We start from the raw sequence: 71541 nt of genomic DNA on the forward strand, positions 1-71541 counted from the left end.
GCGCCCTTCCTGACCGTCTGCCGTGGGTGAGTGGACACAGCCAGATCCGCACACCGCCCTGCCGGACCGTCTGCCGTGGATCAGTGTACATAGTCAGATCCACACAGCACCCTCTCTGCCCGTCTCCCGTGGGTGAGTGTACATAGCCAGATCCACACTGCGCCTTGCCTGCCCGTCTCCCGTGGGTGAGTGGACACAGGCAGATCCGCACTGCGCCCTGCCTGCCCGTCTGCCGTGGGTCACTGGACATAGCCAGATCCACACAGCGCATTTTCTGCCAGTCTCCCGTGGGTGAGTGGACACAGCCAGATCCGCACTGCGCCCTGCATGCCCGTCTGTGGTGGGTCAGGGGACACAGCCAGATCTGCACTGCGCTCTGCCTGCCCGTCTGCCGTGGGTGAGTGGTCACAGCCATATCCGCACTGCGCCCTGCCTGCCCGTCTGCCGTGGGTCACTGGACGTAGCCAGATACACACGGCACCCTCTCTGCCCGTGTACCGTGGGTGAGTGGACACAGCCAGATCCGCACTGCGCCCTGCCACACCATCTGCCGTGGGTGAGAGGACACAGCCAGATCTGCACTGCGCCCTGCCTGCCCGTCTGCCGTGGGTCATTTGACATAGACAGATCCACACAGCACCCTCTCTGCCCGTTTCCCGTGGGTGAGTGGACACAGCCAGATCCACACTGTGCCTTGCCTGCCCGTCTCCCGTGGGTGAGTGGACACAGCCAGATCCGCACTGCGCCCTGCCTGCCTGTCTGCCGTGTGTGAGTGGACATAGCCAGATCCGCACTGCGCCCTGCCTGCCGGTCTGCCGTGGGTGATTGGACACAGCCAGATCCGCACTTCGCCCTGCCTGCCCGTCTGCCGTGGGTGAGTGGACACAGCCAGATCTGCACTGCACCCTGCCTGCCCGTCTGCCGTGGGTCAGTGGACACAGCCTGATCCGCACTGCTCCCTGCCTGCCCGTCTCCCGTGGGTGAGTGGAAACAGCCAGATCCTCACTGCACCCTCTCTGCCCGTCTCCTGTGGGTGATTGGACACAGCCAGATCCACACTGGGCCTTGCCTGCCCGTCTCCCATGGGTGAGTGGACACAGCCAGATCCGCACTGCGCCCTGCCTGCCCGTCTGCCCTGGGTGATTGGACACAGCCAGATCCGCACTGCGCCCTGCCTGCCCGTCTGCCGTGGGTCAGTGAACATAGCCACCTCCACATAGCACCCTCTCTGCCTGTCTCCCGTGGGTGAGTGGACACAGCCAGGTCCGCACTGCGCCCTGCCTGCCCGTCTGCCATGGGTGAGTGGACACAGCGAGATCCACAATGCGCCTTACCTGTGCGTCTCCCGTGGGTTAGTGGACACAGCCATATCCGCACTGCGCCCTGCCTGCCCGTCTGCATTGGTGATTGGACAAAGCCAGAACCGCACTGCGCCCTGCCTGCCCGTCTGCCGTGGGTCAGTGGACATAGCCAGATCCACACAGCACCCTCTCTGTCCGTCTCCCGTGGGAGTGTGGACACAGCCAGATCTACACTGCGCCTTGCCTGCCTGTCTCCCATGGGTTAATGGACACAGCCAGATCCGCACTGCGCCCTGCCTGCCCGTCTCCCGTGGGTGAGTGGAAACAGCCAGATCCGCACTACGCCCTGCCTGCCCGTCTCCCGTGGGTGAGTGGACAGAGCCAGATATGCACTGCGCCCTGCCTGCCCGTCTCCCGTGGGTGAGTGGACACAGCCAGATCCAGACTGCGCCCTGCCTGACCGTCTGCTGTGAGTGAGGGGACACATCCAGATCCGAACTGCGCCCTGCCTGCCCGTCTGCCGTGGGTCAGTGGACATAGCCAGATCCACACAGCACCCTCTCTGCCCGTCTCTTGTGGGAGTGTGGACACAGCCAGATCTACACTGCGCCTTGCCTGCCTGTCTCCCATGGGTTACTGGACACAGCCAGATTCGCACTGCGCCCTGCCTGCCCGTCTGCCGTGGGTGAGTGGACACAGCCAGATCCGCACTGCGCCCTGCCTGACCATCTGCCGTGGGTGAGTGGACACAGTCAGATCCGCACTGCGCCCTGCCTGCCCGTCTGCCGTGGGTGATTGGACACAGCCAGATCCGCACTGCGCCCTGCCTGCACGTCTGCCGTGGGTCAGTGGACTTAGCCAGATCTACACAGCGCATTTTCTGCCAGTCTCCCGTGGGTGAGTGGACACAGCCATATCCGCATACCGCCCTGCCGGACCGTCTGCCGTGGTCAGTGTACATAGTCAGATCCACACAGCACCCTCTCTGCCCGTCTCCCGTGGGTGAGTGGACATAGCCAGATCCACACTGCGCCTTGCCTGCCGTCTCCCGTGGGTGAGTATACACAGTCAGATCCGCACTGCGCCCTGCCTGCCCGTCTGCCATGGGTCAGTGGACACAGGCAGATCCGCACTGCGCCCTGCCTGCCCATCTGTCCTGGGTGAGTGGAAAAAGCCAGATCCTCACTGCACCCTCTCTGCCCGTCTCCTGTGGGTGAGTGGACACAGCCAGATCCACACTGCGCCTTGCCTGCCCGTCTCCCATGGGTGAGTGGACACAGCCAGATCCGCACTGCGCCCTGCCTGCCCATCTGCCCTGGGTGAGTGGAAAAAGCCAGATCCGCACTGCGCCCTGCCTGCCCGTCTGCCCTGGGTGAGTGGACAAAGCCAGATCCGCACTGCGCCCTGCCTGCCCGTCTGCCGTGGGTGAGTGGACACAGCCAGATCCGCACTGCGTCCTGCCTGCCCGTCTCCCGTGGGTGAGTGGGTACAGCCAGATCCGCACTGCGCCCTGCCTGCCCGTCTCCAGTGGGTGAGTGGACATAGCCAATTCCGCACTGCGCCGTGCCTGCCCGTCTCCAGTGGGTGAGTGGACACAGCCAGATCCACACTGCGCTTTGCCTACCCGTCTCCCCTGGGTGTGTGGACACAGCCAGATCCGCACTGCGCCATGCCTGCACGTCTCCCGTGGGTGAGTGGACATAGCCAATTTCGCACTGTGCCCTGCCTGACCGTCTGCCGTGTGTGAGGGGACACAGCCTAATTCGCACTGCGCCCTGCCTGCCCGTCTCCCGTGGGGGAGTGGACATAGCCAATTCCGCACTGCGCCCTTCCTGACCGTCTGCTGTGGGTGAGGGGACACAGCCTAATTCGCACTGCGCCCTGCCTGCCCGTCTCCCGTGGGTGAGTGGACATAGCCAGATCCACACGGCACCCTCTCTGACCGTCTCCCGTGGGTGAGTGGTCATAGCAAGATCCTCAGTGCACCTTGCTGGCCCGTCTCCCGTGGGTGATTGGACACAGCCAGGTCCACACTGCACCCTGCCTGCCCGTCTGCCGTGGGTCAGTGGACATAGCCAGATCCACACAGCACCCTCTCTGCCCGTCTCCCGTGGGTGAGTGGACACAGACAGATCCACACTGCGCCTTGCCTTCCGTCTCCCGTGGGTGAGTGGACACAGCCAGATCCGCACTGCTCCCTGCCTGCCCGTCTCCCGTGGATGAGTAGACACAGCCAGATCCGCACTGCGCCCTGCCTGCCCGTCTGCCGTGGGTCAGTGTACATAGCCAGATCCACACAGCACCCCCTTGCCCGTCTCCCGTGGGTGAGTGGACACAGCCAGATTCACACTGCGCCTTGCCTGCCCGTCTCCCGTGGGTGAGTGGACAGAGTGAGATACGCACTGCGCCCTGCCTGCCCATCTGCCGTGGGTCAGTGGACACAGCCCGATCCGCACTGCGCCCTGACTGCCCGTCTGCCGTGGGTCAGTGGACATAGCCAGATCCACACAGCACCATCTCTGACCGTCTCCCGTGGGTGACTGGACATAGCCAGATCCACACTGCGCCCTGCCTGCCCGTCTGCCGTGGGTGATTGGACACAGCCAGATCCGCACTGCGCCCTGCCTGCCCGTCTGCCGTGGGTCAGTGAACATAGCCAGATCCACACAGCACCCTCTCTGCCCGTCTCCCGTGGGTGAGTGGACACTGCCAGATCCACACTGCGCCTTGCCTACCCGTCTCCCGTGGGTGAGTGGACACAGCCAGATCCGCACTGCGCCCTGCCTGACCGTCTGCCGTCGGTGACGGGACACAGCCAGATCCGCATTGCGCCCTGCTGCCCGTCTCCCGTGGGTGAGTGGACACAGCCAGATCCGCACTGAGCCCTGCCTGCCCGTCTGCCGTGGGTGAGTGGACACAGCCAGATCCGCACTGTGCCCTGCCTGCCCTTCTCCCGTGGGTGAGTGGAAACAGCCAGATCCTCACTGCATCCTCTCTGCCAGTCTCCTATGGTTGAGTGGACACAGCCAGGTCCGCACTGCGCCCTGCCTGCCCGTTTCCCGTGGGTGAGGGGACACAGCCAGATCCGCAGTGCGCCCTGCCTGCCCGTCTACCGTGGGTCAGTGGACATAGCCAGATCCACACGACACCCTCTCTGCCCGTCTCCCGTGGGTGAGTGGACACAGCCAGATCCGCACTGCGCCCTGCCTGACCGTCTGCCGTGGGTGAGTGGACACAGCCAGATCCGCACTGCGCCCTGCCTGACCGTCTGCCGTGGGTGAGGGGACACAGCCAGATCCGCACTGCGCCCTGTCTGCCCGTCTGCCGTGGGTCAGTGGACTTAGCCAGATCCACACAGCGCATTTTCTGCCAGTCTCCCGTGGGTGAGTGGACACAGGCAGATCCGCAGTGCGCCCTGCATGCCCGTCTGCGGTGGGTCAGGGGACACAGCCAGATCCGCACTGCGCTCTGCCTGCCCGTCTGCCGTGGGTGAGTGGACACAGCCAGATCCGCACTGCGCCCTGCCTGCCCGTGTGCCGTGGGTCACTGGACGTAGCCAGATACACACGGCACCCTCTCTGCCCGTCTACCGTGGGTGAGTGGACACAGCCAGATCCGCACTGCGCCCTGCCACACCATCTGCCGTGGGTGAGTGGACACAGCCAGATCTGCACTGCGCCCTGCCTGCCCATCTGCCGTGGGTCAGTGGACATAGACAGATCCTCACAGCACCCTCTCTGCCCGTCTCCCGTGGTTGAGTGGACACAGCCAGATCCACACTGTGTTTTGCCTGCCCGTCTGCCGTGTGTGAGTGGACACAGCCTGATCCGCACTGCGCCCTGCCTGCCCGTCTGCTGTGGGAGTTTGGAAACAGCCAGATCCGCAATTCGCCCTGCCTGCCCGTCTGCCGTGGATCAGTGGACACAGCCTGATCTGCACTGCGCCCTGCCTGCCCATCTCCCGTGGGTGAGTGGAAACAGCCAGATCCTCACTGCACCCTCTCTGCCCGTCTCCTGTGGGTGAGTGGACACAGCCAGATCCACACTGCGCCTTGCCTGCCCGTCTCCCATGGGTGAGTGGACACAGCCAGATCCGCACTGCGCCCTGCCTGCCCATCTGCCCTGGGTGAGTGGAAAAAGCCAGATCCGCACTGCGCCCTGCCTGCCCGTCTGCCCTGGGTGAGTGGACAAAGCCAGATCCGCACTGCGCCCTGCCTGCCCGTCTGCCGTGGGTGAGTGGACACAGCCAGATCCGCACTGCGTCCTGCCTGCCCGTCTCCCGTGGGTGAGTGGTCACAGCCAGATCCGCACTGCGCCCTGCCTGCCCGTCTCCAGTGGGTGAGTGGACATAGCCAATTCCGCACTGCGCCGTGCCTGCCCGTCTCCAGTGGGTGAGTGGACACAGCCAGATCCACACTGCGCTTTGCCTACCTGTCTCCCCTGTGTGAGTGGACACAGACAGATCCGCACTGCGCCCTGCCTGCCCGTCTCCCGTGGGTGAGTGGACATAGCCAATTTCGCACTGTGCCCTGCCTGACCGTCTGCCGTGTGTGAGGGGACACAGCCTAATTCGCACTGCGCCCTGCCTGCCCGTCTCCCGTGGGTGAGTGGACATAGCCAATTCCGCACTGCGCCCTGCCTGACCGTCTGCCGTGGGTGAGGGGACACAGCCTAATTCGCACTGCGCCCTGCCTGCCCGTCTCCCGTGGGTGAGTGGACATAGCCAGATCCACACGGCACCCTCTCTGACCGTCTCCCGTGGGTGAGTGGACACAGCCAGATCCACACTGCGCTTTGCCTACCCGTCTCCCGTGGGTGAGGGGACACAGCCAGATCCGCACTGCGCCCTGCCTGCCCGTCTGCCGTGGGTGAGTTAACACAGCCAGATCCGCACTGCGCCCTTCCTGCCCGTCTGCCGTGGGTAAGTGGACATAGCTAGATCCACACAGCACCCTCTCTGCCCGTCTCCCGTGGGTGAGTGGTCACAGCAAGATCCTCAGTGCACCTTGCTGGCCCGTCTCCCGTGGGTGATTGGACACAGCCAGGTCCACACTGCACCCTGCCAGCCCGTCTGCCGTGGGTCAGTGGACATAGCCAGATCCACACAGCACCCTCTCTGCCCGTCTCTCGTGGGTGAGTGGACACAGACTGATCCACACTGCGCCTTTCCTGCCCGTCTCCCGTGGGTGAGTGGACACAGCCAGATCCGCACTGCTTCCTGCCTGCCCGTCTCCCGTGGATGAGTAGACACAGCCAGATCCGCACTGCGCCCTTCCTGACCGTCTGCCGTGGGTGAGTGGACACAGCCAGATCCGCACACCGCCCTGCCTGCCCGTCTGCCGTGGGTCAGTGTACATAGCCAGATCCACACAGCACCCCCTTGCCCGTCTCCCGTGGGTGAGTGGACACAGCCAGATTCACACTTCGCCTTGCCTGCCCGTCTCCCGTGGGTGAGTGGACAGAGTGAGATACGCACTGCGCCCTGCCTGCCCATCTGCCGTGGGTCAGTGGACAGAGCCCGATCCGCACTGCGCCCTGACTGCCCGTCTGCCGTGGGTTAGTGGACATAGCCAGATCCACACAGCACCATCTCTGACCGTCTCCCATGGGTGACTGGACATAGCCAGATCCACACTGCGCCCTGCCTGCCCGTCTGCCGTCGGTGAGGGGACACAGCCAGATCCGCACTGCGCCCTGCCTGCCCGTCTCCCGTGGGTGAGTGGACACAGCCAGATCCACACTGCGCCTTGCCTGCCCGTCTCCCGTGGGTGAGTGGACACAGCCAGATCCGCACTGAGCCCTGCCTGCCCGTCTGCCGTGGGTGAGTGGACACAGCCAGATCCGCACTGCGCCCTACCTGCCCGTCTCCCGTGGGTGAGTGGAAACAGCCAGATCCTCACTGCATCCTCTCTGCCCGTCTCCTGTGGGTGAGTGGACACAGCCAGGTCCGCACTGCGCCCTGCTTGCCCGTCTCCCGTGAGTGAGGGGACACAGCCAGATCCGCAGTGCGCCCTGCCTGCCTGTGTACCGTGGGTCAGTGGACATAGCCAGATCCACACGACACCCTCTCTGCCCGTCTCCCGTGGGTGAGTGGACACAGCCAGATCCGCACTGCGCCCTGCCTGACCGTCTGCCGTGGGTGAGTGGACACAGCCACATCCGCACTGCGCCCTGCCTGCCCGTCTGCCGTACGTCAGTGGACATAGCCAGATCCACACAGCGCCCTTTCTGCCTGTCTCTTGTGAGTGAGTGGACACAGCCAGATCCACACTGCGCCTTGCCTGCCCGTCTCCCGTGGGGGAGTGGACACAGCCAGATCCGCACTGCTCCCTGCCTGCCCGTCTCCCGTGGATGAGTAGACACAGCCATATCCGCACTGCGCCCTTCCTGACCGTCTGCCGTGGGTGAGTGGACACAGCCGGATCCGCACACCGCCCTGCCTGCCCGTGTGCCGTGGGTCAGTGTACATAGCCTGATCCACACAGCACCCCCTTGCCCGTCTCCCGTGGGTGAGTGGACACTGCCAGATCCGCACTGCGCCCTTCCTGACAGTCTGCCGTGGGTGAGTGGACACAGCCAGATCCGCACACCGCCCTGCCGGACCATCGGCCGTGGATCAGTGTACATAGTCAGATCCACAAGCACCCTCTCTGCCCGTCTCCCGTGGGTGAGTGGACATAACCAGATCCACACTGCGCCTTGCCTTCCCGTCTCCCGTGGGTGAGTAGACACAGCCAGATCCGCACTGCGCCCTGCCTGCCCGTCTGCCATGGGTCAGTGGACACAGGCAGATCCGCACTGCGCCCTGCCTGCCCGTCTGCCGTGGGTCACTGGACATAGCCAGATCCACACAGCGCATTTTCTGCCAGTCTCCCGTGGGTGAGTGGACACAGCCAGATCCGCACTGCGCCCTGCATGCCCGTCTGCGGTGGGTCAGAAGACACAGCCAGATCCGCACTGCGCTCTGCCTGCCCGTCTGCCGTGGGTGAATGGACACAGCCAGATCCGCACTGCGCCCTGCCTGCCCGTCTGCCGTGGGTCACTGGACGTAGCCAGATACACACGGCACCCTCTCTGCCCGTGTACCGTGGGTGAGTGGACACAGCCAGATCCGCACTGCGCCCTGCCACACCATCTGCCGTGGGTAAGTGGACACAGCCAGATCTGCACTGCGCCCTGTCTGCCCGTCTGCCGTGGGTCAGTGGACATAGACAGATCCACACAGCAACCTCTCTGCCCGTCTCCCGTGGGTGAGTGGAGACAGCCAGATGCACACTGCGCCTTGCCTGCCCGTCTCCCGTGGGTGAGTGGACACAGCCAGATGCGCACTGCGCCCTGCCTGCCCGTCTGCCGTGGGTCAGTTGACATAGCCAGATCCACACAGGACACTCTCTGCCCGTCTCCCGTGGGTGAGTGGACACAGCCAGATCCACACTGCGCCTTGCCTACTTCTCCCCCGTGGGTGAGTGGATACAGCCAACTCCGCACTGCGCCCTGCCTGACCGTCTGCCGTGGGTGAGTGTACACAGCCAGATCCGCACTGCGCCCTGCCTGCCCGTCTGCCGTGGGTCAGTGGACATAGCCAGATCCACACGACACACTCTCTGCCCGTCTCCCGTGGGTGAGTGGACACAGCCAGATCCGCACTGCGCCCTGCCTGACCGTCTGCCGTGGGTGAGTGGACACAGCCACATCCGCACTGCGCCCTGCCTGCCCGTCTGCCGTAGATCAGTGGACATAGCCAGATGCACACAGCGCCCTTTCTGTCCGTCTCTTGTGAGTGAGTGGACACAGCCAGATCCACACTGCGCCTTGCCTGCCCGTCTCCCGTGGGTGAGTGGACACAGCCAGATCCGCACTGCGCCCGGCCGGCCCGTCTCCCATGGGTGAGTGGACACAGCCAGATCCGCACTGCGCCCTTCCTGACCGTCTGCCGTGGGTGAGTGGACACAGCCAGATCCGCACACCGCCCTGCCGGACCGTCTGCCGTGGGTCAGTGTACATAGCCAGATCCACACAGCACCCTCTCTGCCCATCTCCTGTGGGTGAGTGGACATAGCCAAATCCACAGTGCGCCTTGCCTGCCCGTCTCCCGTGGGTGAGTAGACACAGCCAGATCCGCACTGCGCCCTGCCTGCCCGTCTGTCGTTGGTCAGTGGACACAGGCAAATCCGCACTGCGCCCTGCCTGCCCGTCTGCCGTGGGTCACTGGACATAGCCAGATCCACACAGCACCCTCTCTGCCCGTCTCCCGTGGGTGAGTGGACACAGCCATATTCACACTGCGCCTTGCCTACCCGTCTCCCGTGGGTGAGTGGACACAGCCAGATCCGCACTGCGCCCTGCCTGCTCGTCTCCCGTGGGTGAGTGGAAACAGCCAGATCCGCACTGCGCCCTGCCTACCCGTCTCCCGTGGGTGAGTGGACACAGCCAGATCCGCACTGCGCCCTGCCTGCCCGTCTCCCGTGGGTGAGTGGACACAGCCAGATCCAGACTGCGCCCTGCCTGACCGTCTTCTGTGAGTGAGGGGACACATCCAGATCCGCACTGCGCCCTGCCTGCCCGTCTGCCGTGGGTCAGTGGACATAGCCAGATCCACACAGCACCCTCTTTGCCCGTCTCCCGTGGGTGAGTGGACACAGCCAGATCCACACTGCGCCTTGCCTACCCGTTCCCGTGGGTGAGTGGGCACAGCCAGATCCGCACTGCGCCCTGCCTATCTGCAGTGGGTGAGTGGACACAGTCAGATCTGCACTGCGCCCTGGTTGCCCGTCTGCCGTGGGTGATTGGACACAGCCAGATCCGCACTGCGCCCTGCCTGCCCGTCTGCCGTGGGTCAGGGGACTTAGCCAGATCCACACAGCGCATTTTCTGCCAGTCTCCCGTGGGTGAGTGGACACAGCCAGATCCGCACTGCACCCTGCATGCCCGTCTGCGGTGGGTCAGTGGACACAGCCAGATCCGCACTGCGCTCTGCCTGCCCGTCTGCCGTGGGTGAGTGGACACAGCCAGATCCGCACTGCGCCCTGCCTGCCCGTCTGCCGTGGGTCAGTGGACGTAGCCAGATACACACGGCACCCTCTCTGCCCGTCTCCCATGGGTGAGTGGACACAGCCAGATCCGCACTGCGCCCTGCCAGACCATCTGCCGTGGGTGAGTGGACACAGCCCGATACGCACTGCGCCCTGCCTGCCCGTCTGCCGTGGGTGATTGGACACAGCCCGATACGCACTGCACCCTGCCTGCCCGTCTGCCGTGTGTCAGTGTACATAGCCAGATCCACACAGCACCCTCTCTGCCCGTCTCCCGTGGGTGAGTGGACACAGCCAGATCCACACTGCGTCTTGCCTACCCGTCTCCCGTGGGTGAATGGACACAGCCAGATCCGCACTGCGCCCTGCCTGACTGTCTGCCGTGGGTGAGGAAACACAGCCAGATCAACACTGCGCCCTGCCTTCCTGTCTGCCGTGGGTCAGTGGACTTAGCTAGATCCACATAGCACAGTCTCTGCCTGTATCCCGTGGGTGAGTGGTCACAGCAAGATCCACAGTGCACCTTGCCTGTCCGTCTCCCGTGGGTGAGTGGACACAGCCAGATCCACACTGCACCCTGCCTGCCAGTCTGCTGTGGGTGATTGGACACAGCCAGATCCGCACTGCGCCTTGCCTGCCCTTCTGCCGTGGGTCAGTGGACATAGCCATATCAACACAGCACCCTCTCTGCCCGTCTCCCATGGGTGAGTGGACACAGCAAGATCCACACTGCGCCCTGCCTGCCCGTTTCCCGTGGGTGAGTGTACACAGCCAGATCCACACTGCGCCCTTCCTGACCATCTGCCGTGGGTGGGTGGAGACAGCCAGATCCGCACTGCGCCCTGCCAGACCATCAGGCGTGGGTGAGTGGACACAGTCAGATCCGCACTGCGCCCTGCCTACCCGTCTGCCGTGGGTGAGTGGACACAGCCACATCCGCTGCGCCCTGCCTGCCCGTCTCCCGTGGGTGAGTGGACACAGGCAGATCCGCACTGTGCCCTTCCTGACCGTCTGCCGTGGGTGAGTGGACACAGCCACATCCGCTGCTCCCTGCCTGCCCGTCTCCCGTGGGTCCGTGGACATCGCCAGATCCACACGGCATCCTCTATGCCCGTCTCCCGAGGGTGAGTGGACACAGCCAGATCCACACTGCGCTTTGCCTACCCGTCCCCCATGGGTGAGTGGACACAGCCAGATCCGCACTGCGCCCTGCCTGACCGTCTGCCGTGGGTGAGTGGACACAGCCAGATTTGCACTGCGCCCTGCCTGCCCGACTCCCGTGGGTGAGTGGACACAGCCAGATCCGCACTGCGCCCTGCCTGACCGTGTGCCGTTGGTGAGAAGACACAGCCATATCCGCACTGCGCCCTGCCTGCCCTTCTGCCGTCGGTCAGTGGACATAGCCAGACCACACAGCACCCTCTCTGCCCATCTCCCGTGGGTGAGTGGACACAGCCAAATCCACACTGCGCCTTGCCTGCCCGTCTCCCTTGGGTGAGTGGACACAGCCAGATCCGCACTGCGCCCTGCCTGACCGTCTGCCGTGGGTGAGGGGACACAGCCAGATCCGCAGTGCGCCCTGCCTTCCAGTCTGTCGTGGGTCAGTGGACATAGCCAGATCCACACAGCGCCCTTTCTGCCCGTCTCCCGTGGGTGAGTGGACACAGCCAGATCCACACTGCGCCTTGCCTGCCCGTCTCCCGTGGGTGAGTGGACACAGCCAGATCCACACTGCGCCCTGCCTGACCGTCTGCCGTGGGTGAGTGGACACAGCCAGATTTGCACTGCGCCCTGCCTTCCCGACTCCCGTGGGTGAGTGGACACAGCCAGATCCGCACTGCGCCCTGCCTGACCGTTTGCCGTTGGTGAGAAGACACAGCCATATCCGCACTGCGCCCTGCCTGCCCTTCTGCCGTCGGTCAGTGGACATAGCCAGACCACACAGCACCCTCTCTGCCCATCTCCCGTGGGTGAGTGGACACAGCCAAATCCACACTGCGCCTTGCCTGCCCGTCTCCCTTGGGTGAGTGGACACAGCCAGATCCGCACTGCGCCCTGCCTGACCGTCTGCCGTGGGTGAGGGGACACAGCCAGATCCGCAGTGCGCCCTGCCTTCCAGTCTGCCGTGGGTCAGTGGACATAGCCAGATCCACACAGCGCCCTTTCTGCCCGTCTCCCGTGGGTGAGTGGACACAGCCAGATCCACACTGCGCCTTGCCTGCCCGTCTCCCGTGGGTGACTGGACACAGCCAGATCCACACTGCGCCCTGCCTGCCTGTCTGCCGTGGGTGAGTGGACACAGCCAGATCCGCACTGCGCCCTGCCTGCCCGTCTGCCGTGGGTGAGTGGACACAGCCAGATCCGCACTGCGCCCTTCCTGACCGTCTGCCTTTGGTGAGTGGACACACCCAGATCCGCACACCGCCCTGCCTGCCCGTCTGCCGTGGGACAGTGTACATAGCCAGATACACACAGCACCCCCTTGCCCTTCTCCCGTGGGTGAGTGGACACAGCGAGATCCAGACTGTGCCTTGCCTGCCCGTCTCCCGTGGGTGAGTGGACACATCCAGATCCGCAATGCGCCCTGCCTGCCCGTCTGCCTTGGGTGAGTGCACACAGCCAGATCCGCACTGCGCCCTGCCTGCCCGACTCCCGTGGGTGAGTGGACACAGGCAGATCCGCACTGCGCCCTGCCTGACCGTGTGCCGTTGGTGAGGGGACACAGCCATATCCGCACTGCGCCCTGCCTGCCCTTCTGCCGTCGGTCTGTGGACATAGCCAGATCCACACAGAACCCTCTCTGCCCGTCTCCCGTGGGTGAGTGGACACAGCCAGATCCACATTGCGCCTTGCCTACCCGTCTCCCGTGGGTGAGTGGACACAGCCAGATCCACACTACGCCCTGCCTGACCGTCTCCATGGGTGAGTGGACACAGCCAGATCAACACTGCGCCCTTCCTGCCCGCTGCCGTGGGTGATTGGACACAGCCAGATCCACACTGCGCTTTGCTTCCCGTCTGCCGTGGGTGAGTGGACACAGCCAGATCCGCACACCGCCCTGCCTGCCCGTCTTCCGTGGGTCAGTGTACATAGCCAGATCCACACAGCACCCCCTTGCCCGTCTCCCGTGGGTGAGTGGACACAGCCAGATCCGCACTGCGCCCTGCCTGCTCGTCTCCCGTGGGTGAGTGGAAACAGCCAGATCCGCACTGCGCCCTGCCTACCCGTCTCCCGTGGGTGAGTGGACACTGCCAGATCCGCACTGCGCCCTGCCTGCCCGTCTCTCGTGGGTGAGTGGACACAGCCAGATCCAGACTGCGCCCTGCCTGACCGTCTTCTGTGAGTGAGGGGACACATCCAGATCCGCACTGCGCCCTGCCTGCCCGTCTGCCGTGGGTCAGTGGACATAGCCAGATCCACACAGCACCCTCTTTGCCCGTCTCCCGTGGGTGAGTGGACACAGCCAGATCCACACTGCGCCTTGCCTACCCGTTCCCGTGGGTGAGTGGACACAGCCAGATCCGCACTGCGCCCTGCCTATCTGCAGTGGGTGAGTGGACACAGTCAGATCTGCACTGCGCCCTGGTTGCCCGTCTGCCGTGGGTGATTGGACACAGCCAGATCCGCACTGCGCCCTGCCTGCCCGTCTGCCGTGGGTCAGGGGACTTAGCCAGATCCACACAGCGCATTTTCTGCCAGTCTCCCGTGGGTGAGTGGACACAGCCAGATCCGCACTGCACCCTGCATGCCCGTCTGCGGTGGGTCAGTGGACACAGCCAGATCCGCACTGCGCTCTGCCTGCCCGTCTGCCGTGGGTGAGTGGACACAGCCAGATCCGCACTGCGCCCTGCCTGCCCGTCTGCCGTGGGTCAGTGGACGTAGCCAGATACACACGGCACCCTCTCTGCCCGTCTCCCGTGGGTGAGTGGACACAGCCAGATCCGCACTGCGCCCTGCCAGACCATCTGCCGTGGGTGAGTGGACACAGCCCGATACGCACTGCGCCCTGCCTGCCCGTCTGCCGTGGGTGATTGGACACAGCCCGATACGCACTGCACCCTGCCTGCCCGTCTGCCGTGTGTCCGTGTACATAGCCAGATCCACACAGCACCCTCTCTGCCCGTCTCCCGTGGGTGAGTGGACACAGCCAGATCCACACTGCGTCTTGCCTACCCGTCTCCCGTGGGTGAATGGACACAGCCAGATCCGCACTGCGCCCTGCCTGACTGTCTGCCGTGGGTGAGGAAACACAGCCAGATCAACACTGCGCCCTGCCTGCCCGTCTGCCGTGGGTCAGTGGACTTAGCTAGATCCACATAGCACAGTCTCTGCCTGTATCCCGTGGGTGAGTGGTCACAGCAAGATCCACAGTGCACCTTGCCTGTCCGTCTCCCGTGGGTGAGTGGACACAGCCAGATCCACACTGCACCCTGCCTGCCAGTCTGCTGTGGGTGATTGGACACAGCCAGATCCGCACTGCGCCTTGCCTGCCCTTCTGCCGTGGGTCAGTGGACATAGCCATATCAACACAGCACCCTCTCTGCCCGTCTCCCATGGGTGAGTGGACACAGCAAGATCCACACTGCGCCCTGCCTGCCCGTTTCCCGTGGGTGAGTGTACACAGCCAGATCCACACTGCGCCCTTCCTGACCATCTGCCGTGGGTGGGTGGAGACAGCCAGATCCGCACTGCGCCCTGCCTGACCGTCTGCCGTGGGTGAGTGGACACAGCCAGATTTGCACTGCGCCCTGCCTGCCCGACTCCCGTGGGTGAGTGGACACAGCCAGATCCGCACTGCGCCCTGCCTGACCGTTTGCCGTTGGTGAGAAGACACAGCCATATCCGCACTGCGCCCTGCCTGCCCTTCTGCCGTCAGTCAGTGGACATAGCCAGACCACACAGCACCCTCTCTGCCCATCTCCCGTGGGTGAGTGGACACAGCCAAATCCACACTGCGCCTTGCCTGCCCGTCTCCCTTGGGTGAGTGGACACAGCCAGATCCGCACTGCGCCCTGCCTGACCGTCTGCCGTGGGTGAGGGGACACAGCCAGATCCGCAGTGCGCCCTGCCTTCCAGTCTGCCGTGGGTCAGTGGACATAGCCAGATCCACACAGCGCCCTTTCTGCCCGTCTCCCGTGGGTGAGTGGACACAGCCAGATCCACACTGCGCCTTGCCTGCCCGTCTCCCGTGGGTGACTGGACACAGCCAGATCCACACTGCGCCCTGCCTGCCTGTCTGCCGTGGGTGAGTGGACACAGCCAGATCCGCACTGCGCCCTGCCTGCCCGTCTGCCGTGGGTGAGTGGACACAGCCAGATCCGCACTGCGCCCTTCCTGACCGTCTGCCTTTGGTGAGTGGACACACCCAGATCCGCACACCGCCCTGCCTGCCCGTCTGCCGTGGGACAGTGTACATAGCCAGATACACACAGCACCCCCTTGCCCTTCTCCCGTGGGTGAGTGGACACAGCGAGATCCAGACTGTGCCTTGCCTGCCCGTCTCCCGTGGGTGAGTGGACACATCCAGATCCGCAATGCGCCCTGCCTGCCCGTCTGCCTTGGGTGAGTGCACACAGCCAGATCCGCACTGCGCCCTGCCTGCCCGACTCCCGTGGGTGAGTGGACACAGGCAGATCCGCACTGCGCCCTGCCTGACCGTGTGCCGTTGGTGAGGGGACACAGCCATATCCGCACTGCGCCCTGCCTGCCCTTCTGCCGTCGGTCTGTGGACATAGCCAGATCCACACAGAACCCTCTCTGCCCGTCTCCCGTGGGTGAGTGGACACAGCCAGATCCACATTGCGCCTTGCCTACCCGTCTCCCGTGGGTGAGTGGACACAGCCAGATCCACACTACGCCCTGCCTGACCGTCTCCATGGGTGAGTGGACACAGCCAGATCAACACTGCGCCCTTCCTGCCCGCTGCCGTGGGTGGTTGGACACAGCCAGATCCACACTGCGCTTTGCTTCCCGTCTGCCGTGGGTGAGTGGACACAGCCAGATCCGCACACCGCCCTGCCTGCCCGTCTTCCGTGGGTCAGTGTACATAGCCAGATCCACACAGCACCCCCTTGCCCGTCTCCCGTGGGTGAGTGGACACAGCCAGATTCACACTGCGCCTTGCCTGCCCGTCTCCCGTGGGTGAGTGGACAGAGCCAGATACGCACTGCGCCCTGCCTGCCCGTCTGCCGTGGGTGAGTGGACACAGCCCGATCCGCACTGCGCCCTGCCTGCCCGTCTGCCGTGGGTCAGTGGACATAGCCAGATCCACACAGCACCATCTCTGACCGTCTCCCGTGGGTGACTGGACATAGCCAGATCCACACTGCGCCCTGCCTGCCCGTCTGCCGTGGGTGATTGGACACAGCCAGTTCCGCACTGCGCCCTGCCTGCCCGTCTGCCGTGGGTCAGTGGACATAGCCAGATCCACCCAGCACCCTCTCTGCCCATCTCCCGTGGGTGAGTGGACACAGCCAGATCCGCACTGCGCCCTGCCTGCCCGTCTGCCGTGGGTGAGTGGACACAGCCAGATCCGCACTGCGCCCTTCCTGACCGTCTGCCTTTGGTGAGTGGACACAGCCAGATCCGCACACCGCCCTGCCTTCCCGTCTGCCGTGGGACAGTGTACATAGCCAGATACACACAGCACCCCCTTGCCCGTCTCCCGTGGGTGAGTGGACACAGCGAGATCCACACTGTGTCTTGCCTGCCCGTCTCCCGTGGGTGAGTGGACACATCCAGATCCGCAATGCGCCCTGCCTGCCCGTCTGCCGTGGGTGAGTGGACACAGCCAGATCCGCACTGCACCCTGCCTGCCCGTCTGCCATGGGTCAGTGGACATAGCCAGATCCACACAGCACCCTCTCTGCCAGTCTCCCGTGGGTGAGTGGACACAGCCAGATCCACACTGCGCCTTGCCTACCCGTCTCCCGTGGGTGAGTGGACACAGCCAGATCCACACTACGCCCTGCCTGACCGTCTCCATGGGTGAGTGGACACAGCCAGATCCTCACTGCGCCCTGCCTGCCCGTCTGCCGTGGGTGATTGGACACAGCCAGATCCGCACTGCGCCCTGCCTGCCCGTCCACCGTGGGTGAGTGGAAACAGCCAGATCCGTACTGCGCACTGCCTGCCCGTCTGCCGTGGGTCAGTGGACACAGCCAGATCCACACAGCACCCTCTCTGCCTGTCTCCCGTGCGTGAGTGGACACAGCCAGATCAACACTGCGCCTTGCCTACCCGTCTCCCGTGGGTTAGTGGACACAGCCAGATCCCCACTGCGCCCTGCCTGACCGTCTGCCGTGGGTGTGTGGACACAGCCAGATCCGCACTGCGCCCTGCCTGCCCGTCTGCCGTATGTGATTGGACACAGACAGATCCGCACTGCGCCCTGCCTGCCCGTCTGCCGTGGGTGAGTGGACAGAGCCAGTTCCGCACTGCGCCCTGCCTTCCCGTCTGCCGTGGGTCAGTGTACATAGCCAGATCCACACAGCACCCTCTCTGCCCGTCTCCCGTGGGTGAGTGGACACAGCCAGATCCACACTGCAACCTGCCTGCCCGTCTCCCGTGGGTGAGTGGACACAGCCAGATCCGCACTGCGCCCTTCCTGCCCGTCTGCCGTGGGTGATTGGACACAGCCAGATCCGCACTGCGCCTTGCCTGCCCGTCTGCCGTGGGTCAGTGGACATAGCCAGATTTACACGGCACCCTCTCTGCCCGTCTTCTGTGGGTGAGTGGACACAGCCAGATCCACAGTGCGCCTTGCCTGCCCGTCTCCCGTGGGTGAGTGCCACAGCAAGATCCGCACTGCTCCCTGCCTGCCAGTCTGCCGTGGGTGAGTGGACACAGCCAGATCCGCACTTCGCCATTTCTGCCCGTCTGCCGTGGGTGAGTGGACATAGCCAGATCCACACAGCACCCTCTCTGCCCGTCTCCCGTGGGTGAGTGGACACAGCCAGATCCGCACTGCGCCCTGCCTGCCCGTCTGCCGTGGGTGATTGGACACAGCCAGATCCGCACTGCGCCCTGCCTGCCCGTCCACCGTGGGTGAGTGGAAACAGCCAGATCCGTACTGCGCACTGCCTGCCCGTCTGCCGTGGGTCAGTGGACACAGCCAGATCCACACAGCACCCTCTCTGCCTGTCTCCCGTGCGTGAGTGGACACAGCCAGATCAACACTGCGCCTTGCCTACCCGTCTCCCGTGGGTTAGTGGACACAGCCAGATCCGCACTGCGCCCTGCCTGACCGTCTGCCGTGGGTGTGTGGACACAGCCAGATCCGCACTGCGCTCTGCCTGCCCGTCTTCCGTGTGTGATTGGACACAGACAGATCCGCACTGCGCCCTGCCTGCCCGTCTGCCGTGGGTAGGTGGACATAGCCAAATCCACACAGCGCCCTTTTTGCCCATCTCCCGTGGGTGAGTGGACACAGCCAGATCCACACTGCGCCTTGCCTGCCCGACTCCCGTGGGTGAGTTGACACAGCCAGATCCGCACTGCGCCCTTCCTGATCGTCTGCCATGGGTGAGTGGACAGAGCCAGTTCCTCACTGCGCCCTGCCTTCCCGTCTGCCGTGGGTCAGTGTACATAGCCAGATCCACACAGCACCCTCTCTGCCCGTCTCCCGTGGGTGAGTGGACACAGCCAGATCCACACTGCAACCTGCCTGCCCGTCTCCCGTGGGTGAGTGGACACAGCCAGATCCGCACTGCGCCCTTCCTGCCCGTCTGCCGTGGGTGATTGGACACAGCCAGATCCGCACTGCGCCTTGCCTGCTCGTCTGCCGTGGGTCAGTGGACATAGCCAGATTTACACGGCACCCTCTCTGCCCGTCTTCCGTGGGTGAGTGGACACAGCCAGATCCACAGTGCGCCTTGCCTGCCCGTCTCCCGTGGGTGAGTGCCACAGCAAGATCCGCACTGCGCCCTGCCTGCCAGTCTGCCGTGGGTGAGTGGACACAGCCAGATCCGCACTTCGCCATTTCTGCCCGTCTGCCGTGGGTGAGTGGACATAGCCAGATCCACAGAGCACCCTCTCTGCCCGTCTCCCGTGGGTGAGTGGACACAGCCAGATCCGCACTGCGCCCTGCCTGCCCGTCTGCCGTGGGTGAGTGGACACAGCCAGATCCGCACTGCGCCCTTCCTGCCCGTCTGCCGTGGGTCAGTGGACATTGCCAGATCCTCACAGCACCCTCTCTGCCCGTCTCCCGTGGGTGAGAGGACACAGCCAGATCCGCACTGCGCCCTGCCTTACCGTCTGCCGTGGGTGAGGGGACACAGCCAGATCCGCACTGCACCCTGCATGCCCGTCTGCCGTGGGTCAGTGGACATAGCCAGATCGACACGGCACCCTCTCTGCCCGTCTCCCGTGGGTGAGTGGACACAGCCAGATCCACACTGCGCCTTGCCTACCCGTCTCCCGTGGGTGAGTGGACACAGCCAGATCCGCACTGCGCCCTGCCTGCCTGTCTGCCGTCGGTCAGTGGACATAGCAAGATCCACACAGCACCCTCTCTGCCCATCTCCGGTGGGGGAGTGGACACAGCCAGATCCACACTGCGACTTGCTTGCCCGTCTCCCGTGGGTGAGTGGACACAGCCAGTTCCGCACTGCGCCCTGCATGCCCGTCTGCCGTGGGTGAGTGGACAAAGCCAGATCCGCACTGCGCCCTGCCTTCCCGTCTGCCTTGGGTCAGTGGACATAGCCAGATCCACACAGCACCCTCTCTGCCCGTCTCCCGTGGGTGAGTGGACACAGCCAGATCCACACTGCGCCCTGCGTGACAATCTGCCGTGGGTGAGTGGACACAGTTAGATCCTCACTGCGCCCTGCCTGCCAGTCTGCCCTGGGTGATTGGAAACAGCCAGATCCGCATTGCGCCCTGCCTGCCCGTCTGCCGTGGGTGAGTGGACACAGCCAGATCCGCACTGCGCCCTTCCTGCCCGTCTGCCGTGGGTCAGTGTACATAGCCAGATACACACAGCACCCTCTATGCCCGTCTCCCATGGGTGAGTGGACACAGCCAGATCCGCACTGCGCCCTGCCTGCCCGTGTGCCATGGGTCAGTGTACATAGCCAGATCCACACAGCACCGTCTCTGCACGTCTTCCGTGGGTGTGTGGACACAGCCATATCCACACTGTGCCTTGCCTCCCCGTCTCCCTGGGTGAGTGGACACAGTCAGATCCGCACTGCGCCCTGCCTACCCGTCTGCTGTGAGTGAGTGGACACAGCCACATCCGCTCTGCGCCCTGCCTGCCCGTCTCCCGTGGGTGAGTGGACACAGCCAGATCCGGACTGTGCCCTTCCTGACCGTCTGCCATGGGTGAGTGGACACAGCCAGATCCGCACTGCGCCCTGCCTGCCCGTCTGCCATGGGTAAGTGGACATAGCCAGATCCACACAGCACCCTCTGTGTCCGTCTCCCGTGGTTGAGTGGACACAGCCAGATCTACACTGCGCCTTGCCTGCCTGTCTTTCGTGGGTGAGTGGACACAGCCAGATCCGCACTGCTCTCTGCCTGCTCGTCTCCCGTGGGTCCGTGGACATCGCCAGATCCCCACGGCACCCTCTTTGCCCGTCTCCCGTGGGTGAGTGGACACAGCCAGATCCACACTGCGCTTTGCCTAATCGTCTCCCATGGGTGAGTGGACACAGCCAGATCCGCACTGTGCCCTGGCTGCCCGTCTGCCGTGGGTCAGTGTACATAGCCAGATCCACACAGGACTCTCACTGCCCGTCTCCCATGGGTTAGTGGACACAGCCAGATCCACACAGCGCCTTGCCTACCCGTCTCTTGTGGGTGAGTGGACACCGCGAATTCCGCACTGCGCCCTGCCTGACCGTCTGCCGTGGGTGAGGGGACACAGCCAGATCTGCATTGCGACCTGCATGCCCGTCTGCCGTGGGTTTGTGGACACAGCCAGATCCGCACTGCGCCCTGCCTGACCGTCTGCAGTGGGTGTGTAGACACAGCCAGATCCGCACTGCGCCCTGCCAGCCCGTCTGCCGTGTGTGATTGGACACAGACAGATCCGCACTGCGCCCTGCCTGCCCGTCTGCCGTGGGTAGGTGGACATAGCCAAATCCACACAGCGCCCTTTCTGGCCATCTCCCGTGGGTGAGTGGACACAGCCAGATCCACACTGCGCCTTGCCTACCCGTCTCTTGTGGGTGAGTGGACACAGCGAATTCCGCACTGCGCCCTGCCTGACCGTCTGCCGTGGGTGAGGGGACACAGCCAGATCCGCATTGCGCCCTGCATGCCCGTCTGCCGTGGGTTTGTGGACATAGCCATATCCACACGGCACCCTCTCTGCCCGTCTCCCGAGGGTGAGTGGACACAGCCAGATCCACACTGCGCTTTGCCTGCCTGTCTCCCATGGGTGAGTGGACACAGCCAGATCCGCACTGCGCCCTGCCTGACCGTCTGCCGTGGGTGAGTGGACACAGCCAGATCCGCACTGCGCCCTGCCTTCCCGTCTGCCGTGGGTCAGTGGACATAGCCAGATCCACACAGCGCCCTTTCTGCCCGTCTCCCGTGGGTGAGTGGACACAGCCAGATCCACACTGCGCCTTGGCTGCCCGTCTCCCGTGGGTGAGTGGACACAGCCAGATCCGCACTGCGCCCTGCCTGCCCGTCTGCCGTGGGTGAGTGGACACAGCCAGATCCGCACTGCGCCCTGCCTGCCCGTCTGCCGTGGGTGAGTGGACACAGCCAGATCCGCACTGTGCCCTTCCTGACCGTCTGCCTTTTTTGAGTGGACAAGGACAGATCCGTCCACCGCCCTGCCTGCTCGTCTGCCGTGGGACAGTGTACATAGCCAGATACACACAGCACCCCCTTGCCTGTCTCCCGTGGGTGAGTGGACACAGCGAGATCCACACTGTGCCTTGCCTGCCCGTCTCCCGTGGGTGAGTGGACACATCCAGATCCGCAATGCGCCCTGCCTGCCCGTCTGCCGTGGGTGAGTGGACACAGCCAGATCCGCACTGCGCCCTGCCTGCCCGTCTGCCATGGGTCAGTGCACATAGCCAGATCCACACAGCACCCTCTCTGCCCGTCTCCCGTGGGTGAGTGGACACAGCCAGATCCGCACACCGCCCTGCCTGCCCGTCTGCCGTGGGTCAGTGTACATAGCCAGATCCACACAGCACCCCCTTGCCCGTCTCCCGTGGGTGAGTGGACACAGCCAGATTCACACTGCGCCTTGCCTGCCCGTCTCTCGTGGGTGAGTCGACAGAGCCAGATACGCACTACGCCCTGCCTGCCCGTCTGCCGTAGGTCAGTGGACACAGCCCGATCCGCACTGCGCCCTGCCTGCCCGTCTGCCGTGGGTGAGTGGACATAGCCAGATCCACACAGCACCATCTCTGACCGTCTCCCGTGGGTGACTGGACACAGCCAGATCCACACTGCGCCTTGCCTACCCGTCTCCCGTGGGTGAGTGGACACAGCCAGATCCGCACTGCGCCCTGCCTGACCATCTGCCGTGGGTGAGGGGACACAGCCAGATCCGCACTGCGCCCTGCCTGCCCGTCTCCCGTGGGTGAGTGGACACAGCCAGATCCACACTGCGCCTTGCCTGCCCGTCTCCCGTGGGTGAGTGGACACGGCCAGATCCGCACTGCGCCGTGCCTGCCCGTGTCCCGTGGGTGAGTGGAAACAGCCAGATCCTCACTGCATCCTCTCTGCCCGTCTCCTGTGGGTGAGTGGACACAGCCAGATCCACACTGCGACTTGCCTGCCCGTCTCGCATGGGTGAGTGGACACAGCCATATCCGCACTGCGCCCTGCCTGCCCGTCTGCCCTGGGTGAGTGGACACAGCCAGATCCGCACTGCGCCCTGCCTGCCCGACTCCCGTGGGTGAGTGGACACAGCCAGATCCGCACTGCGCCCTGCCTGACCGTGTGCCGTTGGTGAGGGGACACAGCCATATCCGCACTGCGCCCTGCCTGCCCTTCTGCCGTCAGTCAGTGGACATAGCCAGACCACACAGCACCCTCTCTGCCCATCTCCCGTGCGTGAGTGGACACAGCCAAATCCACACTGCGCCTTGCCTGCCCGTCTCCCGTGGGTGAGTGGACACAGCCAGATCCGCACTGCGCCCTGCCTGACCGTGTGCCGTTGGTGAGGGGACACAGCCATATCCGCACTGCGCCCTGCCTGCCCTTCTGCCGTCGGTCAGTGGACATAGCCAGACCACACAGCACCCTCTCTGCCCATCTCCCGTGGGTGAGTGGACACAGCCAAATCCACACTGCGCCTTGCCTGCCCGTCTCCCTTGGGTGAGTGGACACAGCCAGATCCGCAGTGCGCCCTGCCTTCCAGTCTGCCGTGGGTCAGTGGACATAGCCAGATCCACACAGCGCCCTTTCTGCCCGTCTCCCATGGGTGAGTGGACACAGCCAGATCCACACTGCGCCTTGCCTGCCCGTCTCCCGTGGGTGAGTGGACACAGCCAGATCCACACTGCGCCCTGCCTGACCGTCTGCCGTGGGTGAGTGGACACAGCCAGATCCGCACTGCGCCCTGCCTGCCCGTATGCCGTGGGTGAGTGGACACAGCCAGATCCGCACTGCGCCCTTCCTGACCGTCTGCCTTTGGTGAGTGGACACAGCCAGATCCGCACACCGCACTGCCTGCCCGTCTGCCGTGGGACAGTGTACATAGCCAGATACACACAGCACCCCCTTGCCCTTCTCCCGTGGGTGAGTGGACACAGCGAGATCCACACTGTGCCTTGCCTGCCCGTCTCCCGTGGGTGAGTGGACACATCCAGATCCGCACTGCGCCCTGCCTGCCCGTCTGCCATGGGTCAGTGGACATAGCCAGATCCACACAGCACACTCTCTGCCCGTCTTCCGTGGGTGAGTGGACACAGCCAGATCCACACTGCGCCTTGCCTACCCGTCTCCCGTGGGTGAGTGGACACAGCCAGATCCACACTACGCCCTGCCTGACCGTCTCCATGGTTGAGTGGACACAGCCAGATCCTCACTGCGCCCTGCCTGCCTGTCTGCCGTGGGTGATTGGACACAGCCAGATCCGCACTGCGCCCTGCCTGCCCGTCCACCGTGGGTGAGTGGAAACAGCCAGATCCGTACTGCGCACTGCCTGCCCGTCTGCCGTGGGTCAGTGGACACAGCCAGATCCACACAGCACCCTCTCTGCCTGTCTCCCGTGCGTGAGTGGACACAGCCAGATCAACACTGCGCCTTGCCTACCCATCTCCCGTGGGTTAGTGGACACAGCCAGATCCGCACTGCGCCCTGCCTGACCGTCTGCCGTGGGTGTGTGGACACAGCCAGATCCGCACTGCGCCCTGCCTGCCCGTCTGCCGTGTGTGATTGGACACAGACAGATCCGCACTCCGCCCTGCCTGCCCGTCTGCCGTGGGTAGGTGGACATAGCCAAATCCACACAGCGCCCTTTCTGCCCATATCCCGTCGGTGAGTGGACACAGCCAGATCCACACTGCGCCTTGCCTGCCCGACTCCCGTGGGTGAGTTGACACAGCCAGATCCGCACTGCGCCCTCCCTGATCGTCTGCCATGGGTGAGTGGACAGAGCCAGATCCGCACTGCGCCCTGCCTGCCCGTCTGCCGTGGGTCAGTGTACATTGCCAGATCCACACAGCACCCTCTCTGCCCGTCTCCCGTGGGTGAGTGGACACAGCCAGATCCACACTGCAACCTACCTGCCCGTCTCCCGTGGGTGAGTGGACACAGCCGGATCCGCACTGCGCCCTTCCTGCCCGTCTGCCGTGGGTGATTGGACACAGCCAGATCCGCACTGCGCCTTGTCTGCCCGTCTGCCGTGGGTCAGTGGACATAGCCAGATTTACACGGCAACCTTTCTGCCCGTCTCCCGTGGGTGAGTGGACACAGCCAGATCCACAGTGCGCCTTGCCTGCCCGTCTCCCGTGGGTGAGTGCCACAGCAAGATCCGCACTGCGCCCTGCCTGCCAGTCTGCCGTGGGTGAGTGGACACAGCCAGATCCACACTGGGCATTTCTGCCCGTCTGCCGTGGGTGAGTGGACATAGCCAGATCCACACAGCACCCTCTCTGCCCGTCTCCCGTGGGTGAGTGGACACAGCCAGATCCGCACTGCGCCCTGCCTGCCCGTCTGCCGTGGGTGAGTGGACACAGCCAGATCCGCACTGCGCCCTGCCTGCCCGTATGCCGTGGGTGATAGGACACAGCCAGATCCGCACTGCGCCCTGCCTGCCCGTATGCCGTGGGTGAGTGGACACAGCCAGATCCGCACTGCGCCCTTCCTGACCGTCTGCCTTTGGTGAGTGGACACAGCCAGATCCGCACACCGCACTGCCTGCCCGTCTGCCATGGGACAGTGTACATAGCCAGATACACACAGCACCCCCTTGCCCTTCTCCCGTGGGTGAGTGGACACAGCGAGATCCACACTGTGCCTTGCCTGCCCGTCTCCCGTGGGTGAGTGGACACATCCAGATCCGCACTGCGCCCTGCCTGCCCGTCTGCCATGGGTCAGTGGACATAGCAAGATACACAGCACCCTCTCTGCCCGTCTTCCGTGGGTGAGTGGACACAGCCAGATCCACACTGCGCCTTGCCTACCCGTCTCCCGTGGGTGAGTGGACACAGCCAGATCCACACTACGCCCTGCCTGACCGTCTCCATGGTTGAGTGGACACAGCCAGATCCTCACTGCGCCCTGCCTGCCTGTCTGCCGTGGGTGATTGGACACAGCCAGATCCGCACTGCGCCCTGCCTGCCCGTCCACCGTGGGTGAGTGGAAACAGCCAGATCCGTACTGCGCACTGCCTGCCCGTCTGCCGTGGGTCAGTGGACACAGCCAGATCCACACAGCACCCTCTCTGCCTGTCTCCCGTGCGTGAGTGGACACAGCCAGATCAACACTGCGCCTTGCCTACCCATCTCCCGTGGGTTATTGGACACAGCCAGATCCGCACTGCGCCCTGCCTGACCGTCTGCCGTGGGTGTGTGGACACAGCCAGATCCGCACTGCGCCCTGCCTGCCCGTCTGCCGTGTGTGATTGGACACAGACAGATCCGCACTGCGCCCTGCCTGCCCGTCTGCCGTGGGTGAGTGGACACAGCCAAATCCACACTGCGCCTTGCCTGCCCGTCTCCCTTGGGTGAGTGGACACAGCCAGATCCGCAGTGCGCCCTGCCTTCCAGTGTGCCGTGGGTCAGTGTACATAGCCAGATCCACACAGCGCCCTTTCTGCCCGTCTCCCATGGGTGAGTGGACACAGCCAGATCCACACTGCGCCTTGCCTGCCCGTCTCCCGTGGGTGAGTGGACACAGCCAGATCCACACTGCGCCCTGCCTGCCTGTCTGCCGTGGGTGAGTGGACACAGCCAGATCCGCACTGCGCCCTGCCTGCCCGTATGCCGTGGGTGAGTGGACACAGCCAGATCCGCACTGCGCCCTTCCTGACCGTCTGCCTTTGGTGAGTGGACACAGCCAGATCCGCACACCGCCCTGCCTGCCCGTCTGCCGTGGGACAGTGTACATAGCCAGATACACACAGCACCCCCTTGCCCTTCTCCCGTGGGTGAGTGGACACAGCGAGATCCACACTGTGCCTTGCCTGCCCGTCTCCCGTGGGTGAGTGGACACATCCAGATCCGCAATGCGCCCTGCCTGCCCGTCTGCCTTGGGTGAGTGCACACAGCCAGATCCGCACTGCGCCCTGCCTACCCGTCTCCCGTGGGTGAGTGGACACAGCCAGATCCGCACTGCGCCCTGCCTGCCCGTCTGCCGTGGGTGAGTGGACACAGCCAGATCCACACTGCGCCTTGCCTGCCAGTCTCCCGTGGGTGAGTGGACACAGCCGTATCCGCACTGCGCCCTTCCTGCCCGTCTGCCGTGGGTGATTGGACACAGCCAGATCCGCAGTGCGCCCTGCCTGCCCGTTTGCCGTGGGTCAGTGGACATAGACAGATCCACACAGCAACCTCTCTGCCCATCACCTGTGGGTGAGTGGACACAGCCAGATCCACACTGCGCCTTGCCTGCCCGTCTCCCATGGGTGAGTGGACACAGCCAGATCCGCACTGCGCCTTGCCTGCCCGTCTGCCATGGGTGAGTGGACACAGCCAGATCCGCACTGCGCCCTGCCTGCCCGTCTCCCGTGGGTGAGTGGACACAGCCAGATCCGCACTGCGCCCTGCCTGCCCGTCTCCCGTGGGTGAGTGGACACAGCCAGATCCGCACTGCGCCCTGCCGGCCCATATGCCGTGGGTGAGTGGACACAGCCAGATCAGCACTGCGCCCTTCCTGCCCGTCTGCCGCGTGTGAGTGGACGTAGCCAGATCCACACAGCACCCTCTCTGCCCGTCTCCCGTGGGTTAGTGGACACAGCCAGATCCACACTGCGCCTTGCATACCGGTAGCCCGTGGGTGAGTGGACACAGCCAGATCCGCACTGCGCCCTGCCTGACCGTCTGCCGTGGGTGAGGGGACACAGCCACATCCGCACTCCGCCCTGCCTGCCCGTCTGCCGTGGGTCAGTGGACATAGCCAGATCCACATGGCACCCTCTCTGTCCGTCTCCCGTGGGTGAGTGGACACAGCCAGATCCGCACTGTGCCTTGCCTGCCCGTCTCCCGTGGGTGAGTGGACACAGCCAGATCCGCACTGCGCCCTGCCTGCCCGTCTGCCGTAGGTCAGTGGACATAGCCAGATCCACATGGCACCCTCTCTGCCCGTCTCCCGTGGGTGAGTGGACACAGCCAGATCCGCACTGTGCCTTGCCTGCCCGTCTCCCGTGGGTGAGTGGACACAGCCAGATCCGCACTGCGCCCTGCTTGCCCGTCTGCCGTGTGTGAATGGACACAGCCAGATCCGCACTGCGCCCTGCCTGCCCGTCTGCCGTGTGTGATTGAACACAGACAGATCCGCACTGCGCCCTGCCTGTCCGTCTGCCGTGGGTAGGTGGACATAGCCAACCACACAGCGCGCTTTCTGCCCATCTTCCGTGGGTGAGTGGACACAGCCAGATCCACACTGCGCCTTGCCTGCCGGACTCCCGTGGGTGAGTGGACACAGCCAGATCCGCACAGCGCCCTGCCTGCCCGTCTGCCGTGGGTGAGCGGACACAGCCAGATCCCAACTGCGCCCTGCCTGCCCGTCTCCCGTGGGTGAGTGGACATAGCCAGATCCGCACTGCGCCCTTCCTGACCATCTGCCATGGGTGAGTGGACAGAGCCAGATCCGCACTGCGCCCTGCCTGCCCATCTGCCGTGGGTCAGTGTACATAGCCAGATCCACACAGCACACTCTCTGCCCGTCTCCCGTGGGAGAGTGGACACAGCCAGATCCACACTGCACCCTGCCTGCCCGTCTCCCTTGGGTGAGTGGACACAGCGAGATCCGCACTGCGCCCTGCTTGCCCGTCTGCCGTGTGTGAGTGGACACAGCCAGATCCACACAGCACCCTCTATGCCCGTCTCCCTTGGGTGAGTGGACACAGCCCGATCCACACTGCGCCCTGCCTGCCTGTCTGCCGTGGGTGATTGGACACAGCCAGATCCGTACTGCGCACTGCCTGCCCATCCGCCGTGGGTCAGTGGACATAGCCAGATCCACACAGCACCCTCTCTGCCTGTCTCCCGTGGGTGAGTGGACACAGCCAGATCCACACTGCGCCTTGCCTACCCGTCCCCCGTGGGTTAGTGGACACAGCCAGATCCGCACTGCGCCCTGCCTAACCGTCTGCCGTGTGTGAGTGGACACAGCCAGATCCGCACTGCGCCCTGCCTGCCCGTCTGCCGTGTGTGATTGGACACAGACAGATCCGCACTGCGCCCTGCCTGCCCGTCTGCCGTGGGTATGTGGACATAGCCAAATCCACACAGCGCCCTTTCTGCCCATCTCCCGTGGGTGAGTGGACACAGCCAGATCCACACTGCGCCTTGCCTGCCCGACTCCCGTGGGTGAGTGGACACAGCCAGATCCGCACAGCGCCCTGCCTGCCCGTCTGCCGTGGGTATGTGGACATAGCCAAATCCACACAGCGCCCTTTCTGCCCATCTCCCGTGGGTGAGTGGACACAGCCAGATCCCAACTGCGCCCTGCCTGCCCGTCTCCCGTGGGTGAGTGGACATAGCCAGATCCGCACTGCGCCCTTCCTGACCATCTGCCATGGGTGAGTGGACAGAGCCAGATCCGCACTGCGCCCTGCCTGCCCATCTGCCGTGGGTCAGTGTACATAGCCAGATCCACACAGCACCCTCTCTGCCCGTCTCCCGTGGGTGAGTGGACACAGCCAGATCCACACTGCACCCTGCCTGCCCGTCTCCCTTGGGTGAGTGGACACAGCGAGATCCGCACTGCGCCCTGCTTGCCCGTCTGCCGTGTGTGAGTGGACACAGCCAGATCCGCACTGCGCCCTGCCTGACCGTCTCCCGTGGGTGAGGGGACACAGCCAGATCCTCACTGCGCCCTTCCTGACCGTCTGCCGTGGGTGTGGGGACACAGCCAGATCCGCACTGCGCCCTGCCTGCCTGTCTGCCGTGGGTCAGTGTACATAGCCAGATCCACACAGCACCCTCTCTGCCCCTATCCCGTGGGTGAGTGGACACAGCCAGATCCACACTGCGCCTTGCCTGCCCGTCTCCCGTGAGTGAGTGGACACAGCCAGATCCACACTGCGCCCTGCCTGCCCGTCTGCCGTGGGTGAGTGGACACAGCCAGATCCGCACTGGGCCCTGCCTGCCCGACTGCCGTGGGTAGTGGACATAGTCAGATCCACACAGCACCCTCTCTGCCCGTCTCTTGTGGGTGAGTGGACACAGCCAGATCCACACTGCGCCATGCCTACCCGTCTCCCGTGGGTGAGTGGACACAGCCAGATCCGCACTGCACCCTGCCTGACCGTCTGCCGTGGGTGAGTGGACACAGCCAGATCCGCACTGCGCCATGCCTGCCCGTCTCCCGTGGGTGAGTGGACACAGCCAGATCCGCACTGCGCCCTGCCTGCCCGACTGCCGTGGGTCAGTGTACATAGCCAGATCCACACAGCACCCTCTCGGCCCGTCTCCCGTGGGTGAGTGGACACAGCCAGATCCGCACTGCGCCCTGCCTGCCCGTGTGCCATGGGTCAGTGTACATACCCAGATCCACACAGCACCGTCTCTGCCCGTCTCCGGTGGGTGAGTGGACACAGCCAGATCCACACTACACCTTGCCTGCCTGTCTCCCGTGGGTGAGTGGACACAGCCAGATCCGCACTGCGCCCTTCCTGCCCGTCTACCGAGGGTGAGTGGACACAGCCAGATCCGCACTGCGCCCTGACTGCCCGTCTGCCGTGGGTCAGTGGATGTAGCCAGATCCACACAGCACACTCTCTGCCCGTCTCCGTGGGTGAGTGGACACAGCCAGATCCACACTGCGCCTTGCCTACACGTCTCTTGTGGGTGAGTGGAAACAGCCAGATCCACACTGTGCCCTGCCTGTTCGTCTGCTGTGGGTGATTGGACACAGCCAAATCCGCACTGCGCCCTGCCTGCCCGTCGCCCGTGAGTGATTGGACACAGCCAGATCCGCACTGCGCCCTGCCTGCCCGTCAGCCGTGGGTCAGTGGACATAGCCAGATCCACACAGCGCCCTTTCTGCCCGTCTCCAGTGGGTGAGTGGACACAGCCAGATCCACACTGCGCCTTGCTTGCCTGTCTCCCGTGGGTGAGCGGACACAGCCAGATCCGCACTGCGCCCTGCCTGCCCGTCTGCCGTGGGTGAGTGGACACAGCCAGATCCGCACTGTGCCCTGCCTGCCCGTCTCCCGTGGGTGAGTGGACACAGCCAGATCCGGACTGCGCCCTGCCTGTCCGTCTGCCGTGGGTAAGTGGACATAGCCAGATGCACACAGCACCCTCTCTGCCCGTCTCCCGTGGGTGAGTGGAAACAGCCAGATCCACACTGCGCCTTGCCTACCCGTCTCCCGTGGGTGAGTGGACAGCCAGATCCGCACATCGCCCTGCCTGCCCGACTGCCGTGGGTGAGTGTACACAGCCATATCCGCACTGCGCCCTTCCTGCCCTTCTGCCGTGGGTCACTGGACATTACCAGAACCACACAGCACCCTCTCTGCCCGTCTCCCGTGGGTGAGCGGACACAGCCAGATCAACACTGCGCCTTGCCTACCCGTCTCCCGTGGGTGAGTGGACACAGCCAGATCCGCACAGCCCCCTGCGTGACCGTCTGCTGTGGGTGAGTGGACACAGCCAGATCCGCAGTGCGCTCTGCCTGACCGTCTGCCGTGGGTGATTGGACACAGCCAGATCCGCACTGCGCCCTGCCTGCCCGTCTGTCGTGGGTCAGTGGTCATAGCCAGATCCACACAGTACCCTCTCTGCCCGTCTTTCGTGGGTGAGTGGACACAGCCAGATCCAAAGTGCGCCTTGCCTACCCGTCTCCCATGGGTGAGTGTACATAGCCAGATCCGCACAGGCCCTGCCTGCCCGTTTGCAGTGGGTGAGGGAACACAGCCAGATCCTCACTGCGCCCTGCCTACTCGTCTGCCGTGGGTCAGTGGACATAGCCAGATCCACACGGCACCCTCTCTGCCCGTCTCCCGTGGGTGAGTGGACACATCCAGATCCACAGTGCGCTTTGCCTACCCGTCTCCCGTTGGTGAGTGGACACAGCCAGATCCGAACTGAGCCCTGCCTGCCCGTGTGCCGTGGGTGATTGGACACAGCCACATCAGCACTGCGCCCTGCCTGCCCGTCTGCATTGGGTCAGTGGACATAGCCAGATCCACACAGCACCCTCTCTGCCCGTCTCCCGTGGGTGAGTAGACACAGCCAGATCCGCACTGCGCCCTGTCTGACCGTCTGCCGTGCGTGAGTGGACACAGCCATATCCGCACTGCGCCCTGCCTGCCCGTCTGCCGTGGGTGAGTGTACACAGCCAGATCCGCACTGCCCCCTGCCTGCCCGTCTGCCGTGGGTGTGTGGACACAGCCAGATCCGCACTGCGCCATGCCTGCCGTCTCCCGTGGGTGAGTGGACACAGTCTGATCTGCACTGAGCCCTTCCTGACCGTCTGCCGTGGGTGAGTGGACACAGCCAGATCCGCACTGCGCCCTGCGGGCCCGTCTGCCATGGGTCAGTGTACATAGTCAGATCCACACAGCACCCTCTCTGCCCATCTCCCGTGGGTGAGTGGACACAGACAGATCCACACTGCGCCTTGCCTGCCCGTCTCCCGTGGGTGAGTGGACACAGCCAGATCCGCACATCGCCCTGCCTGCCCGACTGCCGTGGGTGATTGGACACAGCCATATCCGCACTGCGCCCTGCCTGCCCATTTGCCGTGGGTCAGTGGACATTAGCAGATCCACACAGCACCCTCTCTGCCCGTCTCCCGTGGGTGAGTGGACACAGCCAGATCCGCACAGGCCCTGCCTGCCCGTCTGCAGTGGGTGAGGGAACACAGCCAGATCCTCACTGCGCCCTGCCTACTCGTCTGCCGTGGGTGAGTGGACATAGCCAGATCCACACGGCACCCTCTCTGCCCATCTCCCGTGGGTGAGTGGACACATCCAGATCCACAGTGCGCTTTGCCTACTCGTCTCCCGTGGGAGAATGGACACAGCCAGATCCGCACTGCGCCCTGCCTGACCGTCTGCCGTGCGTGAGTGGACACAGCCAGATCCGCACTGCGCCCTGCCTGCCCGTCTGCCGTGGGTGTGTGGACACAGCCAGATCCGCACTGCGCCATGCCTGCCCGTCTCCCGTGGGTGAGTGAACACAGTCAGATCCGCACTGCGCCCTCCTGACCGTCTGCCGTGTGTGAGTGGACACAGCCAGATCCGCACTGCGCCCTGCGGGCCCGTCTGCCATGGGTCAGTGTACATAGTCAGATCCACACAGCACCCTTTCTTCCCGTATCCCGTGGGTGAGTGGACACAGCCAGATCCACACTGCGCCTTCCCTATCCGTCTCCCGTGGGTGAGTGGACACAGCCAGATCCGCACTGCGCCCTGCCTGACCGTCTGCCGTGGGTGAGTGGACACAGCCTGATCCGCATTGCGCCCTGCCTGCCCGTCTGCCGTGGGTGATTGGATACAGCCAGATCCGCACTGCGCCCTGCCTCCCGTCTGCCGTTGGTCAGTGGACATAGCCGGATCCACAGCACCCTCTCTGCCCGTCTCCCGTAGGTGAGTGGACACAGCCAGATCCACAGTGCACCTTGCCTGCCCATCTCCCGTGGGTGAGTGGACACAGCCATATCCGCACTGTGCCCTGCCTGCCCGTCTGCTGTGGGTGAGTGCACACAGCCAAATCCGCACTGCGCCCTCTCTGCCCGTCTCCGGTGCGTGAGTGGACACAGCCAGATCCACACTGCACCTTGCCTACCCATATCCCGTGGGTGAGCGGACATAGGCAGATCCGCACTGCGCCCTGCCTGACCGTCTGCCGTGGGTGAGGGGACACAGCCAGATCCGCACTGCGCCTTGCATGCCCGTCTCCCGTCAGTGAGTGGACACAGCCAGATCCGCACTGCGCCCTGCCTGCCCGTCTCCCGTGGGCGAGTGGACACAGCCAGATCCGCACTGCGCCCTGCCTGCCCGTCTGCCGTTGGTGAGTGGACACAGCCAGATCCGCACTGCGCCATGCCTGACCATCTGCCGTGGGGGAGTGGACAGAGCCAGATCCGCACTGCGCCCTGCCTGCCCGTCCGCCGTGGGCAGTGGACACAGCCAGATCCGCACTGCGCCCTGCCTGACTGTCTGCCGTGGGTGAGTGGACACAGCCAGATCCGCACTGCGCCCTGCCTGACTGCCTGCCGTGGGTGAGTGGACACAGCCAGATCCGCACTGCGCATTGCCTGCCCGTCTCCACTGGGTGAACGGACACAGCCATATTCGCACTGCGCCCTGCCTGCCCGTCTCCCGTGGGTGAGTGGACACAACCAGATCCGCACTACGCCCTGCCTGACCGCCTGCCGTGGGTGAGTGGACACAGCCAAATCCGCACTGCGCCCTGCCTGACCGCCTGCCGTGAGTGAGTGGACACAGCCAGATCCGTACTGCGCCCTGCCTGCCCGTCTTCCGTGGGTCAGTGGACATGGCCAGATCCACACAGCACCGTCTCTGCCCATCTCCCGTGGGTGAGTGGACACAGCCATATCCGCACTGCGCCCTGCCTGCCCGTCTGCCGTGGGCGAGTGGACACAGCCAGATCCGCACTGCGCCCTGCCTAACCGTCTGCGGTGGGTGAGTGGACACAGCCAGATCCACACTGCGCCCTGCCTACCCGTCTGCCGTGGGTGAGTGGACACAGCCAGATCCGCACTGCGCCCTGCCTGACCGTCTGCCGTGGGTGAGTGGACACAGCCAGATCCGCACTGCGCCCTGCCTGACCGCCTGCTGTGGGTGCGTGGACACAGCCAGATCCGCACTGCGCCCTGCCTGACCGCCTGCCGTGGGTGAGTGGACACAGCCAGATCCGCACTGCGCCCTGCCTGACCGTCTGCCGTGGGTGAGTGGACACAGCCAGATCCGCACTGCGCCCTTCCTGACCGCCTGCCGTGGGCGAGTGGACACAGCCAGATCCGCACTGCGCCCTGCCTGCCCGTCTCCCGTGGGCGAGTGGACACAGCCAGATCCGCACTGCGCCCTGCCTGCCCGTCTGCCGTGGGCGAGTGGACACAGCCAGATCCGTACTGCGCCCTGCCTGCCCATCTGCCGTGGGTCAGTAGACATAGCCAGATCCACACACCACCATCTCTGCCCATCTCCCGTGGGTGAGTGGACACAGCCGGATCCGCACTGCGCCCTGCCTGCCCGTCTCCTGTGGGTGAGTGGACACAGCCAGATCCGCACTACGCCCTGCCTGCCCATATCCCGTGGGTGAGTGGACACAGCCAGATCCGCACTGCGCCCTGCCTGCCCGTCTGCCGTGGGCGAGTGGACACAGCCAGATCCACACTGCGCCCTGCCTGCCCGTCTGCCGTGGGTGAGTGGACACAGCCAGATCCGCACTGCGCCCTGCCTGCCCGTCTGCCGTGGGCGAGTGGACACAGCCAGATCCGCACTGCGCCCTGCCTGACCGTCTGCCGTGGGTGAGTGGACACAGCCAGATCCGCACTGCACCCTGCCTGACCGTCTGCCGTGGGTGAGTGGACACAGCCAGATCCACACTGCGCCCTGCCTGCCAGTCTGCCGTGGGTGGGTGGACACAGCCAGATCCGCACTGCGCCCTGCCTGACCGCCTGCCGTGGGTCAGTGGACATAGCCAGATCCACACAGCACCGTCTCTGCCCGTCTCCCGTGGGTGAGTGGACACAGCCAGATCCGCACTGCCCCCTGCCTGACCGTCTGCCGTGGGTGAGTGGACACAGCCATATCCGCACTGCGCCCTCCCTGACCGCCTGCCGTGGGTGAGTGGACACAGCCAGATAGGCACTGCGCCCTGCCTGCCCGTCTGCCGTGGGTCAGTGGACATAGCCAAATCCACACAGCACCGTCTCTGCCCGTCTCCCGTGGGTGAGTGGACACAGCCAGATCCGCACTGCGCCCTGCCTGCCCGTCTCCCGTGGGTGAGTGGACACAGCCAGATCCGCACTGCGCCCTGCCTGCCCGTCTCCCGTGGGTGAATGGACACAGCCAGATCCGCACAGCACCCTGCCTGACCGCCTGCCGCGGGTGAGTGGACACAGCCAGATCCGTACTGCGCCCTGCCCGCCCGTCTGCCGTGGGTCAGTGGACATAGCCAGATCCACACAGCACCGTCTCTGCCCGTCTCCCGTGGGTGAGTGCACACACAAGATCCGCACTGCGCCTTGCCTGCCCGTCTCCCGTGGGTGAGTGGACACGGCCAGATCCGCACTGCGCCCTGCCTGCCCGTCTCCCGTGGGCGAGTGGACACAGCCAGATACGCACGGCGCCTTGACTGCCCGTCTCCCGTGGGTGAGTGGACACAGCCAAATCCGCACTGCGCCCTGCCTGCCCGTCTCCCATGGGTGAGTGGACACAGCCAGATCTGCACTGCACCCTGCCTGCCCATCTCCCGTGGGTGAGTGAACACAGCCAGATCCGCACTGCACCCTGCCTGACCGCCTGCCGTGGGTGAGTGAACACAGCCAGATCCGTACTGCGCCCTGCCTGACCGCCTGCCGTGGGTGAGTGGACACAGTCAGATCCGTACTGCGCCCTGCCTTCCCGTCTGCCGTGGGTCAGTGGACATAGCCAGACCCACACAGCACCGTCTCTGCCCATCTCCCGTGGGTGAGTGGACACAGCCGGATCCGCACTGCGCCCTGCCTGCCCGTCTCCCGTGGGCGAGTCGACACAGCCAGATCCGCACTGCGCCCTGCATGCCCGTCTGCGGTGGGTCAGTGGACACAGCCAGATCCGCACTGCGCTCTGCCTGCCCGTCTCCCGTGGGTGAGTGGACACAGCCAGATCCACACTGCGCCCTGCCTTACCGTCTCCCGTGGGTGAGGGGACATAGCCAGATCCTCACTGCGCCCTTCCTGACCGTCTGCCGTGGGTGTGGGGACACAGCCAGATCCGCACTGCGCCCTGCCTGCCTGTCTGCCGTGGGTCAGTGTACATAGCCAGATCCACACAGCACCCTCTCTGCCCCTATCCCGTGGGTGAGTGGACACAGCCAGATCCACACTGCGCCTTGCCTGCCCGTCTCCCGTGAGTGAGTGGACACAGCCAGATCCACACTGCGCCCTGCCTGCCCGTCTGCCGTGGGTGAGTGGACACAGCCAGATCCGCACTGGGCCCTGCCTGCCCGACTGCCGTGGGTAGTGGACATAGTCAGATCCACACAGCACCCTCTCTGCCCGTCTCTTGTGGGTGAGTGGACACAGCCAGATCCACACTGCGCCATGCCTACCCGTCTCCCGTGGGTGAGTGGACACAGCCAGATCCGCACTGCACCCTGCCTGACCGTCTGCCGTGGGTGAGTGGACACAGCCAGATCCGCACTGCGCCATGCCTGCCCGTCTCCCGTGGGTGAGTGGACACAGCCAGATCCGCACTGCGCCCTGCCTGCCCGACTGCCGTGGGTCAGTGTACATAGCCAGATCCACACAGCACCCTCTCGGCCCGTCTCCCGTGGGTGAGTGGACACAGCCAGATCCGCACTGCGCCCTGCCTGCCCGACTGCCGTGGGTCAGTGTACATACCCAGATCCACACAGCACCGTCTCTGCCCGTCTCCGGTGGGTGAGTGGACACAGCCAGATCCACACTACACCTTGCCTGCCTGTCTCCCGTGGGTGAGTGGACACAGCCAGATCCGCACTGCGCCCTTCCTGCCCGTCTACCGAGGGTGAGTGGACACAGCCAGATCCGCACTGCGCCTTGCCTGCCCGTCCCCCGTCAGTGAGTGGACACAGCCAGATCCGCACTGCGCCCTGCCTGCCCGTCTCCCGTGGGCGAGTGGACACAGCCAGATCCGCACTGCGCCCTGCCTGCCCGTCTGCCGTGGGTGAGTGGACACAGCCAGATCCGCACTGCGCCCTGCCTGACCGTCTGCCGTGGGTGAGTGGACACAGCCAGATCCGCACTGCGCCCTGCCTTACCGCCTGCCGTGGGTGAGTGGACACAGCCAGATCTGCACTGCGCCCTGCCTGCCCGTCTCCCGTGGGCGAGTGGACACAGCCAGATCCGCACTGCGCCCTGCCTGACCGCCTGCTGTGGGTGTGTGGACACAGCCAGATCCGCACTGCGCCCTGCCTGACCGCCTGCCGTGGGTGAATGGACACAGCCAGATCCGCACTGCGCCCTGCCTGCCCGTCTCCCGTGAATGAGTGGACACAGCCAGATCCGCACTGAGCCTTGCCTGCCCGTCTCCCGTGGGTGAGTGGACACAGCCAGATCCGCACTGCGCCCTGCCTTCCCGTCTCCCTTGGGTGAGTGGACACAGCCAGATCCGCACTGATCCTTGCCTGCCCATCTCACGTGGGTGAGTGGACACAGCCAGATTCGCACTGCGCCATGACTGCCCATCTCCCGTGGGTGAGGGGACACAGCCAGATCCGCACTGCACCCTGTCTGACCGTCTGCCGTGGGTGAGTGGACACAGCCAGATCCGCACTGCGCCCTGCCTGCCCGTCTACCGTGGGTCAGTGGACATAGCCATATCCACACAGCACCCTCTCTGCCCATCTCCCGTGGGTGAGTTGCCACAGCCAGATCCACACTGCGCCTTGCCTGCCCGTCTCCCATGGGTGAGTGGACACAGCCAGATCCGCACTGCGCCCAGCCTGCCCATCTCCCGTGGGTGAGTGGACACAGCCAGACACGCACTGCGCCTTGCCAGCCCGTCTCCCGTCAGTGAGTGGATACAGCCAGATCCGCACTGCGCCCTGCCTGCCCGTCTCCCGTGGGTGAGTGGACACAGCCAGATCCGCACTGCGCCCTGCCTGCCCGTTTCCCGTGGGCGAGTGGACACAGCCAGATCCGCACTGCGCCCTGCCTGCCCGTCTGCCGTGGGTGAGTGGACACAGACACATCCGCACTGCGCCCTGCCTGACCGTCTGCCATGGGTGAGTGGACACAGCCAGATCCGCACTGCGCCCTGCCTGCCCGTCTGCCGTGGGCGAGTGGACACAGCCAGATCCGCACTGCGCCCTGCCTGACCGTCTGCCGTGAGTGATTGGACACAGCCAGATCCGCACTGCGCCCTCCCTGACCGCCTGCCGTGGGTGAATGGACACAGCCAGATCCGTACTGCACCCTGCCTGCCCGTCTGCCGTGGGTCAGTGGACATCGCCAGATCCACACAGCACCGTCTCTGCCCGTCTCCCGTGGGTGAGTGGACACAGCCAGATCCGCACTGCGCCCTGCCTGCCCGACTCCCGTGGGTGAGTGGACAGAGCCAGATCCGCACTGGGCCCTGCCTGCCCGTCTGCCGTGGGTCATTGGACATAGCCAGATCCACATAGCACCCTCTCTGCCCGTCTCCCGTGGGTGAGTGCACACAGCCAGATCCACACTGCGCCCTGCCTGACCGTCTGCCATGGGTGAGTGGACACAGCCAGATCCGCACTGCGCCCTGCCTGCCCGTCTCCCGTGGGCGACTGGACACAGCCAGATCCACACTGCGCCCTGCCTGCCCATCTCCCGTGGGTGAGTGGACACAGCCAGATCCGCACTGCGCCTTGCCTGCCCGTCTCCCGTGGGTGAGTGGACACAGCCAGATCCGCACTGCGCCCTGCCTGCCCGTCTCCCGTGGGTGAGTGGACACAGCCAGATCCGCACTGCACCCTGCCTGACCGCCTGCCGTGGGTCAGTGGACACAGCCAGATCCGTACTGCGCCCTGCCCGCCCGTCTGCCGTGGGTCAGTGGACATAGCCAGATCCACACAGCACCGTCTCTGCCCGTCTCCCGTGGGTGAGTGCACACACAAGATCCGCACTGCGCCTTGCCTGCCCGTCTCCCGTGGGTGAGTGGACACGGCCAGATCCGCACTGCGCCCTGCCTGCCCGTCTCCCGTGGGCGAGTGGACACAGCCAGATACGCACTGCGCCCTGCCTGCCCGTCTCCCGTGGGTGAGTGGACACAGCCAAATCCGCACTGCGCCCTGCCTGCCCGTCTCCCGTGGGTGAGTGGACAAAGCCAGATCTGCACTGCGCCCTGCCTGCCCATCTACCGTGGGTGAGTGGACACAGCCAGATCCGCAGTGCGCCCTGCTTGCCCGTCTCCCGTGGGTGAGTGGACACAGCCAGATCCGCACTGCGCCCTGCCTGACCGCCTGCCGTGGGTGAGTGGACACAGCCAGATCCGTACTGCGCCCTCCTGCCCGTCTGCCGTGGGTGAGTGGACACAGGCAGATCCGTACTGCGCCCTGCCTGACCGCCTACCGTGGGTGAGTGGACACAGTCAGATCCGTACTGCGCCCTGCCTTCCCGTCTGCCGTGGGTCAGTGGACATAGCCAGATCCACACAGCACCGTCTCTGCCCATCTCCCGTGGGTGAGTGGACACAGCCGGATCCGCACTGCGCCCTGTCTGCCCGTCTCCCGTGGGCGAGTGGACACTGCCAGATCCGCACTGCGCCCTGCCTGCCCGTCTCCCGTGGGCGAGTGGACACAGCCAGATCCGCACTGCGCACTGCCTGCCCATCTCTCGTGGGCGAGTGGACACAGCCAGATCCGCACTGCGCCCTGCCTGCCCGTCTCCTGTGGGTGAGTGGACACAGCCAGATCCGCACTGCGCCCTGCCTGCCCGTCCCCCGTGGGTGAGTGGACACAGCCAGATCCGCACTGCGCCCTGCCTGCCCGTCTCCCGTGGGTGAGTGGACAGAGCCAGATCCACACTGCACCCTGCCTGACCGCCTGCCGTGGGTGAGTGGACTCAGCCAGCTCCGTACTGCGCCCTGCCTGCCCGCCTGCCGTGGGTCATTGGACATAGCCAGATCCACACAGCACCGTCTCTGCCCGTGTCCCGTGGGTGAGTGGACACAGCCAGATCCGCACTGCGCCTTGCCTACCCGTCTCCCGTGGGTGAGTGGACACAGCCAGATCCGCACTGCGCCCTGCCTGCCCGTATCCCGTGGGTGAGTGGACACAGCCAGATCCGCACTGCGCTCTGCCTGACCGTCTGCCGTGGGTGAGTGGACACAGCCATATCCGCACTGCGCCCTGCCTGACCGCCTGCCGTGGGTGAGTGGACACAGCCAGATCCGTACTGCGCCCTGCCTACCCGTCTCCCGTGGGCGAGTGGACACAGCCAGATCAGCACTGCGCCCTGCCTTCCCGTCTGCCGTGGGTGAGTGGACACAGCCAGATCCGCACTGCGCTCTGCCTGACCGTCTGCCGTGGGTGAGTGGACACAGCCAGATCCGCACTGCGCCCTGCCTGCTCATCTGCCGTGGGTGAGTGGACACAGCCAGATCCGTAGTGCCCCCTGACTGACCGTCTGCCGTGGGTGAGTGGACACAGCGATATCCACACTGCGCCCTGGCTGACCGCCTGCTGTGGATGCGTGGACACAGCCAGATCCGCACTGCGCCCTGCCTGACCGCCTGCCGTGTGTGAGTGGACACAGCCAGATCCGCACTGTGCCCTGCCTGACCGTCTGCCGTGAATGAGTGGACACAGCCAGATCCGCACTGCGCCCTGCCTGACCGCCTGCCGTGGGTGAGTGGACACAGCCAGATCCGAACTGCGCCCTGCCTGCCCGTCTGCCGTGGGCGAGTGGACACAGCCAGATCCGCACTGCGCCCTGCCTACCCGTCTGCCGTGGGTGAGTGGACACAGCCAGATCCGCACTGCGCCCTGCCTGACCGTCTGCCGTTGGTGAGTGGACACAGCCAGATCCACACTGCGCCCTGCCTGCCCGCCTGCCGTGGGTGAGTGGACACAGCCAGATCCGCACTACGCCCTGCCTGACCGCCTGCCGGGGGTGAGTGGACACAGCCAGATCCGCACTGCGCCCTGCCTGTCCGCCTGCTGTGGGTGCGTGGACAGAGCCGGATCCACACTGCGCCCTGCCTGACCGCCTGCCGTGGGTGAGTGGACACAGCAAGATCCGCACTGCGCCTTGCCTGACCGTCAGCCGTGGGTGAGTGGACACAGCCAGATCCGCACTGCGCCCTGCCTGACCGACTGCCGTGGGTGAGTAGACACAGCCAGATCCGCACTGCGCCCTGCCTGCCCGTCTCCCGTGGGCGAGTGGACACAGCCATATCCGCACTGCGCCCTGCCTGCCCGTCTGCTGTGGGTGAGTGGACACAGCCAGATCCGCACTGCGCCCTGCCTGACCATCTGCCGTGGGTGAGAGGACACAGCCAGATCCACACTGCGCCCTGCCTTCCCGTCTGCCGTGGGTGAGTGGACACAGCCAGATCCGCACTACCCCCTGCCTGACCGCCTGCCGTGGGTCAGTGGACATAGCCAGATCCACACAGCACCGTCTCTACCCATCTCCCGTGGGTGAGTGGACACAGCCGGATCCGCACTGCACCCTGCCTGCCCGTCTCCCGTGGGTGAGTGGACACAGCCAGATCCGCACTGCGCCCTGCCTGCCCGTCTCCCGTGGGTGAGTGGACACAGCCAGATCCACACTGCGCCCTGCCTGCCCGTCTCCCATGGGCGAGTGGACACAGCCAGATAGGCACTGCGCCCTGCCTGCCCGTCTCCCGTGGGTGAGTGGACACAGCCAAAATCGCACTGCGCCCTGCCTGCCCGTCTCCCGTGGGTGAGTGGACACAGCCAGATCCGCACTGCGCCCTTCCTGCCCGTCTCCCGTGGGTGAGTGAACACAGCCAGATCCGCACTGTGCCCTGCCAGCCCGTCTCCCGTGGGTGAGTGGACACAGCCAGATCCGCACTGCACCCTGCCTGACCGCCTGCCGTGGGTGAGTGGACACAGCCAGATCCGTACTGCGCCCTGCCTGACCACCTGCCGTGGGTGAGTGGACACAGCCAGATCCGTACTGCGCCCTGCCTTCCCGTCTGCCGTGGGTCAGTGGACATAGCCAGATCCACACAGCACCGTTTCTGCACATCTCCCGTGGGTGAGTGGACACAGCCGGATCCGCATTGCGCCCTGCTTGCCCGTCTCCCGTGGGCGAGTGGACACAGCCAGATCCGCACTGCGCCCTGCCTGCCCGTCTCCCGTGGGCGAGTGGACACAGCCAGATCCGCACTGCGCCCTGCCTGCCCGTCTCCCGTAGGCGAGTGGACACAGCCAGATCCGCAAAGCGCCCTGCCTGCCCGTCTCCCGTGGGTGAGTGGACACAGCCAGATCCGCACTGCGCCCTGCCTGCCCGTCTCCCGTAGGTGAGTGGACACAGCCATATCCACACTGCACCCTGCCTGACCGCCTGCCGTGGGTGAGTGGACTCAGCCAGCTCCGTACTGGGCCCTGCCTGCCCGTCTGCCGTGGGTCACTGGACATAGCCAGATCCACACAGCACCGTCTCTGCCCGTCTCCCGTGGGTGAGTGGACACAGCCAGATCCGCACTGCGCCCTGCCTGCCGGTCTCCCGTGGGTGAGTGGACACGGCCAGATCCGCACTGCGCCCTGCCTGCCCGTCTCCCGTGTGCGAGTGGAAACAGCCAGATACGCACTGCGCCCTGCCTGCCCGTCTCCCGTGGGTGAGTGGACACAGCCAAATCCGCACTGCGCCCTGCCTGCCCATCTCCCGTGGGTGAGTGGACACAGCCAGATCTGCACTGCGCCCTGCCTGCCCATCTCCCGTGGGTGAGTGGACACAGCCAGATCCGCACTGCGCCCTGCTTGCCCGTCTCCCGTGGGTGAGTGGACACAGCCAGATCCACAATGCACTCTGCCTGACCGCCTGCCGTGGGTGAGTGGACACAGCCAGATCCGTACTGCGCCCTCCTGCCTGTCTGCCGTGGGTGAGTGGACACAGCAAGATCCGTACTGCACCCTGCCTGACCGCCTGCCGTGGGTGAGTGGACACAGCCAGATCCGTACTGCGCCCTGCCTTCCCGTCTGCCATGGGTCAGTGGACATAGCCAGATCCACACAGCACCGTCTCTGCCCATCTCCCGTGGGTGAGTGGACACAGCCGGATCCGCACTGCGCCCTGCCTGCCCGTCTCCGGTGGGCGAGTGGACACAGCCAGATCCGCACTGCGCCCTGCCTGCCCATCTCCCGTGGGCGAGTGGACACAGCCAGATCCGCACTGCGCACTGCCTGCCCATCTCTCGTGTGCGAGTGGACACAGCCAGATCCGCACTGCGCCCTGCCTGCCCGTCTCCCGTGGGCGAGTGGACACAGCCATATCCGCACTGCGCCCTGCCTGCCCGTCTGCTGTGGGTGAGTGGACACAGCCAGATCCGCACTGCGCCCTGCCTGACCATCTGCCGTGGGTGAGAGGACACAGCCAGATCCACACTTCGCCCTGCCTTCCCGTCTGCCGTGGGTGAGTGGACACAGCCAGATCCGCACTACCCCCTGCCTGACCGCCTGCCGTGGGTCAGTGGACATAGCCAGATCCACACAGCACCGTCTCTACCCGTCTCCCGTGGGTGAGTGGACACAGCCGGATCCGCACTGCACCCTGCCTGCCCGTCTCCCGTGGGTGAGTGGACACAGCCAGATCCGCACTGCGCCCTGCCTGCCCGTCTCCCGTGGGTGAGTGGACACAGCCAGATCCACAGTGCGCCCTGCCTGCACGTCTCCCATGGGCGAGTGGACACAGCCAGATAGGCACTGCGCCCTGCCTGCCCGTCTCCCGTGGGTGAGTGGACACAGCCAGATCCGCACTGCGCCCTGCCTGCCCGTCTCTAGTGGGTGAGTGAACACAGCCAGATCCGCACTGCACCCTGCCTGACCGCCTGCCGTGGGTGAGTGGACACAGCCAGATCCGTACTGCGCCCTGCCTGACCGCCTGCCGTGGGTGAGTGGACACAGCAAGATCCGTACTGCGCCCTGCCTTCCCGTCTGCCGTGGGTCAGTGGACATAGCCAGATCCACACAGCACTGTCTCTGCCCATCTCCCGTGGGTGAGTGGACACAGCCGGATCCGCACTGCACCCTGCTTGCCCGTCTCCTGTGGGCGAGTGGACACAGCCAGATCCGCACTGCGCCCTGCCTGCCCGTATCCCGTGGGTGAGTGGACACAGCCAGATCCGCACTGCGCCCTGCCTGCCCATCTCCCGTGGGCGAGTGGACACAGCCAGATCCGCACTGCGCCCTGCCTGCCCGTATCCCATAGGCGAGTGGACACAGCCAGATCCGCACTGCGCCCTGCCTGCCCGTCTCCCGTGGGTGAGTGGACACAGCCAGATCCGCACTGCGCCCTGCCTGCCCGTCTCCCGTAGGTGAGTGGACACAGGCAGATCCACACTGCACCCTGCCTGACCGCCTGCCGTGGGTGAGTGGACTCAGCCAGCTCCGTACTGGGCCCTGCCTGCCCGTCTGCCGTGGGTCAGTGGACATAGCCAGATCCACACAGCACCGTCTCTGCCCGTCTCCCGTGGGTGAGTGGACACAGCCAGATCCGCACTGCGCCCTGCCTGCCGGTCTCCCGTGGGTGAGTGGACACGGCCAGATCCGCACTGCGCCCTGCCTGCCCGTCTCCCGTGGGTGAGTGGACACAGCCAAATCCGCACTGAGCCCTGCCTGCCCGTCTCCCGTGGGTGAGTGGACACAGCCAGATCTGCACTGCGCCCTGCCTGCCCATCTCCCGTGTGTGAGTGGACACATCCAGATCCGCACTGCGCCCTGCTTGCCCGTCTCCCGTGGGTGAGTGGACACAACCAGATCCGAACTGCACCCTGCCTGACCGCCTGCCGTGGGTGAGTGGACACAGCCAGATCCGCACTGCGCCCTGCCTGCCCGTCTCCCGTGGGCGAGTGGACACAGCCAGATCCGCACTGCGCACTGCCTGCCCATCTCTAGTGGGTGAGTGGACACAGCCAGATCCGCACTGCGCCCTGCCTGCCCGTCTCCTGTGGGTGAGTGGACACAACAAGATCCGCACTGCGCCCTTCCTGCCCGTTTCCCGTGGGTGAGTGGACACAGCCAGATCCACACTGCACCCTGCCTGACCGCCTGCCATGGGTGAGTGGACTCAGCCAGCTCCGTACTGCGCCCTGCCTGCCCGTCTGAAGTGGGTCATTGGATATAGCCAGATCCACACAGCACCGTCTCTGCCCGTCTCCCGTGGGTGAGTGGACACAGCCAGATCCGCACTGCGCCCTGCCTGACCGCCTGCCGTGGGTGAGTGGACACAGCCAGAACCGCACTGCGCCCTGCCTGCCCGTCTCCCGTGGGCGAGTGGACAAAGCCAGATCCGCACTGCGCCCTGCCTGCCCATCTGCCGTGGGTGATTGGACACAGCCAGATCCGCACTGCGCCCTGCCTGACCGTCTGCCGTGGGTGAGTGGACACAGCCAGATCCGCACTGCGCCCTGCCTGCACATCTGCCGTGGGTGAGTGGACACAGCCAGATCCGAACTGCGCCCTGCCTGACCGTCTGCCGTGGGTGAGTGGACACAGCGATATCAGCACTGCGCCCTGGCTGACCGCCTGCTCTGGGTGCGTGGACACAGCCAGATCCGCACTGCGCCCTGCCTGACCGCCTGCCGTGGGTGAGTGGACACAGCCAGATCCGCACTGTGCCCTGCCTGACCGTCTGCCGTGAATGAGTGGACACAGCCAGATCCGCACTGCGCCCTGCCTGACCGCCTGCCGTGGGTGAGTTGACACAGCCAGATCCGAACTGCGCCCTGCCTGCCCGTCTCCCGTGGGTGAGTGGACACAGCCAGATCCGCACTGCGCCCTGCCTGCCCGACTCCCGTGGGTGAGTGGACAGAGCCAGATCCGCACTGGGCCCTGTCTGCCCGTCTGCCGTGGGTCAGTGGACATAGCCAGATCCGCACTGCGCCCTGCCTGACCGCCTGCCGTGGGTGAGTGGACACAGCCAGATCCACACTGCGCCTTGCCTGACCGTCTCCCCTGGGTGAGTTTACACAGCCAGATCCGCACTGCGCCCTGCCTGCCCGTCTCCCATGGGTGAGTGGACACAGCCAGATATGCACTGCGCCCTGCCTGCCCGTCTACCGTGGGTGAGTGGACACAGCCAGATCCCCACTGCGCCCTGCCTGCCAGTCTCCCTTGGGTGAGTGGACACAGCCAGATCCGCACTGCACCCTGCCTGACCGAGTGCCGTGGGAGAGTGGACACAGCCAGATTCGCACTGCGCCCTGCCTGACCGCTTGCCGTGGGTGAGTGGACACAGCCAGATCCACACTGCGCCCTGCCTGACCGCCTGCCGTGGGTGAGTGGACACAGCCAGATCCGTACTGCACCCTGCCTGCCCGTCTGCCTTTGGTGAATGGACACAGCCAGATCCGCACTGCGCCCTGCCTGCCCGTCTCCCGTGGGTGAGTGGACACAGCCAGATCCGCACTGCGCCTTGCCTGCCCATCTCCCGTGGGTGAGTGGACACAGCCATATCCACACTGCTCCATGCCTGCCCGCTTCCCGTGGGTGAGTGGACCCAGCCAGATCTGCACTGCGCCCTGCCTGCCAGTCTGCCGTGGGTGAGTGGACACAGCCAGATCCGCACTGCGCCCTGCCTGCCTGTCTGCCGTGGGTCAGTGGACATAGCCAGATCCACACAGTACCCTCTCTGCCCGTCTCCCCTGGGTGAGTGGACACAGTCAGATCCACACTGCGCCTTGCCTGACCGCCTCCCGTGTGTGTGTGGACACAGCCAGATCCGCACTGCGCACTGCCTGCCCGTCTACCGTGGGTGAGTGGACACAGCCAGATCCACACAGCACCGTCTCCTCCCGTCTCCCGTGGGTGATTGGACAAAGCCAGATCCACACAGCACCCTCTACGCCCGTCTCTCGTGGGTGAGTGGACACAGCCAGATCCGCACTGCGCCCTGCCTGCCCGTCTCCCGTGGGTGAGTGGACACAGCCAGATCCGCATTGCGCCCTGCCTGGCCGTCTGCCATGGGTGAGTGGACACAGCCAGATCCGCACTGCGCACTGCCTACCCGTCTCCCGTGGGTGAGTGGACACAGCCAGATCCGCACTGCACCCTGCCTGACCGTCTGCCGTGGGTGAGTGGACACAGCCAGATCCGCACTGCGCCCTGCCTGCCCGTCTCCCGTGGGTGAGAGGACACAGCCAGATCCGCACTGCGCCTTGCCTGCCCGTCTCCCGTGGGTTAGTGGACACAGCCAGATCCGCACTGCGCCCTGCCTGACCGTCTGCCGTGGGTGAGTGGACACAGCCAGATCCCCACTGCGCCCTGCCTTCCAATCTCCCATGGGTAAGTGGACACAGCCAGATCCGCACTGCGCCCTGCCTGACCGCCTGCCGTGGGTGAGTGGACACAGCCAGATCCGTACTGCGCCCTGCCTGCCCGTCTGCCGTGTGTCAGTAGACACACCAGATCCACACAGCACCGTCTCTGCCCGTCTCCCGTGGGTGAGTGGACACAGCGAGATCCACACAGCACCCTCTCTGCCCATCTCCCGTGGGTGAGAGGACACAGCCAAATCAGCACTGCGCCCTGCCTGCCCGTCTGCCGTGGGTCTGTGGACATAGCCGGATCCACACAGCACCCTCTCTGCCCGCCTCCCGTGGGTGAGTGGACACAGCCTGATCCACACTGCGCCTTGCCTGCCCGTCTCCCCTGGGTGAGTGGACACTGCCAGATCTGCACTGCGCCCTGCCTGCCCGTCTCCCATGGGTGAGTGGACACAGCCAGATCCGCACTGCGCCCTGCCTGTCCTTCTCCCGTGGGTGAGTGGACACAACCAGATCCGCACTGCGCCCTGCCTGCCCATCTCCCGTGGGTGAGTGGACACAGCCATATCCGCACTGCGCCCTGCCTGGCCGTCTGCCGTGGGTGAGTGGACACAGCCAGATCTGCACTGCGCCCTGCCTACCCGTCTCCCGTGGGTGAGTGGACACAGCCAGATCCGCACTGCACCCTGCCTGCCCGTCTGCCGTGGGTCAGTGGACATAGCCAGATCCACACAGCACCGTCTCTGCCCGACTCCCGTGGGTGAGTGGACACAGCCAGATCCGCACTGCGCCTTGCCTGCCCGTCTCCCGTGGGTGAGTGGACACAGCCAGATCCGCACTGCGCCCTGCCTGCCCGTCTGCCCTGGGTGAGTGGACAAAGCCAGATCCACACTGCGCCTTGCCTGCCCGTCTCCCCTGGGTGAGTGGACTCAGCCAGATCCGCACTGCGCCCTGCCTGCCCGTCTCCCATGGGTGAGTGGACACAGGGAGATCCGCACTGTGCCCTGCCTGCCCGTCTCCCGTGGGTGAGTGGACACAGCCAGATCCGCACTGCGCCCTGCCTACCCGTCTCCCGTGGGTGAGTGGACACAGCCAGATCTGCACTGCGCCCTGCCTGACCGTCTGCCGTGGGTGAGTGGACACAGCCAGATCCGCACTGCGCCCTGCCTGCCCGTCTCCCGTGGGTGAGTGGACACAGCCAGATCCGCACTGCGCCTTGCCTGCCCGTCTCCCGTGGGTTAGTGGACACAGCCAGATCCGCACTGCGCCCTGCCTGCCCGTCTGCCGTGGGTGAGTGGACACAGCCAGATGGGCACTGAGCCCTGCCTGCCCGTCTTCTGTGGGTGAGTGGACACAGCCAGATCCGCACTGCGCCTTGCCTGCCCGTCTGCCGTGGGTGAGTGGACACAGCCAGATCCGCACTGCGCCCTGCCTGACCGCCTGCCGTGTGTGAGTGGACACAGCCAGATCCACACTGCGCCCTGCTTGACCGCCTGCCGTGGGTGAGTGGACACAGCCAGATCCGTACTGCACCCTGCCTGCCCGTCTGCCGTGGGTCAGTGGACATCGCCAGATCCACACAGCACCATCTCTTCCCGTCTCCGTGGGTGAGTGGACACAGCCAGATCCGCACTGGACCTTGCCTGCCCGTCTCCCGTGGGTGAGTGGACACAGCCAGATCCGCACTGGGCCCTGCCTGCCCGTCTGCCGTGGATCAGTGGACATAGCCAGATCCACATAGCACCCTCTCTGCCCGTCTCCCGTGGGTGAGTGGACACAGCCAGATCCACACTGCGCCTTGCCTGACCGTCTCCCCTGGGTGAGTTTACACAGCCAGATTCGCACTGCGCCCTGCCTGCCCGTCTCCCATGGGTGAGTGGACACAGCCAGATCTGCACTGCGCCCTGCCTGCCCGTCTACCGTGGGTGAGTGGACACAGCCAGATCCCCACTGCGCCCTGCCTGCCAGTCTCCCATGGGTGAGTGGACACAGCCAGATCCGCACTGCACCCTGCCTGACCGAGTGCCGTGGGTGAGTGGACACAGCCAGATTCGCACTGCGCCCTGCCTGACCGCTTGCCGTGGGTGAGTGGACACAGCCAGATCCACACTGCGCCCTTCCTGACCGCCTGCCGTGGGTGAGTGGACACAGCCAGATCCGTACTGCACCCTGCCTGCCCGTCTGCCGTTAGTGAGTGGACACAGCCAGATCCGCACTGCGCGCTACCTGCCCGTCTCCCGTGGGTGAGTGGACACAGCCAGATCCGCACTACGCCTTGCCTGCCCATCTCCCGTGGGTGAGTGGACACAGCCATATCCACACTGCTCCTTGAATGCCCGCTTCCCGTGGGTGAGTGGACCCAGCCAGATCTGCACTGCGCCCTGCATGCCAGTCTGCCGTGGGTGAGTGGACACAGCCAGATCCGCACTGCGCCCTGCCTGCCTGTCTGCCGTGGGTCAGTGGACATAGCCAGATCCACACAGTACCCTCTCTGCCCGTCTCCCCTGGGTGAGTGGACACAGTCAGATCCACACTGCGCCTTCCCTGACCGCCTCCCGTGTGTGTGTGGACACAGCCAGATCCGCACTGCGCCCTGCCTGCCCATCTACCGTGGGTGAGTGGACACAGCCAGATCCACACAGCACCGTCTCCTCCCGTCTCCCGTGGGTGATTGGACACAGCCAGATCCGCACTGCGCCCTGCCTGCCGGTCTGCCGTGGGTGAATGGACACAGCCAGATCCGCACTACGCCCTGCCTGCCGGTCTGCCGTGGGTCAGTGGACATAGCCAGATCCACACAGCACCCTCTCTGCCCGTCTCCCGTGGGTGAGTGGACACAGCCAGATCCACACTACGCCTTGCCAGCCCGTCTCCCCTGGGTGAGTGGACACAGCCAGATCCGCACTGCGCCCTGCCTGCCCGTCTCCCATGGGTGAGTGGACACAGCCAGATCCGCACTGCGCCATGCCTGCCCGTCTCCCGTGAATGAGTGGACACAGCCAGATCCGCACTGAGCCTTGCCTGCCCGTCTCCCGTGGGTGAGTGGACACAGCCAGATCCGCACTGCGCCCTGCCTGCCCGTCTCCCGTGGGTGAGTGAGCACAGCCAGATCCGCACTGATCCTTGCCTGCCCGTCTCACGTGGGTGAGTGGACACAGCCAGATTCGCACTGCGCCCTGCCTGCCCGTCTCCCGTGGGTGAGTGGACACAGCCAGATCCGCACTGCACCCTGTCTGACCGTCTGCCGTGGGTTAGTGGACACAGCCAGATCCGCACTGCGCCCTGCCTGCCCGTCTACCGTGGGTCAGTGGACATAGCCATATCCACACAGCACCCTCTCTGCCCGTCTCCCTTGGGTGAGTGGACACAGCCAGATCCGCACTGCGCCCTGCCTGCCCAACTGCCATGGGTCAGTGGACATAGCCATATCCACACAGCACCCTCTCTGCCCATCTCCCGTGGGTGAGTGGACACAGCCAGATCCACACTGCGCCTGGCCTGCCCGTCTCCCCTGGGTAAGGGGACACAGCCAGATCCGCACTGCGCCCTGCCTTCCCGTCTCCCATGGGTGAGTGGACACAGCCAGATCCGCACTGCGCCCTGCCTGCCCGTCTCCCGTGGGTGAGTGGACACAGCCAGATCCGCACTGCGCCTTGCCTGCCTGTCTCCCGTCAGTGAGTGGATACAGCCAGATCCGCACTGCGCCCTGCCTGCCCGTCTCCCGTGGGTGAGTGGACACAGCCAGATCCGCACTGCGCCCTGCCTGCCCGTTTCCCGTGGGCGAGTGGACACAGCCAGATCCGCACTGCGCCCTGCCTGCCCGTCTGCCGTGGGTAAGTGGACACAGCCAGATCCGCACTGCGCCCTGCCTGACCGTCTGCCATGGGTGAGTGGACACAGCCAGATCCGCACTGCGCCCTGCCTGCCCGTCTGCCGTGGGCGAGTGGACACAGCCAGATCCGCACTGCGCCCTGCCTGACCGTCTGCCGTGGGTGATTGGACACAGCCAGATCCGCACTGCGCCCTCCCTGACCGCCTGCCGTGGGTGAGTGGACACAGCCAGATCCGCACTGCGCCCTGCCTGCCCGTCTCCCGTGGGCGAGTGGACACAGCCAGATCCGCACTGCGTCCTGCCTGCCCGTCTGCCGTGGGTGAGTGGACACAGCCAGATCCGCACTGCGCCCTGCCTTACCGTCTGCCGTGGGTGAGTGGACACAGCCAGATCCGCACTGCGCCCTGCCTGCCCATCTGCCGTGGGTGAGTGGACACAGCCAGATCCGCACTGCGCCCTGCCTGCCCGTCTCCCGTGAATGAGTGGACACAGCCCGATGCGCACTGAGCCTTGCCTGCCCGTCTCCCGTGGGTGAGTGGACACAGCCAGATCCGCACTGCGCCCTGCCTGCCCGTCTCCCATGGGTGAGTGGACACAGCCAGATCCGCACTGAGCCTTGCTTGCCCGTCTCACGTGGGTGAGTGGACACAGCCAGATCCGCACTGCACCCTGTCTGACCGTCACCCGTGGGTGAGTGTACACAGCCAGATCCGCACTGCGCCCTAGATGCCCGTCTGCCGTGGGTCAGTGGACATAGCCATATCCACACAGCACCCTCTCTGCCCGACTCCCGTGGGTGAGTGGACACAGCCAGATCCACACTGCGCCTTGCCTGCCCGTCTCCCCTGGGTGAGGGGACACAGCCAGATCCGCACTGCGCCCTGCGTGCCCGTCTCCCGTGGGTGAGTGGACACAGCCAGATCCGCACTGCGCCCTGCCTGTCCGTCTCCCGTGGGTGAGAGGACACAGCCAGATCCGCACTGCGCCTTGCCTGCCCGTCTCCCGTCAGTGAGTGGACACAGCCAGATCCGCACTGCACCCTGCCTGCCCGTCTCCCGTGGGCGAGTGGACACAGCCAGATCCGCACTGCGCCCTGCCTGCCCGTCTCCCGTGGGTGAGAGGACACAGCCAGATCCGCACTGCGCCCTGCCTGCCCGTCTGCCGTGGAAGTGTGGACACAGCCAGATACGCACTGCGCCCTGCCTGCCCGTCTCCTATGGGAGAGTGGACACAGCCAGATCCGCACTGCGCCCTGCCTGACCCTCTGCCGTGGGTCAGTGCACATAGCCAGATCCACACAGCACCCTCTCTGCCCGTGTCCCTTGGGTGAGTGGACACAGCCAGATCCACACTGCGCCTTGCCTGCCCGTCTCCCGTGGGAGAGTGGACATAGCCAGATCCGCACTGCGCCCTGCCTGCCCGTCTCCCGTGGGTGAGTGGACACCGCCAGATCCGCACTGCGCCCTGCCTGACCGTCTGCCGTGGGTGAGTGGACACAGCCAGATCCGCACTGCGCCCTGCCTGCCCGTCTGCCCTGGGTGATTGGACCCAGCGTCATCCGCACTGCGCCCTGCCTGCCCGTCTGCCGTGGGTCAGTGGACATAGCCAGATCCGGACAGCACCCTCTCTGCCCGTCTCCCGTGGGTGAGTGGACACAGCCAGATCCACACTGCGCCTTGCCTACCTGTCTCCCGTGGGTGAGTGGACACAGCCAGATCCGCAACGCGCCCTGCCTGACCGTCTGCCGTGGTTGAGTGGACACAGCCAGATCCGCATTGCGCCCTGCCTGCCCGTCTGCCGTGGGTGAGTGGACACAGCCAGATCCGCACTGTGCCCTGCCTGCCAGTCTGCCGTGGGTCAGTGGACATAGCCAGATCCACACAGCGCCCTTTCTGCCCATCTTCCGTGGGTGAGTGGACACAGCCAGATCCACACTGCGCCTTGCCTTACCGTCTGCCGTGGGTGAGTGGACACAGCCAGATACGCACTGCGCCCTGCCTGCCCGTCTGCCGTGGGTGAGTGGACACAGCCAGATCCGCACTGCGCCCAGCCTGCCCGTCTGCCGTGGGTCAGTGTCCATAGCCAGATCCACACAGCACCCTCTCTGCCCGTCTCCTGTGGGTGAGTGGACACAGTCCGATCCGCACTGCGCCCTGCCTGACCGTCTGCCGTGCGTGAGTGGACACAGCCAGATCCGCACTGCGCCCTGCCTGCCCGTCTGCCGTGGGAGTGTGGACACAGCCAGATACGCACTGCGCCCTGCCTGCCCGTCTCCCGTGGGAGAGTGGACACAGCCAGATCCGCACTGCGCCCTGCCTGCCCCTCTGCCGTGGGTCAGTGGACATAGCCAGATCCACACAGCACCCTCTCTGCCCGTGTCCCTTGGGTGAGTGGACACAGCCAGATCCACACTGCGCCTTGCCTGCCCGTCTCCCGTGGGAGAGTGGACATAGCCAGATCCGCACTGCGCCCTGCCTGCCCGTCTCCCGTGGGTGAGTGGACACCGCCAGATCCGCACTGCGCCCTGCCTGACCGTCTGCCGTGGGTGAGTGGACACAGCCAGATCCGCACTGCGCCCTGCCTGCCCGTCTGCCCTGGGTGATTGGACCCAGCGACATCCGCACTGCGCCCTGCCTGCCCGTCTGCCGTGGGTCAGTGGACATAGCCAGATCCGGACAGCACCCTCTCTGCCCGTCTCACGTGGGTTAGTGGACACAGCCAGATCCACACTGCGCCCTGCCTGCCCGTCTCCCGTGGGTGAGTGGACACAGCCAGATCCGTACTGCGCCCTGCCTGACCGTCTGCCGTGGTTGAGTGGACATAGCCAGATCCGCATTGCGCCCTGCCTGCCCGTCTGCCGTGGGTGAGTGGACACAGCCAGATCCGCACTGTGCCCTGCCTGCCAGTCTGCCGTGGGTCAGTGGACATAGCCAGATCCACACAGCGCCCTTTCTGCCCATCTCCCGTGGGTGAGTGGACACAGCCAGATCCACACTGCGACTTGCCTTACTGTCTGCCTTGGGGAGTGGACTCAGCCAGATCCGCACTGCGCCCTGCCTGCCCGTCTGCCGTGGGTGAGTGGACACAGCCAGATCCGCACTTCGCCCTGCCTGCCCGTCTGCCGTGGGTGAGTGGACAAAGCGAGATCCGCACTGCGCCCTCCCTGCCCGTCTGCCGTGGGTCTGTGGACATAGCCAGATCCACACAGCAACCTCTCTGCCCGTCTCCCATGGGTGAGTGGACACAGCCAGATCCACACTGCGCCTTTCCTGCCCATCTCCCATGGGTGAGTGGACACAGCCAGATCCGCACTGCGCCCTGCCTGCCCGTCCCCCGTGGGTGAGTGGACACAGCCAGATCCGCACAGCGCCCAGCCTGCCCATCTGCCGTGGGTCAGTGGACATAGCCAGATCCACGCAGCACCCTCTTTGCCCGTCTCCCGTGGGTGAGTGGACACACCCAGATCCGCACTACGCCCTGCCTACCCGTCTGCCGTTGGTCAGTGTACATAGCCAGATCCACACAGCACCCTCTCTACCCGTCTCCCGTGGGTGAGTGGACACAGCCAGATCCACACTACGCCTTGCCTGCCCGTCTCCCGTGGGCGAGTGTACACAGCCAGATCCGCACTGCGCCCTGCCTAATCGTCTGCCGTGGGTAGGTAGACACAGCCAGGTCCGCACTGCGCCCTGCCTGCCCGTCTCCCGTGGGTGAGTGGACACAGCCAGATCCGCAGTGCGCCCTTCCTGACCGTCTGCAGTAGGTGAGTGGACACAGCCAGATCCGCATTGCGCCCTGCCTGCTCGTCTGCCGTGGGTCAGTGTACATAGTCAGATCCACACAGCACCCTCTCTGCCCGTCTCCCGTGGGTGAGTGGACACAGCCAGATCCACACTGCACCATGCCTCGCCGTCTCCAGTGGGTGAGTGGACACAGCCAGATCCGCATTGCGCCAGCCTGGCCGTCCTCCGTGGGTGAGTGGACACAGCGAGATCTGCACTGCGCCCTCCCTGCCCATCTGCCGTGGATCAGTGGACATAGCCAGATCCACACAGCAACCTCTCTGCCCGTCTCCCGTGGGTGAGTGGACACAGCCATATCCACACTGCGCCTTGCCTGACAGTCTCCCATGGGTGAGTGGACACAGCCAGATCCGCACTGCGCCCTCCCTGCCTGTCTGCCGTGTGTGCGTGGACACATCCAGATCTGCACTGAGCCCTGCCTGCCCGTCTCCCGTGGGAGAGTGGACATAGCCAGATCCGCACTGCGCCCTGCCTGCCCGTCTCCCGTGGGTGAGTGGACACCGCCAGATACGCACTGCGCCCTGCCTGACCGTCTGCCGTGGGTGAGTGGACTCAGCCAGATCCGCACTGCGCCCTGCCTGCCCGTCTGCCGTGGGTCAGTTTACATAGCCAGATCCACACAGCGCCCTCTCTACCCGTCTCCCATGGGTGAGTGGACACAGCCAGATCCACACTGTGCCTTGCCTGCCCGTCTGCCGTGGGTCAGTGGACATAGCCAGATCCACACAGCACCCTCTCTGCCCATCTCAGGTGGGTGAGTGGACACAGCCAGATCCACACTGTGCCTTGCCTACCCGTCTCCCTTGGGTGAGTGGACCCAGCCAGATCCACACTGCACCCTGCCTGACCGTCTGCCGTGGGTGAGTGGACAGAGCCAGATCCGCACTGCGCCCTGACTGCCCGTCTGCCGTGGGTGATTGGACACAGCCAGATCCGCACTTTACCCGGCCTTCCCGTCTGCCGTGGGTCAGTGGACATAGCTAGATCCACACAGAACCCTCTCTGCCCGTCTCCCGTGGGTGAGTGTTCACAGCCAGATCAACAGTGCGCCTTTCCTGCCCGTCTCCCGTGGGTGAGTGGACACAGCCAGATCCGCACTGCACCCTGCCTGACCGTCTGCCGTGGGTGATTTCACTCAGCGAGATCCGCACTGCGCCCTGCCTGCCCCTCTGCCGTGGGTCAGTGGACATAGCCAGATCCACACAGCACCCTCTCTGCCCGTGACCCTTGGGTGAGTGGACACAGCCAGATCCACACTGCGCCTTGCCTGCCCGTCTCCCGTGGGTGAGTGGACACAGCCAGATCCGCACTGTGCCCTGCCTGCCCGTCTCCCGTGGGTGAGTGGACACAGCCAGATCCGCACTGCGCCCTGCCTACCCGCCTCCCACGTGTGAGTGGACACAGCCAGATCCGCACTGCGCCCTGCCTGACCGTTTGCCGTGGGTGAGTGTACACAGCCAGATCCGCTCTGCGCCCTGCCTGCCCGTCTGCCGTGGGTGATTGGACACAGCCAGATCCGCACTGCGCCCTGCCTTCCCGTCTGCCATGGGTCAGTGGACTGAGCAAGATCCACACAGCGCCCTTTCTGCCCGTCTCCCGTGGGTGAGTGGACACAGACAGATCCACACTGCGCCTTGCCTGCCCGTCTCCCGTGGGTGAGTGGACACAGCCAGATCCACACTGCGCCCTGCCTGCCCGTCTGCCGCGGGTGATTGGACACAGCCAGATCCGCAGTTCGCCCTGTCTGCCCGTCTGCGTGGGTCAGTGGACACAGCCAGATCCACACTGCGCCTTGCCTACCCGTCTCCCATGGGTGAGTGGACACAGCCAGATCCGCACTGCGCCCTTCCTGACCGTCTGCCGTGGGTGAGTGGACACAGCCAGATCCGCATTGCGCCCTGCCTGCCCGTCTGCCGTGGGTCAGTGTACATAGCGAGATCCACACAGCACCCTCTCTGACCGTCTCCCATGGGTGAGTGGACACAGCCAGATCCACACTACGCCTTGCCTGCCCGTCTCCCGTGGGTGAGTGGACACAGCCAGATCCGCACTGCGCCCTGCATGCCCGTCTGCCGTGGGTGAGTGGACACAGCGAGATCCGCACTGCGCCCTCCCTGCCCGTCTGCCGTGGGTCATTGGACATAGCCAGATCCACACAGCAACTTCTCTGCCCGTCTCCCGTGGGTGAGTGGACACAGCCAGATCCACAATGCCCATTGCCTGCCCGTCTCCCATGGGTGAGTGGACACAGCCAGATCCGCACTGCGCCCTGCCTGCCTGTCTGCCGTGTGTGAGTGGACACAGCCAGATCCTCACTGTGCCCTGCCTGCCCGTCTCCCGTGGGAGAGTGGACACAGCCAGATCCGCACTTCGCCCTGCCTGACCGTCCCCCGTGGGTGAGTGGACACCACCAGATCCGCACTGCGCCCTGCCTGCCCGTCTGCCGTGAGTGAGTGGACACAGCCAGATCTGCACTGCGCCCTGCCTGCCCGTCTGCCGTGGTTGAGTGGACACAACGAGATCCGCACTGCGCCCTCCCTGCCTGTCTGCCGTGGGTCTGTGGATATAGCCAGAACCAAACAGCATCCTCTCTGCCCGTCTTCCGTGGGTGAGTGGACACAGCCAGATCCGCACTGCGCCCTGCCTGCCCGTCTGCCTTGGGTGAGTGGACACAGCCAGATCCGCACTGCACCCTGCCTGCCCGTCTCCCGAGGGTGATTGTACACAGCCAGATCCGCACTGAGCCCTGCCTTACAATCTGCCGTGGGTGAGTGGACACAGCCAGATCCACACTGCGCCCTGCCTGCCCGTCTCCCGTGGGTGAGTCGACACAGCCAGATCCGTACTGCGCCTTGCCTGCCCATCTCCCATGGGTGAGTGGACACAGCCAGATACGCACTGCGCCCTGCCTGCCCGTCTCCTGTGGGTGAGTGGACACAGCCAGATCCGCACTGCGCCCTGCCTGCCCGTCTGCCGTGGGTGAGTGGACAGAGCCAGATCCTCACTGCGCCCTGCCTGCCCATCTGCCGTGGATGATTGGACACAGCCAGATCCGCACTGCGCCCTTCCTGCCCGTCTGCCGTGGGTGATTGGACACAGCCAGATCCGCACTGCGCCCTGCCTGCCCGTCTGACATGGGTCAGTGTACATAGGCAGATCCACACAGCACCCTCTTTGCCCATCTCCCGTGGGTGAGTGGACACACCCAGATCCTCACTGCGCCCTGCCTGCCCGTCTGCCGTGGGTCAGTGTACATAGCGAGATCCACACAGCACCCTCTCTGACCGTCTCCCATGGGTGAGTGGACACAGCCAGATCCACACTACGCCTTGCCTGCCCGTCTCCCGTGGGTGAGTGGACACAGCCAGATCCGCACTGCGCCCTGCATGCCCGTCTGCCGTGGGTGAGTGGACACAGCGAGATCCGCACTGCGCCCTCCCTGCCCGTCTGCCGTGGGTCATTGGACATAGCCAGATCCACACAGCAACTTCTCTGCCCGTCTCCCGTGGGTGAGTGGACACAGCCAGATCCACAATGCCCATTGCCTGCCCGTCTCCCATGGGTGAGTGGACACAGCCAGATCCGCACTGCGCCCTGCCTGCCTGTCTGCCGTGTGTGAGTGGACACAGCCAGATCCTCACTGTGCCCTGCCTGCCCGTCTCCCGTGGGAGAGTGGACACAGCCAGATCCGCACTTCGCCCTGCCTGACCGTCCCCCGTGGGTGAGTGGACACCACCAGATCCGCACTGCGCCCTGCCTGCCCGTCTGCCGTGAGTGAGTGGACACAGCCAGATCTGCACTGCGCCCTGCCTGCCCGTCTGCCGTGGTTGAGTGGACACAACGAGATCCGCACTGCGCCCTCCCTGCCTGTCTGCCGTGGGTCTGTGGATATAGCCAGAACCAAACAGCATCCTCTCTGCCCGTCTTCCGTGGGTGAGTGGACACAGCCAGATCCACACTGCGCCTTGCCTGCCCATCTCCCATGGGTGAGTGGACACAGTCAGACCCACACTGCGCCCTGCCTGCCCGTCTCCCGTGGGTGAATGGACACAGCCAGGTACGCGCTGCGCCCTGCCTGCCCGTCTGCCGTGGGTCAGTGGACATAGCCAGATCCACACAGCACCCTCTCTGCCCGTCTCCCGTGGGTGAGTGGACACAGCCATTTCCACACGGCGCCTTGCCTACCCGTCTCCCGTGGGTGATTGGACACAGCCAGATCCGCACTACGCCCTGCCTGACCGTCTGCCGTGGGTGATTGGACACAGCCAGATCCGCACTGTGCCCTGCCTGCCCGTCTGCCGTGGGTGATTGGACACAGCCAGATTCGCACTGCGCCCTGCCTGCCCGTCTGACGTGGGTCAGTGTACATAGGCAGATCCACACAGCACCCTCTTTGCCCGTCTCCCGTGGGTGAGTGGACACACCCAGATCTGCACTGCGCCCTGCCAGCCCGTCTTCCGTGGGTCAGTGTACATAGCCAGATCCACACAGCACCCTCTCTGCCCGTCTCCCGTGGGTGAGTGGACACAGCCAGATCCACACTACGCCTTGCCTGCCCGTCTCCCGTGGGTGAGTGGACACAGCAAGATCCGCACTGCGCCCTGCCTAATCGTATGCCGTGGGTGAGTAGACACAGCCAGATCCGCACTGCGCCCTGCCTGCCCGTCTCCTGTGGGTGAGTGGACACAGCCAGATCCGCACTGAGCCCTTCCTGACCGTCTGCAGTGGGTGAGTGGACACAGCCAGATCCGCATTGCGCCCTGCCTGCTCGTCTGCCGTGGGTCAGTGTACATTGTCAGATCCACACAGCACCCTCTCTGCCCGTCTCCCGTGGGTGAGTGGACACAGCCAGATCCACACTGCACCTTGCCACGCCGTCTCCCGTGGGTCAGTGGACACAGCCAGATCCGCATTGCGCCAGCCTGCCCGTCTGCCGTGTGTGAGTGGACACATCCAGGTCCCCACTGCGCCCTGCCTGCCCGTCTCCCGTGGGATAGTGGACATAGCCAGATCCGCACTGCGCCCTGCCTGCCCGTCTCCCGTGGGTTAGTGGACACTGCCAGATCCGCACTGCGCCCTTCCAGACCGTCTGCCGAGGGTGAGTGGACTCAGCCAGATCCGCACTGCGCCCTGCCTGCCCGTCTGCCGTGGGTCAGTTTACATAGCCAGATCCACACAGCACCCTCTCTACCCGTCTCCCGTGGGAGAGTGGACACAGCCAGATACGCACTGTGCCTTGCCTGCCCGTCTGCCGTGGGTCAGAGGACTTAGCCAGATCCACACAGCGCCCTTTCTGCCCGTCTCCCGTGGGTGAGTGGACATAGCCAGATCCACACTGCGCCTTGCATGCCCGTCTCCCGTGGGTGAGTGGACACAGCCAGATCCGCACTGCGCCCTGCCTGCCCGTCTGCCATGCGTGAGTGGACACAGCCAGATCCGCACTGCGCCCTGCCTGCCCGTCTCCCGTGGGTGAGTGGACACAGCCAGATCCGCAGTGCGCCCTTCCTGACCGTCTGCCGTGGGTGAGTGGTCACAGCCAGATCCGCACTGCGCCCTGCCTGCCCATCTGCCGTGGGTCAGTGGACATAGCCAGATCCACACAGTACCCTCTCTGCCCATCTGAGATGGGTGAGTGGACACAGCCAGATCCACACTGTGCCTTGCCTACCCGTCTCCCTTGGGTGAGTGGACACAGCCAGATCCGCACTTCACCCTGCCTGCCCGTCTGCCGTGGGTGATTGGACACAGCCAGATCTGCAATGTACCCGGCCTGCCCGTCTGCCGTGGGTCAGTAGACATAGCTAGATCCACACAGCACCCTCTCTGCCCGTCTCCCGTGGGTGAGTGGTCACAGCCAGATCAACAGTGCGCCTTTCCTGCCCGTCTGCCGTGGGTGATTGGACACAGCCAGATCCGCACTGCGCCCTGCCTGCCCGTCTGCCGTGGGTGAATGTACACAGCCAGATCCGCACTGCGTCCTGCCTGCCCGTCTGACGTGGGTCAGTGTAAATAGGCAGATCCACACAGCACCCTCTTTGCCCGTCTCCCGTGGGTTAGTGGGCACACCCAGATCCGCACTGCGCCCTGCCTGCCCGTCTGCTGTGGGTCAGTGTACATAGCCAGATCCACACAGCACCCTCTCTACATGTCTCCCGTGGGTGAGTGGACACAGCGAGATCCACACTACGCCTTGCCTGCCCATCTCCCGTGGGTGAGTGGACACAGCCAGATCCGCACTGCGCCCTGCCTAATCGTCTGCCGTGGGTGAGTAGACACAGCCAGATCCGCACTGCGCCCTGCCTGCCCGTCTCCCGTGGGTGAGTGGACACAGCCAGATCCGCACTGCGCCCTGCCTGCCCGTCTCCCGTGGGTGAGTGGACACAGCCAGATCCACACTGCGCCTTGCCTACCTGTCTCCCGTGGGTGAGTGGACACAGCCAGATCCGCACTGCGCCCTGCCTGCCCGTCTGCCGTGGGTGAGTGGACACAGCCAGATTCGCACTGTGCCCTGCCTGCCAGTCTGCCGTCGGTCAGTGGACATAGCCAGATCCACACAGCGCCCTTTCTGCCCATCTCCCGTGGGTGAGTGGACACAGCCAGATCCGCACTGCGCCCTGCCTGCCGGTCTCTCGTGGGTGAGTGGACACGGCCAGATCCGCACTGCGCCCTGCCTGCCCGTCTCCCGTGGGTGAGTGGACACAGCCAGATCCGCACTGCGCCCTGCCTGCCGGTCTCCCGTGGGTGAGTGGACACGGCCAGATCCGCACTGCGCCCTGCCTGCCCGTCTCCCGTGGGCGAGTGGACACAGCCAGATACGCACTGCGCCCTGCCTGCCCGTCTCCCGTGGGTGAGTGGACACAGCCAGATCCGCACTGCGCCCTGCCTGCCCGTCTCCCGTGGGTGCGTGGACACAGCCAGATCCGCACTGCACCCTGCCTGACCGCCTGCCGTGGGTGAGTGGACACAGCCAGATCCGCACTGCGCCCTGCCTGACCGTCTGCCGTGGGTGAGTGGACACAGCCAGATCCGCACTGCGCCCTGCCTGACCGCCTGCCGTGGGTGAGTGGACACAGCCAAATCCGCACTGCACCCTGACTGCCCGTCTTCCGTGGGCGAGTGGACACAGCCAGATCCACACTGCGCCCGGCCTGCCCATCTCCCGTGGGAGAGTGGACACAGCCAGATCCGCACTGCGCCTTGCCTGCCCGTGTCCCGTGGGTGAGTGGACACAGCCAGATCCGCACTGCGCCCTGCCTGCCCGTCTCCCGTGGGTGAGTGGACACAGCCAGATCCGCACTGCACCCTGCCTGACAGTCTGCCATGGGTGAGTGGACACAGCCATATCCGCACTGCGCCCTGCCTGACCGCCTGCCGTGGGTCAGTGGACATAGCCAGATCCACACAGCACCGTCTCTGCCCGTCTCCCGTGGGTGAGTGGACACAGCCAGATCCGCACTGCCCCCTGCCTGACCGTCTGCCGTGGGTGAGTGGACACAGCAATATCCGCACTGCGCCCTCCCTGACCGCCTGCCGTGGGTGAGTGGACACAGCCAGATCCGTACTGCGCCCTGCCCGCCCGTCTGCCGTGGGTCAGTGGACATAGCCAGATCCACACAGCACCGTCTCTGCCCGTCTCCCGTGGGTTAGTGGACACAGCCAGATCCGCACTGCGCCCTGCCTGCCCGTCTCCCGTGGGTGAGTGGACACAGCCAGATCCGCACTGCGCCCTGCCTGCCCGTCTCCCGTGGGTGAGTGGACACAGCCAGATCCACACTGCACCCTGCCTGACCGCCTGCCGTGGGTGAGTGGACACAGCCAGATCCGTACTGCGCCCTGCCCGCCCGTCTGCCGTGGGTCAGTGGACATAGCCAGATTCACACAGCACCGTCTCTGCCCGTCTCCCGTGGGTGAGTGCACACACAAGATCCGCAATGCGCCTTGCCTGCCCGTCTCCCGTGGGTGAGTGGACACAGCCAGATCCGCACTGGGCCCTGCCTGCCCGTCTCCCGTGGGTGTGTAGACAAAGCCAGATCCGCACTGCGCCCTGCCTGACCGTCTGCCGTGGGTGAGTGGACACAGCCATATCCGCACTGGCCCTGCCTGACCGCCTGCCGTGGGTGAGTGGACACAGCCAGATCCGCACTGCGCCCTGGCTGACCGCCTGCTGTGGGTGCGTGGACACAGGCAGATCCGCACTGCGCCCTGCCTGACCGTCTGCCGTGGGTGAGTGGACCCGGCCAGATCCGCACTGCGCCCTGCCTGCCCGTCTGCCGTGGGTGAGTGGACACAGCCAGATCCGTACTGCGCCCTGCCTGCCCGTCTCCCGTGGGTGAGTGGACACAGCCAGATCCGTACTGCGCCCTGCCTGCCCGTCTGCCGTGGGTGAGTGGACACAGCCAGATCCGTACTGCGCCCTGCCTGCCCGTCTGCCGTGGGTGAGTGGACACAGCCAGATCCGTACTGCGCCCTGCCTGACCTCCTGCCGTAGGTGAGTGGACACAGCCAGATCCGCACTGCGTCCTGCTTGCCCGTCTCCCGTGGGTGAGTGGACACAGCCAGATCCGTACTGCGCCCTGCCTTCCCGTCTGCCGTGGGTCGGTGGACATAGCCAGATCCACACAGCACCGTCTCTGCCCATCTCATCGTGGGTGAGTGGACACAGCCGGATCCGCACTGCGCCCTGCCTGCCCGTCTCCCGTGGGCGAGTGGACACAGCCAGATCCGCACTGCGCCCTGCCTGCCCGTCTCCCGTGGGTGAGTGGACACAGCCAGATCTGCACTGCGCCCTGCCTGACAATCTCCCGTGGGTGAGTGGACACAGGAGATCCGCACTGCGCCCTGCTTGCCCATCTCCCGTGAGTGAGTGGACACAGCCAGATCCGCACTGCACACTGCCTGACCGCCTGCCGTGGGTGAGTGGACACAGCCAGATCCGTACTGCGCCCTGCCTGCCCGTCTGCCGTGGGTGAGTGGACACAGCCAGATCCGTACTGCGCCCTGCCTGCCCGTCTGCCGTGGGTGAGTGGACACAGCCAGATCCATACTGCGCCCTGCCTGACCTCATGCCGTGGGTGAGTGGACACAGCCAGATCCGTACTGCGCCCTGCCTTCGCGTCTGCCGTGGGTCAGTGGACATAGCCAGATCCACACAGCACCGTCTCTGCCCATCTCCCGTGGGTGAGTGGACACAGCCGGATCCGCACTGCACCCTGCCTGCCCGTCTCCCGTGGGCGAGTGGACACAGCCAGATCCACACTGCGCCCTGCCTGCCCGTCTCCCGTGGGTGAGTGGACACAGCCAGATCCGCACTGCGCCCTGCCTGCCCGTCTCCCGTGGGTGAGTGGACACAGCCAGATCCGCACTGTGCATTGCCTGCCCGTCTCCCGTCGGTGAGTGGACACAGCCAGATCCGCACTGCGCCCTGCCTGCCTGTCTCCCGTGGGTGAGTGGACACAGCCAGATCCGCACTGCGCCCTGACTGTCGGTCTCCCGTGGGTGAGTGGACACGGCCAGATCCGCACTGCGCCCTGCCTGCCCGTATCCCGAGGGCGAGTGGACACGGCCAGATACGCACTGCGCCCTGCCTGCCCGTCTCCCGTGGGTGACTGGACACAGCCAGATCTGCACTGCGCCCTGCCTGCCCATCTCCCGTGGGTCAGTGGACACAGCCAGATCCGCACTGCGCCCTGCCTGACCGCCTGCCATGGGTGAGTGGACACAGCCAGATCCGCACGGCGCCCTGCCTGACCGTCTGCCCGGGGTGAGTGGACACAGCCATATCCGCACTGCGCCCTGCCTGACAGCCTGCCGTGTGTGAGTGGACATAGCCAGATCCGCACTGCACCGTGCCTGCCCGTCTCCCGTGGGTGAGTGGACACAGCCAGATCCGCACTGCCCCCTGCCTGACCGTCTGCCGTGGGTGAGTGGACACAGCAATATCCGCACTGCGCCCTCCCTGACCGCCTGCCGTGGGTGAGTGGGCACAGCCAGATCCGTACTGCGCCCTGCCCGCCCGTCTGCCGTGGGTCAGTGGACATAGCCAGATCCACACAGCACCGTCTCTGCCCGTCTCCCGTGGGTGAGTGCACACACAAGATCCGCACTGCGCCCTGCCTGCCCGTCTCCCGTGGGTGAGTGGACACAGCCAGATCCGCACTGCGCCCTGCCTGCCCGTCTCCCGTGGGTGCGTGGACACAGCCAGATCCGCACTGCACCCTGCCTGACCGCCTGCCGTGGGTGAGTGGACACAGCCAGATCCGCACTGCGCCCTGCCTGACCGTCTGCCGTGGGTGAGTGGACACAGCCAGATCCGCACTGCGCCCTGACTGCCCGTCTTCCGTGGGCGAGTGGACACAGCCAGATCCACACTGCGCCCTGCTTGCCCATCTCCCGTGGGAGAGTGGACACAGCCAGATCCGCACTGCGCCTTGCCTGCCCGTGTCCCGTGGGTGAGTGGACACAGCCAGATCCGCACTGCGCCCTGCCTGCCCGTCTCCCGTGGGTGAGTGGACACAGCCAGATCCGCACTGCACCCTGCCTGACAGTCTGCCATGGGTGAGTGGACACAGCCATATCCGCACTGCGCCCTGCCTGACCGCCTGCCGTGGGTCAGTGGACATAGCCAGATCCACACAGCACCGTCTCTGCCCGTCTCCCGTGGGTGAGTGGACACAGCCAGATCCGCACTGCCCCCTGCCTGACCGTCTGCCGTGGGTGAGTGGACACAGCAATATCCGCACTGCGCCCTCCCTGACCGCCTGCCGTGGGTGAGTGGACACAGCCAGATCCGTACTGCGCCCTGCCCGCCCGTCTGCCGTGGGTCAGTGGACATAGCCAGATCCACACAGCACCGTCTCTGCCCGTCTCCCGTGGGTTAGTGGACACAGCCAGATCCGCACTGCGCCCTGCCTGCCCGTCTCCCGTGGGTGAGTGGACACAGCCAGATCCGCACTGCGCCCTGCCTGCCCGTCTCCCGTGGGTGAGTGGACACAGCCAGATCCACACTGCACCCTGCCTGACCGCCTGCCGTGGGTGAGTGGACACAGCCAGATCCGTACTGCGCCCTGCCCGCCCGTCTGCCGTGGGTCAGTGGACATAGCCAGATCCACACAGCACCGTCTCTGCCCGTCTCCCGTGGGTGAGTGCACACACAAGATCCGCAATGCGCCTTGCCTGCCCGTCTCCCGTGGGTGAGTGGACACAGCCAGATCCGCACTGGGCCCAGCCTGCCCGTCTCCCGTGGGTGTGTAGACAAAGCCAGATCCGCACTGCGCCCTGCCTGACCGTCTGCCGTGGGTGAGTGGACACAGCCATATCCGCACTGGCCCTGCCTGACCGCCTGCCGTGGGTGAGTGGACACAGCCAGATCCGCACTGCGCCCTGGCTGACCGCCTGCTGTGGGTGCGTGGACACAGGCAGATCCGCACTGCGCCCTGCCTGACCGTCTGCCGTGGGTGAGTGGACCCGGCCAGATCCGCACTGCGCCCTGCCTGCCCGTCTCCCGTGAGCGAGTGGACACAGCCAGATACGCACTGCGCCCTGCCTGCCCGTCTCCCGTGGGTGAGGGGACACAGCCAAATCCGCACTGCGCCCTGCCTGCCCGTCTCCCGTGGGTGAGTGGACACAGCCAGATCTGCACTGCGCCCTGCCTGCCCATCTCCCGTGGGTGAGTGGACACAGCCAGATCCGCACTGCGCCCTGCCTGCCCGTCTCCCGTGGGTGAGTGGACACAGCCAGATCCGTACTGCGCCCTGCCTGCCCGTCTGCCGTGGGTGAGTGGACACAGCCAGATCCGTACTGCGCCCTGCCTGACCTCCTGCCGTAGGTGAGTGGACACAGCCAGATCCGCACTGCGTCCTGCTTGCCCGTCTCCCGTGGGTGAGTGGACACAGCCAGATCCGTACTGCGCCCTGCCTTCCCGTCTGCCGTGGGTCAGTGGACATAGCCAGATCCACACAGCACCGTCTCTGCCCATCTCATCGTGGGTGAGTGGACACAGCCGGATCCGCACTGCGCCCTGCCTGCCCGTCTCCCGTGGGCGAGTGGACACAGCCAGATCCGCATTGCGCCCTGCCTGCCCGTCTCCCGTGGGTGAGTGGACACAGCCAGATCCGTACTGCGCCCTGCCTGCCCGTCTGCCGTGGGTGAGTGGACACAGCCAGATCCGTACTGCGCCCTGCCTGACCTCCTGCCGTGGGTGAGTGGACACAGCCAGATCCGTACTGCGCCCTGCCTGCCCGTCCGCCGTGGGTGAGTGGACACAGCCAGATCCGTACTGTGCCCTGCCTGACCTCGTGCCGTGGGTGAGTGGACACAGCCAGATCCGTACTGCGCCCTGCCTTCGCGTCTGCCGTGGGTCAGTGGACATAGCCAGATCCACACAGCACCGTCTCTGCCCATCTCCCGTGGGTGAGTGGACACAGCCGGATCCGCACTGCACCCTGCCTGCCCCTCTCCCGTGGGCGAGTGGACACAGCCAGATCCGCACTGCGCCCTGCCTGCCCGTCTCCCGTGGGTGAGTGGACACAGCCAGATCCGCACTGCGCCCTGCCTGCCCGTCTCCCGTGGGTGAGTGGACACAGCCAGATCCGCACTGCGCCCTGCCTGCCCGTCTCCCGTGGGCGAGTGGACACAGCCAAATCCGCACTGCGCCCTGCCTGCCCGTCTCCCGTTTGTGAGTGGACACAGCCAGATCCGTACTGCGCTCTGCCTGCCCGTCTGCCGTTGGTGAGTGGACACAGCCAGATCCGTACTGCGCCCTGCCTGACCTCCTGCCGTGGGTGACTGGACACAGCCAGATCCGCACTGCGCCCTGCTTGCCCGTCTCCCGTGGGTGAGTGGACACAGCCAGATCCGTACTGCGCCCTGCCTTCCCGTCTGCCGTGGGTCAGTGGACATAGCCAGATCCACACAGCACCGTCTCTGCCCATCTCATCGTGGGTGAGTGGACACAGCCGGATCCGCACTGCGCCCTGCCTGCCCGTCTCCCGTGGGCGAGTGGACACAGCCAGATCCGCACTGCGCACTGCCTGCCCGTCTCCCGTGGGTGAGTGGACACAGCCAAATCCGCACTGCGCCCTGCCTGCCCGTCTCCCGTGGGTGAGTGGACACAGCCAGATCTGCACTGCGCCCTGCCTGACAATCTCCCGTGGGTGAGTGGACACAGGAGATCCGCACTGCGCCCTGCTTGCCCATCTCCCGTGGGTGAGTGGACACAGCCAGATCCGCACTGCACCCTGCCTGACCGCCTGCCGTGGGTGAGTGGACACAGCCAGATCCGTACTGCGCCCTGCCTGCCCGTCTGCCGTGGGTGAGTGGACACAGCCAGATCCGTACTGCGCCCTGCCTGCCCGTCTGCCGTGGGTGAGTGGACACAGCCAGATCCCTACTGCGCCCTGCCTGACCTCATGCCGTGGGTGAGTGGACACAGCCAGATCCGTACTGCGCCCTGCCTTCGCGTCTGCCGTGGGTCAGTGGACATAGCCAGATCCACACAGCACCGTCTCTGCCCATCTCCCGTGGGTGAGTGGACACAGCCGGATCCGCACTGCACCCTGCCTGCCCGTCTCCCGTGGGCGAGTGGACACAGCCAGATCCACACTGCGCCCTGCCTGCCCGTCTCCCGTGGGTGAGTGGACACAGCCAGATCCGCACTGCGCCCTGCCTGCCCGTCTCCCGTGGGTGAGTGGACACAGCCAGATCCGCACTGCGCATTGCCTGCCCGTCTCCCGTCGGTGAGTGGACACAGCCAGATCCGCACTGCGCCCTGCATGCCTGTCTCCCGTGGGTGAGTGGACACAGCCAGATCCGCACTGCGCCCTGCCTGTCGGTCTCCCGTGGGTGAGTGGACACGGCCAGATCCGCACTGCGCCCTGCCTGCCCGTCTCCCGTGGGCGAGTGGACACGGCCAGATACGCACTGCTCCCTGCCTGCCCGTCTCCCGTGGGTGACTGGACACAGCCAGATCTGCACTGCGCCCTGCCTGCCCATCTCCCGTGGGTGAGTGGACACAGCCAGATCCGCACTGCGCCCTGCCTGACCGCCTGCCGTGGGTGAGTGGACACAGCCAGATCCGCACGGCGCCCTGCCTGACCGTCTGCCGTGGGTGAGTGGACACAGCCATATCCGCACTGCGCCCTGCCTAACAGCCTGCCGTGTGTGAGTGGACACAGCCAGATCCGCACTGCACCGTGCCTGCCCGTCTCCCGTGGGTGAGTGGACACAGCCAGATCCGCACTGCCCCCTGCCTGACCGTCTGCCGTGGGTGAGTGGACACAGCAATATCCGCACTGCGCCCTCCCTGACCGCCTGCCGTGGGTGAGTGGGCACAGCCAGATCCGTACTGCGCCCTGCCCGCCCGTCTGCCGTGGAACAGTGGACATAGCCAGATCCACACAGCACCGTCTCTGCCCGTCTCCCGTGGGTGAGTGCACACACAAGATCCGCACGGCGCCCTGCCTGACCGTCTGCCGTGGGTGAGTGGACACAGACAAATCCGCACTGCGCCCTGGCTGACCGCCTGATGTGGGTGCGTGGACACAGCCAGATCCGCACTGCGCCGTGCCTGACCGCCTGCCGTGGGTGAGTGGACACAGCCAGATCCGCACGGCGCCCTGCCTGACGATCTGCCGTGGGTGAGTGGACACAGCCATATCCGCACTGCGCCCTGCCTGACAGCCTGCCGTGTGTGAGTGGACACAGCCAGATCTGCACTGCGCCGTGCCTGCCCGTCTCCCGTGGGCGAGTGGACACAGCCAGATCCGCACTGCGCCCTGCCTGCCCATATGCCGTGGGTGAGTGGACACAGCCAGATCCGCCATGCGCCCTGCCTGACCGTCTGCCGTGGGTGAGTGGACACAGCCAGATCTGCATTGGGCTCTGCCTGCCCGTCTGCCGTGGGTGAGTGGACACAGCCAGACACGTACTGCGCCCTGCCTGCCCGTCTGCCGTGGGTCAGTGGACATAGCCAGATCCACACAGCACCGTCTCTGGAAATCTCCCGTGGGTGAGTGGACATGCCGGATCCGCACTGCGCCCTGCCTGCCCTTCTCCCGTGGGTGAGTGGACACAGCCAGATCCGCACTGCGCCCTGCCTGCCCGTCTGCCGTGGGTGAGTGGACACAGCCAGATCCGCACTACGCCCTGCCTGACCGTCTGCCGTGGGTGAGTGGACACAGCCAGATCCGCACTGCGCCCTGCCTGCCCATCTCCCGTGGGTGAGTGGACACAGCCAGATCCGCACTGCGCCCTGCCTGCCCGTCTCCCGTGGGTGAGTGGACACAGCCAGATCCGCACTGCGCCCTGCCTGCCCGTCTGCCGTGGGTCAGTGGACACAGCCAGATCCGCACTGCGCCCTGGCTGACCGCCTGCCGTGTGTGCGTGGACACAGCCAGATCCGCACTGCGCACTGTCTGACCGCCTGCCGTGGGTGAGTGGACACAGCCAGATCCGCACTGCGCCCTGCCTGACCGTCTGCCGTGGGTGAGTGGACACAGCCAGATCCGCACTGCGCCCTGCCTGACCGCCTGCCGTGGGTGAGTGGACACAGTCAAATCCGCACTGCACCCTGACTGCCCGTCTCCCGTGGGTGAGTGGACACAGCCAGATCCGCACTGCGCCCTGCCTGCCCGTCTGCCGTGGGTCAGTGGACACAGCCAGATCCGCACTGCGCCCTGGCTGACCGCCTGCCGTGGGTGCGTGGACACAGCCAAATCCGCACTGCGCCCTGCCTGACCGCCTGCCGTGGGTGAGTGGACACAGCCAGATCCGCACTGCGCCCTGCCTGACCGTCTGCCGTGGGTGAGTGAACACAGCCAGATCCGCACTGCGCCCTGCCTGACCGCCTGCCG

Source organism: Microcebus murinus, chromosome 22, assembly GCF_040939455.1.
Source record: "Microcebus murinus isolate Inina chromosome 22, M.murinus_Inina_mat1.0, whole genome shotgun sequence".
In the NCBI taxonomy this organism is placed as follows: domain Eukaryota; kingdom Metazoa; phylum Chordata; class Mammalia; order Primates; family Cheirogaleidae; genus Microcebus; species Microcebus murinus.